Source organism: Beta vulgaris, chromosome 4, assembly GCF_026745355.1.
Source record: "Beta vulgaris subsp. vulgaris cultivar EL10 chromosome 4, EL10.2, whole genome shotgun sequence".
Classification (NCBI taxonomy): Eukaryota; Viridiplantae; Streptophyta; class Magnoliopsida; order Caryophyllales; family Amaranthaceae; genus Beta; species Beta vulgaris.
The window spans coordinates 3087913-3146258 of NC_079205.1; the positions used below are offsets into that span (position 1 = coordinate 3087913).

Here is a 58346-nt window from a genome sequence, read left to right on the forward strand (position 1 = left end):
CCAGTTCAATTTTGGGGCGGGTGGGCAGAATTTCGGGCCCAACCCGATTTTTTTGCTTTGGGTAGGCCAAAAATGACTTTCTAGACTATTTTTTGACCCTGTCCGATTTTAGCCCAAAATAGCAGGCTTTGGGCACAAAAATTTGACCCGAATTTTAGCCAAATTCGGCCCGACCAATGAAATTTTTTTTTTTTAGGCGCAGCCTCGCTCGAACCCGGCCTAACCCATGATCACCTCTACTACATAGCAAACACTGTAGAACTGTCCTTAGAATTCTCTCCAGGTCGGCAGGTCCAACTCACAAGTCACAATGGTATGCACAAATCTAGTACATGAATTGTTCATGTCCCAATCCTTGTCTTATGTAGGTTTGTCAATGGAATAGATGTTGACAACAAAAATATCTGCATAAGGCATCAGAGGTCACAGGAAGAGAGACCATTCATATATGCAGCCTACTACTTTGTGAATTGTGATGGAGGCCATTCATTCTAATTGCACTTTAACATTGTATATTTCAACAGGGAGCCGCTAAGCCAATTGATTTAGGTCTTGCAAAACAAATATCTTGAGTTGGTTGAATTGTTATTTTTGGAGTTTTATATGAAAAATGTTATAATGACAGTTTTTAATAACATGACTTATAGTAGTTACCATATTGCGTTTGTCCAATTAGAGTTAATTCCTTGGACTAGTACTTTGATTAACTCGAACAAAAGTACTTTAGATATTATTATCCGTAGAAGTTGGAGATAATCCAAATCAAAGTACTAGTAATTAAATTACTAAATGTCCATAGTTTGGATTAGCTTTAGTTTAAAGCTAAAAGAGAGGCAAATTTGAACAAGTATCAAATGGTCGGTTTAATGTCTCACATTTTTGCCTTATCAATATACGTTCTTTAATATGTCTAGATTGTTCGTGTATTTATCTTATCTCATGATGATATAAATCTTGTAATTATCTTAAAATGTTATCATGTTTACTTGTTTATGACATGATACTGCTCATTTTTTGGGGCCCTTATTGGAGACTCGTCGGTAAGAAGAAAAATCTTACTGGACCAATATTTTACTCAGGCCAGCCAGCCCAATTATACAGGTCAACGTTTGAAAGTAGGGAAAATAAGAGAATTCCTACTCCCAAGCACAAGTAGGTAGTGGGCTTTGAACTTGTGACCTTTAAGTCACAAGGTGAGTTCTCCAGTGTATGTAAACCTTTCCTATTATCTTTTCTCTGCTAGTTTTATTTTTTATTCTTATTGTATTGATGTCAATACATCTCAAAATTATCTCAAAAAATATGTGTGTATCTAATCCTTGTCTTACCATTTCCTGGAGTTTTCTCTTTTGATATAGCTAGCATATACACCCATATAAATATACTTCCTCCGTTCCATAATAAGTGAAACACTTCTCTCTTTTATGTGAGAGCTTTTTTAGAGAAGTGTTTCACTTATTATGGAACGGAGGAAGTATAATCCATGGAGATGCTTTACGTACGTAAATATAGAATTAAGTAATGTGGTATTAAGATTAAATCAAAGGTTTGTGCAATGTAATATTAGGACAAATTAGTGTTAATGTAAGAGACAGGTGACAAATCCCTTTAGTTGAAGCTTTCTTGCTAGACAAAGAACATTTATTTTAATTGTCAGCTATCAATGAGTATGTGAGATTAATATGAAAGATTCTAATTTTTCTTAGAAAAGATTTCCAAGTAAATCCTTAAATTTATTGTTTAACTTTGAGAAGATTTACAACAATACCCTATGTCCTTCCCAATTTTCAGGATCTCGTAACGTATATTATTGTTGTTTTCTACGTTCTCTAGTATGTCAATCCAATCCAACTTGTTTCTTTCTACAACAAATTTCAACAAATAGATGTTGAATTGTTTTCTTCAATTTCTAATTTAAAAGCCAAATAAAGAACGTGTCCATAACATTTACTTCAAAATTAATTATTATCCAATGTTATTATGAAATATAATGAGTATAATCAAAAGAGTCATGAACAAATATACAAGTGTATATATAGAAAATTTAAATTGTACATGTCTCTTGATTTCCTTTTATTCTCATAATTGAAAGACGTATAATATAAGTGAAACTAATGATACCCATAATTTAGAGCTTGTTCGGTATTATTATTAATTTTTGATTTAAATATTTAAATTAAATTTGTATAATAGATTTAGAATAAGTCAATTAAAATAAAATTAGTCTTGTATTCTGTTTGATTTCTAATACGTGAATTATTTAGTGGGTAAATGGAGCATTCTCCATGTTAATTATAGTTATAATTTGAAGATGTATTCTTTAGTTTTACCCTAGCAACTTTGCACAAGGAAAAAGTAGAAATCCATAAATCTCTAGATAGGTAAACCTTTTGAATAGGTTGAATCCATGGACTTGTGTCGTTTTGATGCAACTACTAACACATTATTGCTTCAACAGAAGCTTCATTCCATTATCGAGGCAGTCGAGATTACCAATGTAAGGAAAAACAAGCGCTTTTCTTATAATGAAGTTTATAAGCTATAAATCTGTCAAAGAAGCTAACTCTAATGATGGCTTAAAAGCATTTAAATAGTTCTAACAAAATCCTAATGACAACTAATATAAAAAGCATTATTATCAAAAGTAAAGTTAACCCCAATGATGAATTAAAAGCATTTAAATAGTTCTAACAAAACCCTAATACGAAAATTAACTAAAAACAAAATTTGAAAATTATTAAAATGTTGTTTTCGGGGACCTAAACGACTCGGATGGCTTAAAAAGCCGGTAGGTCACGACATAGCGGTGAATTGCATTTGTTGGCCTAATTTCTTTTCAAAAAAGGTATTTCATTAAACATGCTAATCGGCGTTAGAGGCCCAACTAGTAGAAATCATTTCAGCAGTTTTTAACGATTGACTTCTTCGTCGAATCGAGCATCCATCCTTCCTACAATCCTACGTCATGGATTCACCCTCAAATATTTTCTACTTGTATGTTTAAGGAGTGTATCGTACTTAAAATCTAAATACACCTAGGTATATGATAAATAGACACAAATTAGTGGCCTAAGGGCCTGTTCTCTTCGGCATAAAACAGCTGAACTGAACTGAACTGAACTGAACTGAACTTATCAAAGCTGAACTGAACTGAACTGAACTTATCGGAGCTGAACTGAACTGAACTGAACTTATCAGAGCTGAACTGAACTGAACTGAACTGAACTGAACTGAACTGAACTGAACTGAATGAATTGAATTGAATTATATTACATTGAAATAAATTGAATGTAATAAATATATAAATAATATTTTAAACAATAATAATATGAATATTAAATAATAATTATAATGATAAGTAATAATAATGAATAATAATAATAGTTGTATTTTGAATATTTTTAAATGATAGTTATAAATAAATAATATTAATAATCATAAATTATTTAATAATAATAATTAATGATAGTAATGATAATTAATAATAATTATTTTATATTATTTGTATTAATATATTAATACTTGACGAATATATAATAACAATAATATCTAAGAAGTAAATTAATATTACTATTTTAATAATTATATTTAATAATTTAAAAATATTTAGTAATAAAAATAATGATTGGTTGGACCGCGAAAATTATACAATAAACCGTCTTGACGCGATTTGATTGGTTTATGGGCTAAAAAAAGTGGGTTTATTTGTGCTTTGACCTAAACCATGTTCCTCCTAATAATAATAGTAATAATAATTAGTAAAGCTACAATAAAAAAAATATATAGAAACAATAATAATAATAATAATACTTAATAGTAATGATATATATTTAAATAATAATAATAATAATAGTAATTAGTAAAATAAATTATATCAACATAATAATAATAATATTTAACAAAATGGTTATAAAAGAATAGAGCTGAACTGAACTGAACTGATCTGAACTGAACTGAACTGAACTGAACTTATTGGAGCTGAACTGAACTGAACTGAACTTATTGGAGCTGAACTGAACTGAACTGAACTTATTAGAGCTGAACTGAACTGAACTGAACTGAACTGAACTGAAAATAAGCTGGGGAGAACAGGCCCTAATTCCCTGCTAATAGACGATGAAGCTACCATACTTAACCAATAAAGATTGATCTCATTCGAACAAGTGATAATACCGAGCCGCATATTGGCACGCGAAATTAGGAATATTCTCCACCGACCTCATCACACTCTACCCAATCAAAATTCAACTATATTGCTTTTGGTTGTTACCCTTTCTACATATTCGCAATTTAGATCCTGCACGGAGGTGTAGGTAGAGGAACCTACACCTCGTGCAAAACGGCAGCGTTTTGTGTAGTTTAGGGGGGGCCAAAGTTTGGCTGAATTTGGGTGAGTTTGGCGCCTTTTTTGAAGTGGGCCAGCTGAGTTAAGCTCATGGTATGTCATGGTGTACTTTGTAACTTACATCAATCAATCATTCATTTTATTTCTCTCTCATAAATTTATGTAGAAGCATTTAAAGTCTCTCTCTTTTTTTTTTTGTTCTTCATTGATTTCTTTCTGAGTTTCATAAATTTATATGATAATTTGGCAGAATTTACTTTTGGGTGATTTTCGGTTTGTATTTTTAAAATCTTTGCAAGTTTTATGGTACAAAACGTTGAAAAAATGGAAGATATTAGTGAAAACGATGTTGATAATGTTGTTCTTGATAATGCAATGGAAGATTTATGGAATGAAGGAGCAAGTGAAGAAGATGAATTAGAGAAGAAGAATGGTATTTAGCTACCAAGCTTTTTTGTTAATGTACAAATGCATGTTAGTTGATGTGCAAGAATATAGTAATGTACATTGGGGTATTAAAACTGTACAATTGGTTGACTATTAATGTACAGTGGCAGTTTGTACTTTGGTTACGTATGTCAGATATGTTTAATGTTATCCCATGAAGGGTCAATATGCGCAGTGAATTTTAAGTTTGGTAGTTACATAAGTCAGTCACTCACTCTGATTTATTGTGCAAGAAGCAATTTAATGCCTTGCCTCATTTATTTTTCATTTATTGTGCTGTTGATTGGAATGTTCCTTATATTTATGTATGTCTATTATAAATCCCCAAAAGGTGCAAACCTATACTGTTTTGGGATGTTTCAGTGTTTGGCATGTGTAAAGGTTTATGTGTTTCATGATAATGAATTTGCCAAATGGAGGGAGAAAGTGGGAAATGATGTAATTTACGTGGATCAAAGACAATAGTACAGTAAGGATAACTTACTGATCAATTCAGTGACATCCAATGTACATTATTTTATATGAGTGTTAATATTTGGTATGTGTGAATAATATATTTTTCTTTTGTTTCAGTGATCAATTTTAATGAGATCCAATGTACATTATTCTATATGAGGCAAATATTAGTTATGTTTAAGGTGTAAACCTATACTGTTTTGAGATGTTTCTCTGTTTTACATGTGTAAAGCTTTATGTGTAGATGATGTAATTTACGTGCATTAAAGACAATAGTATAGTTAGGATATTTTAGATCAATTCAGTGACATCAAATGTATATTCTTCTATATTAGTGGTAATATTTGTTATGTGTTAATAATTATTGTTGTTACAGTGATCATTTAAAGGGACATTTAATGTACATTATTCTATATGAGGGTAAATATTAGTTATGTTTAAATAAATTTTTTTTGTCTGCAGAATATGTTGATTTGAGACATCTGAATTGATACACAAAGAAGTTGCCAACGATGAAGAAGCTTACAAATTGTACAATGAGTATGCATTTAAATGCGGATTTGGTATCCGGAAGGGCAAAGTTTGTTGGAGATATGAAACAAAGACAATCAGACAACGTTTTTTAGTTTGTAGTCGGGAAGGATTGAAAGACACAAAAGGTGGTGTGCCTAAGGTATGTGTTATGCTTTGTGTGGTCATGATAATATGTACATTAGTATATCAGATGTTATTATATATAGTGGTAGTGGTAAAATTAGTATACATATTTTTTCTTTTTTTTTTTGAAATCATAGTGTTTAAAAAAACAATGCGGATGTTCATTACTGCAAAGCCAATGTTCAATAGAATATACATGATGTTCTTCTTGGCACAGGCATTCACTAAGCTTGATCAACGTTGTGGATGTAAAGCCTTTATTCAATTTGATGTATCCAAAGACTTTGGATTTTTTATTGTTACTAAGCACCATATGATTCACAATCACCCCATGGTGCCATTGAAACAAAGACATTTAATAAGATCTCATAGGAAAGTGACAGTTGAACAATTGCATATGATTAATAATTTGAGAAGTTGTGGAGTGGGGGTCGCTGAAGCTGTGCGTGTATTGAGGAAGGAAGCGGGGGGATCTCCAAATCTTGGGTTTGTGAACAGAGATGCTTATGATGCAGTTGCTACTCAAAGAAAGAAAGAACTTGATGGTTGTGATAGTAACCAACTGATAAAGAACTTTACGCAAAGACAAGCAGCGGAATATGATTTTTATTATGACGTTCGACTAGATGCTATAGGGCACTTAATAAGTTTTTTCTGGAGGGATGGAAGAATGAGAAAGGATTATGAAGTGTTTGGAGATCTAGTTGTTCATGATACGACATACCGTACGAATAAGTATGGGATGATTTGTGGTCCGTTTGCTGGGATGAACCATCACCAAAGGAACGTGATGTTTGGTGTTGGTTTCCTATTGAACAAAGACACCGATTCTTTTGTGTGGTTGTTTGACTCGTTTTTGAAGAGTATGGGAGGTAGGTCGCCGATTACCATTATGACAGACCAAGATGCTGCGATGGCGAAAGCTATAAGCATTGTTTTTCCCAATGTTATACATCGTCTGTGTATATGGCACATCGGGAAAAATTCCATCAACAATATAAAAGGTTTGAGGGGAAAGGCTGGATTTGTGGATCTATTCAATTATGTGCTAAAACATTGTGAGACCAAGAGTGAGTTCAAGCACTACTGGACAAGGTAATTGTACATTTTTATAAGCTTAATGTTCATTAAATTCATCACAATGTTCAATGCATTATGAATATTTTTGAATTTAGAGAATTAGTATGTTTTTATGATCTGAATAATTGCGATGATTTAATGTACATTATTAAATGAGTGTTGAGAAAGGGAATGTACATTATTAAATGAATGAAATAATGTTGTTTTAATGTACATTATTCTTATGTGTATTGTACAGTATGACATGATGTAATGTACAGTATTATATGACTGTGTACAAATTTATGTTCATTCAATAACTCACATTGTTCATTGGTTTAAGAGGCATGATCATTGGATTTATCATAGTTGTTTACTGTATTATGTATGCAGTATGGTTACGAAGTACAAGTGCGCTGCATGTCCTTGGTTGATTAGGTTGTACAAGTTAAGGAAGATGTGGTGTCCAGTGTACTCCAAGGATTACTTCTCAGGGGGGGTGCTGTCTTCTCAAAGAAGTGAGACTACAAACCATTCGTTGAATCAAAGGCTTCATAGCATGCAAGGCCTTTGTGATTTCTACAAGGTTTTTATAGATGTTGTTGAGGAATGGAGGGACAGGGAGAATGGTGAAGATTACAATGCACTTAATGGCAACAAACATCTAGCATTTGTAGATGTTAAGTTACTAAATGAGGCGAAGAAGATATATACAGTGGCTGTGTATTTGACGTTTGAGGAGAATTTCATAAGAGGTGCATCATTTTGCCAGAAACTAGTCAAGTATGACCCCCCTTTATTTGAATACCATGTGGGACGCACTGAGAAAGAATATCTAATGCATCTTGTTAGATATGACCAAGAAAATATGACAATTGATTGCACATGCAAGTATTTCACTGAGATGGGTTTATTGTGTTCCCATTCATTGAGGATTTTTCACATACATAATGTTGAAAAAATTCCCCAAAGATACATTTTGGGTAGATGGGCAAAACATGCTATGTGTACAAGAGTTGATGATGACGCGGGAAGGATGTAAACATTGTTCAAGCGTCGGTGTGGCGTGTTAAAACTACAAGGGATGCTTTATCCATAATAAATTCAACTCAACATGACATAGCTGCTAGGAAAGTTGTGGAGAATGCTTTAAGTGATTTGAAGGCAAAGGTTGGGTTGCTTATTGGGAAGGTTGATGAATCAATTACCATTGATGACGTGCAAAATTTGTTATACCCTGTTGTTAAAGATCCACCTAAGAAGAGGAAGAAAGGAACTAGAAATGTGAGGTTGAAAAGCACTGTGGAGAAGCAGGTGAACAGGTTAAGAGGGTGGAAGAAAACTGCTGAGAAAGCTGCATTGAGGAACAAGGCAAAAGCGCAAAAATCTGTCCAGGTAATCATTGTACAATTCTATCCACGATATGTTCATCTGTTATTGTAACATGTTCATTATTGGATAAATTGAATAGTAGGATATCACGATGGCATATTTTGTGTTTTTGATGTACATTGGTATTATATGTGTTAATCTGTTGTTGTTAGATGTTCATTGTATTACCTTTGTTACATGTTCATTGTGTGGATACGCTGAAACGATGTACATTATATATATTCATATTGTTCTTTTTGGCTTCTTTATGTTGTACATTGTTAAATAGGGGAATGGTCAGTGTTATTATTGTTACATGTTCATTGTGTGGATATGCTGAAAAGATGTACATTCTATAAACTGATAATGTTCTATGTGTCTTCGCTTTGTTGTACATTTTCAACAGTAGAGAATGGGTCAGTGTAATTATAAGTTACGTTTTTAAAATTAGTGTAGCCAGCTAACTTTGACTATTACAGGAATACATTGATATCCCTGAAGAAAGCACTGTAGCTCACTCAACACACAACAAGTCTCTTCTTGATGTGTATGGCCCTGATGATTATTGTCATATTAACCACATCCCTGGGGAAGGTAGTAAAGATGAGCAGCCGCATCACAAAGCCGCCTTGGAAGTCTACCACGAATATTCTGAGAAGTTGTTCGGTAATTGAGAGGCGATATTTTGGTCACCTAACATGAATATTTTTGAAGAGCTTTTTGGGGAATGAAACGTAGTCCACCATGAATGAGTTGTTGTTATGTTTTTTTTTTTTTTTTGTAATGGATGTCGCTCATTCCCCAAAAAGGTTAACTAATGTACAATACGGCAGAGGCAATGTACAACGTAGTAATGTACACATAGCAGTGTTGTGCAACTTACATCTCAGTATTGGGTTGAATAGGGTCATGTTCATTAGTGGGGGCCTGGCATTGTACAACAATTGTTACACTATAAACACTTTAAGCCAGTAAAAATGTACAATGGTTGGAATGGCCTTAATAATGTATGTAATTAAGAACAAACAAATAATGTACATGCACTTACATCTCAGTATTGAGTGGAATGGCCTCACTCTCAAGAACAGGCGTTCTAGAAAAAAAAGGAGTGTACATATATGTAATTAAAATTGTACAAATGTACAATAAACGTTGGTTAATCAACAAGATAACAGTAAGTAGTGTACAATGATAATATACTTACCTATCAGTTGTTCTGGTGGTGCTTGAATCATTAGGAGTATGTTCTTTCTCAGTCGAAGGAGGACTGTAAATAGAGTGTACATATATGCAATTAGTAAGAATGAACCTTTATGTTTGAAACAGTGAACACCATACATATAAGGAATGTACAATTAAGGTTAACTAATGTACAATACGGCAGAGGCAATGTACAATGAACACTCAATAAGTTAATGGTGTACAATATGGATCAACAGAGTATGAGATGTCAGTGTAGAGAGGGGCTTACATGTCAGTACTAGGTGGAGTTGTTTCTGGTTCAGTAGTAGGTTGCCTGCTATTTATAGAATGTACATGAACCTCAGAGTATGAGATCATATTTATAAAGTACAAACAAGTGCAAAAAATGTACATTGTGAACTTACTTCTCAGATGTTGTGGAATCAGAAGCATTTTCAGTAGAAGCTGCTGTGGTGGACCTGTCAATGTGGGCAAAACATTCCAACATGAACAGGCATGCCAACACAAATGTACAAGCTTGGAGTAATGACAAAAATGTACTTACTCTTCAACAACTACAGGTATAGATTCTGGTTGCTGTTCACTAGAGTGTGTTGTGGTGGGACCTTTTGGAGGGCTGTCATTGTACATTGGCATTTCGTTATTGAATAAGAATGTACAAAGAAGCAGCATAGTATAATTATCCAATAAGAATGTACATTGGACATCACAAAGTGTACAACACAGTGATTAATTAGTGTACTTACTTGTCTGTTTCAGGGGTGGACCCTGTTTGCTGTTCATTAGATACTCTGAGGGTGGGATCTATGCAAGGGCTGTCAATGTACATTGGCATTTATTAATTGAACAATAAAACATTCAATTATGTACAACAAAGTAAGACAGTAATTTTGCAATAATGTACAACTAGCCAACAAGAGTAAAAAGTCATTCCAACATGGACAGGCATGCCAACACATATGTACAAGCTAGGAGTAAAAACAAAAATGTACTTACTCTTCAACAACTACAGGTATAGATCCTGGTTGCTGTTCAGTAGATTCTGTTGTGGTGGGACCTTGTGGATGACTGTCATTGTACATTGGCATTTCGTTATTGAATAAGAATGTACAAAGAAGCAGCATTGTATAATTATCCTATAAGAATGTACAATGGACATCACACAGTGTACTTACTTCTCTGTTTCAGGGGTGGGCCCTGTTTGCTGTTCCCTAGATTCTCTGAGGGTGGGATCTATTGGAGAGCTGCAATGTACATTGGCATTTATTTACTGAACAACAAAACAGGCAATAATGTACAACAAAGCAAGACAGTTTAATTTTCCAATAGAGTACAGGTTCTAATAATGTACAACTAGCCAACAAGAGTATAAAAGAATGTACAAAGAAGCAGCATTGTATAATTATCCTATAAGAATGTACAATGGACATCACACAGTGTACAACACTGTAATTAATTAGTGTACTTACTTCTCTGTTTCAGGGGTGGGCCCTGTTTGCTGTTCCCTAGATTCTCTGAGGGTGGGATCTATTGGAGAGCTGCAATGTACATTGGCATTTATTTATTGAACAACAAAACAGGCAATAATGTACAACAAAGCAAGACGGTTTAATTTTCCAATAGAGTACAGGTTCTAATAATGTACAACTAGCCAACAAGAGTATAAAAGAATGTACAAAGAAGCAGCATTGTATAATTATCCTATAAGAATGTACAATGGACATCACACAGTGTACAACACTGTAATTAATTAGTGTACTTACTTCTCTGTTTCAGGGGTGGGCCCTGTTTGCTGTTCCCTAGATTCTCTGAGGGTGGGATCTATTGGAAGCTGCAATGTACATTGGCATTTATTTATTGAACAACAAAACAGGCAATAATGTACAACAAAGCAAGACAGTTTAATTTTCCAATAGAGTACAGGTTCTAATAATGTACAATTAGCCAACAAGAGTATAAAAGAATGTACATTGGAGGTCAGACAGTGTACAACAGTGTGCTGAATTACTGTACATACCTAATTGTTGCAGGTATGGGTACTGTTTGCTGTTCAGTTTTTGTGGTAGAATCGTTTGGAGGACTGTCATTGTACATTGGCCATTTAGTTATTGCAGAAGAAAACAGGCAAGAGTGAACAACCACATAGTTCATAGTTTTGGTGTTGTACAATAACTAAGGTAGTGTCCCATTGTACATTAAAAGCTAAATGTGCAAGAAATAAAGTTGTCATCCAATGTACAGTCAATTTGGCATTATGTACATTAAGTAAGGACATGTCCCATTGTAATGTTCAAGTGGATATCATTCAGTATACAATTATTTGATTAACATGTTCAAGGACACACAATGTACAACACATCAAACCAAAATTGTTCAATTACAACCGTTATTATACCTAAATTTTGTAATGTACAATGCGCATCAGAAAATGTACCAAATTACAAATTTTTGTACTATGTTCAACTATCCATAGGGTTTAGTACTCAACAACAACATTGTTCAATTACTAACATGCGAAGTACATTTCGCAACACACAATGTACACCATATCAACCGTAAATGAAAATTGTTCAATTACAACCGAAATTGAACATAAATTGTACCAAAATAACCAAAAACAAATTTTTTGTACAATGTTCAACAATCCAAAGTGATGAGAACTCATATGCATTGGTACCAATTTGTGTCAAAATGGACCATGCAACCTATCAAATTCACAATATCAAAATCAACCATGGAAGTACAATTCGCAACACACAATGTACAACACATCAAACCAAAATTGTTCAATTACAACCGTTATTATACCTAAATTTTGTAATGTACAATGCGCATCAGAAAATGTACCAAATTACAAATTTTTGTACTATGTTCAACTATCCATAGGGTTTAGTACTCAACAACAACATTGTTCAATTACTAACATGCGAAGTACATTTCGCAACACACAATGTACACCATATCAACCGTAAATGAAAATTGTTCAATTACAACCGAAATTGAACATAAATTGTACCGAAATAACCAAAACAAATTTTTTGTACAATGTTCAACAATCCAAAGTGATGAGAACTCATTTTATTCACCAAAAATTTAAAATGTAAATTTAAATTTAAAGAAACGAAATTGTAGAAACTTACATAGTATCTTCACCCATAGTTAGTTGTGGAGATGGAGGAATTATTCTGAGTGGTTTTGGGCAAGGTAGTTTTTTCGCTTGCCTTGGTTGCCGTGGGTTTCTTGACTGCGGTGGTTGTCGTCTTTGTTTTGGTTTTTTTTTGTCGCTATTGTCCATAAACGCTAGAGGACAATGTTGTGGGATGGTGCAATGGAATTTTTGTGGTGGTAATTGGAGTTTTCTGGTGTGAATTGGGGTTTTTGTGGTGAGAATTGCGGTGGTGGTGAGAGAGAATGTAGAGAGAGAATTTGATAGAGTGAGAAAAATGGTAGAGAGAGAAAGTTGTGAATGAAATATGGAGGTTGAGTGTGAGAAGTTGAAATATGATGATCACTGGTACATGGGGCGACGGGATTTGCAGTTGACATCTATTCAGTTATTAATTGGTGAATAGTAACGGTCAAATCAGTTTCTTTTGCAAAGTTTTTCATGTACATTACTCAACTGAGACCATGTACATTATTGTTCATTCCTTTACAAGAAGCCTGCGTTTTGTTATTTTTTTCCTGCGTTTTGGGCGAGGTGTAGGTTCCTCTACCTACACCTCGGTGTATAATCTACTAATTGCTACATATTGGCTTGACCAATGACCACTATTGCATATCCAAAAGAATTTCTTTTATCATCCTTTTCATCCTAAAGTTCAAGATTTAAATTATAATACTCAATAACAACATTAAAAAATAATGAATGTAGTACAATTTTGAAGATTTCAAATTGATTTGATGATATAACACAAAATAAAACTACTCGAAATCTACTAGTAGGAGTTGTTTTTTTTTAGAAAAAAAGACTGTTCCTATAGTAATTTAGGAGTATTTTTTTTTTCTGGGGCCCCCTATCGAGAACCCGTGGTATGATGAAATTCCTCTGAGCTACCCTCGCACAGGGCCACTCACATAGAGGCCTAACCCCCACTTTCCCCTCCCCCAACAATTTGCTTCCGCAAAGATTCAAACCTTGATCTCTCATGTGGGAAATAGGAAGTCATACCATTAGATCCAAAGATTTTTGACCGGAGTATTTTAATTTTTTTTTTTAAGGAAACCGGAGTATTTTAATTAGGGTAACAAACAAAATGACAATTAACTTATGTATGTATTGCAACTTGACATACGTATGTTATGTAATATAGCAAGCGCAAATTCTTGGCTTCATGCTTCTTGTTTTATATGCTTACTAAATTTAGTTGTTGAAAGAATTAATTAAAAGTTGGATGGATCATATTTCTTGATGAATTTGACAACCTGTCCGTGGTCCAATTTTTTAGCTAAAATTCATAAAATGAAAGTAGTTTTGGCCCACCAAAATATAAATTTAAGGCTATTTAATCCAAATTGATAATAAAAGCACTCCTTTGAGTGACACCACTGTCTAAGTGTCTTAGTCTAGTTTTAAAAGTTGGTGGATAAAAATGAATATACAATATAAATTTAGATAGTTACAAAACATTAGCCTAAATCATATACAGTACTGAAAAATGGAAGTTGGTAGTAGTTTTTGAAAATTAGTGTATTACTCTTTTCTTTTCAATTAATTAATCGTAATAGTTTAATCGGCATAAAGTTTTAGAAAATTTAATTTTTATTATTGGTAATTAGTAGCATATTTTTTCTAAACGTATTAGTGGGATGTGGATCCAATAATAAGAAAGATTGCTATCTACTATTAGGTCTAACAATTATTTAGGAGAAATTTAAGAATAAGAGCATATTGTCGCTATTTATATAAATGGACTTTCCCTTGAGCGGATAGCGGGAATCGAACCCGCGTCTTCTCCTTGGCAAAGAGAAATTTTACCATTCGACTATATCCGCATTTTTCCTTCTTGAGAAGGAATATGTCTTTGCATATACACATATATATAATATATATGTCTGGATGCTATTTGTGTAGAGTCGGACCCAGTACTTTCTTCAAGTTGATTCCAATTAAATTCTTAATTTCGTTATTTATATAAGATGAACAAAAATAAGAAGCATTCTAATTAATCATATGATACGCGAAAAATGAGGAAGTATATATATATATATATATATATATATAATATATATATATATATTAATATATATATATATATATATATATATATATATATATATATATATTAAACTTGAAACCAAAGTTGCTGAGAATTGAAATTCGTATGAAAGATATTTCACATGAAATAAAAGAATAAAAGACTTATCATTTTTGCTTGCTGTACCATATAGTACAATATAATTAGTTGTTGGCACTTGACTATCAATAAGCAAAATTACCAACTTCTAGGGGAAAAAAAATATAATAATAGAAGAAAGTTTTTCCAATCAACATTTTCATTAAAAAAAAAAAGATTGGCTAAAGTTTATTGGGAGAATTATTATCAAATTTATTTTCAAATTGTTTAACCCCATAAAAAAAAGTCAAAACCAAAAATTTTAGAATAAAAAACTCATTAAAAACCAATTATCAAACTAACACCTATGATTTTAAATTTGTTTAACTTCAAATATTGTTTACCATACACATATACTAAAAGTTTAGGTCCATTTGATTAACTTCAAAATTGTTTACCATACATATACTAAAAGTTTAGGTCCATTGAAGAGGTAGTTTGTGAAAATTCTATTACTTTTTCCGTTTCGTTTTAAATGCAATAAATAAATATTACTCATAAGATATAAAATATTTATTTGTTGTATTTAAAAAAAAACGGAAGAAAGATATAAGTATCCTCCAAAAGAACCATGATCTACTTTTGAGGTACTTAAGTGTGACAAACATTCTAGATGCTTATCCAACACTATAATATTCTTTCCTTCTTCTTCTTATTGTCCTAAATAATCAACCACCATCTCACTTTAATTTAATTTTTTTTAAAAAAAAAGAGATATGCTAAATTCTTTCCTCTATATATAAGCAGCCATTATAATAGCTTGTTTACCACTACTACATACACAATCTCCTACAAAAAAAACTACAATCTCATGGAAAAATCTAAGAAAACTCAAGTTTTAACATTATCTCTTATAGCAACACTTATATCAATAACTCCTCTTCTATCTTCCTCATTTAGATCCACTTACCTTTACTTCATCATCAATGTTCTTATAGTTGTTCTTGGTGTTGAAGCTGGATTTCTCTCATCTATCTCTTCATCGTCGTCATCGTCGTCGTCGTCGTCGTCGTCGTCGTCGTCGTTGAATAAAAACCTTGAAGAGGACATGATTAAGAACACCAAAGGAGGTACTAATGCAAGAACTAAAAGTAGGGTTTTTGAGGAGAAAAAAAATGATATGAAAATGGAAGAAAAAACTTTGGTTGAAAATTCATCAGTGTTAAATAAGAAAGTTATTGCTTGTGTTGATGAGGTTAAAAAGATGATTAAAAAGTGTCCTTCAACACCAAGTATGTTCTTTATTGGAGGACATGAAAGTGATGCTGAAGTAGAAGAATATGTACAAGAAGAAAAAGAAGAAGAAGAAGAGAAAGTTTATGAAGATGATAAATTGTTTGTAAAGGCAGAAACTTTTATTGTTAACTTCTACAAACAATTGAAGATGCAAAGGGAAGATTCTTGGAAGAACATTCATGGGTTTAATGAAAATAATTTAATTAGTTGATTAGTTTTTTTTTTGTTTTTTTTTTAAAATTTTTATTTAGATAGTATATGGGGGAGTTGAAAATTTAAAGGTTTCAAGATATATATAAATTACTTGTGATATTTTATCATATAGTCTTCTAGGAATTATTGTCATTGTAGCTCCTAAGCTGACCTTCCAAATCAACAATGTGATGTATATACAAAATATCAAAATGCTAATATATGGTTTTAGTTTGTTTCAGAAGATTTCCTATATACTCCCTCCGTTTCATTTTAATGGTTACACTTTGATATTTTACACTATTCACAAATTTCACTTTGACCATCATTTGTGATTTATACGCGGATGAAAATATAGTCATGTGGGATCTTGTTAGATTCATCATAACATGTATATTATTAATATGTATTTTTTATAATTTTTACAAATACAAAACTAAAGATATATGTCCTCAAAATTTTGCATTGACATGCATGAAAAGTGTAAGTGTGTATATTAAAATGAAACAGAGGGAGTAGTCTGTATCATGCATTCTTGTTTAAGTACCCTGTCTTGCCATTTAGCCTAGTTTTGATCGATTTTATCCTCTCACAGGCTAAATTTGATTTGGTAACTTTGTGTTTGATTTGACTCAAATTTTACCGAGTTTGTCTTATAAGAAACCATCTACTTTTAATTTAAAATTAAGCAATGGTAAGCCCAATATTAAAAAGAGAATTAGACCAATAGTGACTAGGTTAATTTCTTTCAGTGACTACTTTAATCCATTTAGTGACTAGGTCTACTTTTATATTAAAATTAAATCATATCTTTAATAGTTTTTGAATTTTACCACGCCATAATATTCATCACAACCAGTAATTAATTAAATAAGACTATTGTCATTGAGTATGAGTTAAAGAAGATTCTAATTTAATTTGAATTTAGACCAATCTGTTTAAGTTAATTAGAATGGTATTATATATACCTCATAATTAACTTCTGCCTTTATATTTTATAATTTATACTCTATCTCCTAAAGATAATATAACGTGTCTCATTTACTTATGAAAGTTGATAACACATTATTAGTAAATCATGTTTATTCTTGTTGATTATTTTTTAATTATTCGTTGCTTTATCGCTTCTATTATGATGAGAATACAGGTATTCACCATAAAGCTTTAATGCAATTGGTGTGATTGATTCGTGTGAAATACATGCTCTTGAAAGTGGAGTTCTTTATCATATATTCCCAAAAGACATGTTCCGCGAAAGATTAATTGAGTCGACTTATAAAGATCTGGTCCAGGCATTTGTCATACTATCAAATCATGTGGTTTGTCATTAGTAATAGTAGCCCAATAAAGAGGAAAGTTGAGATGATTTATGGAGATGGTAACTAATACATACTCTAGGGATGGGCATGGGTCCAGGACCCTACCCAGACCCTGTTGGACCCGACCTTAATTTAAGGGTCTGGGTCCAACTTTTTCAGACCCTAAGGATCCGGGTCCGGGTCTGGGTCCAAGTAAATTTTTTAGGGTCCGGGTCCGGGTCTTAAAGTTTTGGACCCAGACCCTACCCAGACCCGACCCTTAGACCCTAAACTTATGTAATATATACATTTTAACTTTTTTTTTGAAAAAACAAACTGATTTTCTAAAAGACTAAAACCTAAACTAAAACACCATTCTAAACTCTTATGTAAGTTGTGTTCATTTCGTTTTTTTTCAGTTTGTATGTTTGTATTTTTGTTTCGTTTTTTTTTCAGTTTATATGTTTGTGAATCGTGTTTGTTTCGTTTTTTTTTCAGTTTATAAGTTTGTGTTTGTGTTTGTTTCGTTTTTTTTTTTAATTTATATGGTTGTGTTTGTTTCATGCGATTTTTTGTGTTTGTTTCATGCGAATTTTAGATGATTATTGATATTAATAATGTTGAAAATTTAGCAAAATAAAAAATTTAGACCTGGACCCTCCAGACCCTCTAGACCCTCCAGACCCTAAGGGTCAGGGTCCAATTTTTTCAGACCCTTAGGGTCCGGGTCTGGGTCTTTAAAAATATTTAGGGTCCGGGTCTAGGATCCAGCTGGACCCGACCCAGACCCTACCCTTGCCCATCCCTACATACTCATAGTTTGTCCATATTAGTGAAATATCAGTTATCACTCATTCACTTGTCAAAAAAGTAGAGTCTAAAACATGTGGAAAGTTGTGAGCATAAATCATAATAATTTCATTATTTGTTCACAGCATGCTTAGAATATCTTTATTAAAAATGTCTTGATCTAGTGATTAAGATTAAGATGCTGTGAACGATATGTCATAGTTTCGAATTTTCCTTCTCCTTCTTTGTAATGTCTTCGTGGCTCATATGGATAGAAAAAATATCTTTTAGTTGGGTCAGGTTTAGATGGGTCTAAGAGACAAATTAAAATGCAAAAGTAAAGATCAAGAGCAGCATTAGCCATATTGGTTTGTAGTAAATGGAAAAACTATTCGATTTTTCCACCTAGCTCCTATTTTTCATGTCTTGTCCTCAATTTTTCTTTTGATTTTTGCCTAATTATTAGCCATCTTGTTGGAACATTTATAGAGTAATGGGTTTGATACTCATATTGAAATATCCCGAAAATTTAAACTCGCCTAAATTAAATAATAATAATTAGTGGTTAAAATTTTTCTTTAATCATAAGTTATTATTGAAATTTTGTTAATCTATAACCACATAATGATAATTAAATCGTTAAAGTTACAAATAATATTAAAGTTTTGTTAGATTAAACAATAACAATAAATTAATTGGTTACTATACAAATTAGTAGTATTAAGAATAAAAAGGAAAAGAAAAAATAGAAAAGAAAAAGAAAAAGAAAAAGAAAAAGAAAAAGAAAAAAAAAAAAAGGGGGGGAAATCAAAAGAAAACAGAAAAACTACTGTTCATTACATTTCAATTCATCCCATTTTTCCTTCCCAAACAACCCGACAAGGGATTTTGACCCATGACAGAATTTTTTCACATAAACAAACTCAATTGCAATTAGAAACTTCAATTCAATTCAAATCCACCTAAAAATCTGATTTTTATACTCAAACCCACCCATGAACTCTAACTCTAAAATGGATTATCCTTGCTCAATCAAACTCATATTCATAGAAAATTCATTTCTCAACCAAAATCACCCAATAACCCATTTTTGGTAATTCAATTCCATCAATTCATTTGGGCAGAAATTGAAACTCAACTATGGCTATAAATAGCCATGTTCATCTCCTCAAACCATTCACTCAAACCACTTGAGTCTTCGCCGGAAACCCACTCCAACCATCGCCGGAAAAAGCCACCAAAAACCACCACAAAGACCCCTGTTTTTTCGCAACCTACAGTCTCTCCTCTGCTTTTATTTCTTCCGGCCACCACCACCCACACACCACCGAAGCTCTTCCGCGCCTCCTGTGCGCCACCATAGCACCACCTCACCACCGCACCGCCATCTTCTCTCTCCTCTCGCATACACTCTCTCTCTCGCTCGCCCTTCCTCTTCTTCTCTCTGTCGCGCCTCACCTTTTGTTTCTCGCCGCAGCTGCTGCTGCATCGGACCACCGTGGTCGACCAACTCCGACGAACCACCGTCGTGCTGCCTCACGGTCGGAGTCCCACCCCACTGCTAGCCCATCTCGAGCTCCCTCCTCTGCTCTCCTTTTGTGTCTGCTCAAGAGGTATGAAATATATTCATACTTCCAAGTTTTTTTAATGAGTTGATATTAATCTAGGCCCAAGTATTTAAATAGAACTCTAATTGGGCTCCAATCTGAATTTTCTTATTATATATTTTTACCTTATTAATTCATGCCCTTAATTCATTAGCTAAATGTTTCTTTTGAGAAAAAAAAAAAAACCAATATATCATGTCTTGTAATAATAATTGTCAACTTATTCTTGTAATATGAAAATAATGAATGAACATTAGTAATTTACGATTTGCTAGGTTACGATAATTGAAATTGTTTTATTAACTTGTTAGAGATAATTTACGTATTAAATTTGAACAAGGTACTTAATGGTATAACATATGACACGTTAAATTATAAATCTATTAATTAAAGTAACGTAAGCTTAAATAATAAATATAAGTAATCACCAACGATCTTCGATAATAAAAAGTATTAATAATAACTAAAGGCCAGTTGTTAAAATAAATCGAATATTTATATTTTGTTGCGTCATTTCATGATTAGATTAAACGGAAAGGATATTACAGCCTCCCCCGGTTTTCAAGTTATTACGCAGGAACCGAGGTAACATCTATTGCTAACACCCACGATCCCCTTCGAAATGTGTTTATGAAATGATGTTTATAATTATGTAAAGGATTTTGCGATGTGATTCTTATATGGATTGTGGGATTAAATTGCTTTTGAATGAGTTTCGTAAATGATGATCTTATGACTTATTGATGCTCAAGTATGATTCATGAAAGATCTATGGCTTATGCCGATGAATGCTAAACGAACGAAACATGATAAATAAAAGTGAAAGAGGTTCTGGCAGTATAATGTTACGCTTATCTACTTTATGGTCGTGCACGTATCTTCGCACCCGCCGTACATCCGAAAAGGGAGCTGGGCTCCTTGAGGGGTACCGCATGCTATTTTGGTGCGAGCGGTGTATCCAAAAAGGGAGCGGGGCTCCTTGAGGATCATCGCATGGTGGTGTATCCAAAAAGGGAGCTGGGCTCCTTGAGGATCATCACATGGTGGTGTACCCAAAAAGGGAGCTGGGCTCCTTGAGGGTCATCACATGCCTATACTCGCCAGTTACCAAGCTAAAAGATGAAAAGATAATGGGAACTTATGAAGTATCACGATGCTATTTATAATTGTTTACTTTGCTATTATTTCATTACGAATTTGAAATACGTTTTACTATATTCTCTTCTCCCTGTTTGCAAATAAAATGAATTGAAATGAATTTACGTTGTTAGGGTAGTATGTTACTGAGCTTCGGCTCACGATGTTGCTTTTGGTTTTAGGTACTAATGAAGATGACGGGATGGCGTAGAAGTGAGGATGGCCAACTACTTTACATTATGAAAATTATATTGGTTATGTAATCTAAATCTATGATCACTAGAACACGAACTTAGTTTAACTATAACTACGTAATCATCTATGCTTATATATTTATATTAATATGATTAAGATGCTTATTTTAATAATTATAATATGTTTAGCGTCATATATGAACGGATGTTTGCCTTGTATTTTCTCGAACGGAAAATACGGCAGTAGCGCACCGACCATCTAAGTTCCGCTGCCAATAATTGATTAATTAACTTAAAAATGATGTTTAGAGGTCGGGGCGTTACACATATGGTTTTATACTAGAAGAGGAGGAGGTCTAGTATGCAAAAGATTAGAGTACACAAAGTGGCAAAATCACGTTGAAAACAAGGGAAAAACAGAAGCTGGTCGCGGGTCGCGACCTGGGGGCCGTTGCGAGTCGCGACAGGTAAGGATGGAAATGGGTGATGGATCATTCATCACCCGTTTAACCCGACTTTTTAAATGGATGAAAAACCCGATTTAAATGGATGGAAAGCGGGTGGTGGGTGAGAATTTTTTTCACCCGTCACCTGATCCATCATTCGTTTAACCTCCAACCCATCACCCATTTATTAAGTTTTACATGTAAAATTACTTACTTTTTATATTTTTGATAGAAATATTTTATATCATGTATATCATATCACAAATTTCATTAGAAAATATACTACATGGCTTCACCCGTTTATCACCCGACCCACCCATTTCACCCGGTGGGTGAGGGATGGATGGATGCGAGTGGAGCGGATGGATGCGGGTGACAGATGCGGGTGATGCTCCACCCGCCCCGAATCCCATCCATTTCCATCTCTAGCGACAGGCATCGCGAGTCGCGACCTGTCTTCTGCCTTGGAACGTGAAAAGATGACTTGACATTTTTTAACCGTTGTGATGTGTACGTTTTCATTTTAATGACTTTTAGGGTCCTTAAATCAGTGGATTAAAGGTCTTTGATTAGTTATTAAGATGGGGGTTATGAAAGTAACCACTCTAATCTATGAAGGGTATATTTCCTATATAACCTTTGTGATTCGTATGAGGAAAGGGTTAGAAGAAAAATCAGAATTTTCTATACTCTCGAATCTTCTTGCTTTGCTTAAGAGAAACCTTGCAAACTTCTCTTGAGTGTTCTTCACAAACACAAAACACAAGTTCTTGTTGATTCACTTAGAAGATCATCTAAGTGGATTGTTCTCTCCATTGTATCTCATTAGTTAATTATTTCGTGGTAACCTGGTGATCCTAAAGGGGCTAAGTTAAACTAATAAGAAAGCGTAGTTTACGTGCCTTGGAGTGAGATATGCGGATCTCTCATTGATCACACCTAACAAACTTAACGTATGTACTCCCTTTATTCCAAAATAGTCTGAATATTTTTTTGGTATTTGTTTCAAGTTAATTTGAACTCTTTTATTTTTAACATGATCCCACTATTGTTATATTACTCTTCTGAAAACCTTTTAATGCACGCTCTAACTTTCTGTTAATTTATATCTCCATTTGTGAGAGTTGTTCTCTTGGTACTAGTCTAAGGTCATTTTAGTTGTTTCTTCCTATGTTTTTTTTTTGTTAAACCTAACTTTTTTAATGATGTCAAAAATGAAATCTGATTGTGATTTTCTCTTATGGTATGTTAATATAAATTACAAGGATTTTTCAAACCTATGCTACAAGGCATAGGTTCAGAGCATTAAAAATCAGATATAAAATATCATTATACAAGAAGTTTTAATTTCAAAATTCAATCAAACTAAAAAAATCTTACATGATTATTTCTATCTTAAGTATCTATCTTTATTTATTATCTCTAAATAGAATCTTGTTGTACTATTTCTTTAATGAAATCTTAAAATTTTTAACCTATAACTTGTGGCAAAAGTTAGAAACATCATTTAAAAAAATCTATAAGTCGGTCTTGTTTAAAAGAACAAGGGAAAAGAGATTCTTTCATAGATTCGGTTTTTTTATAGACGGAAAGTAAGTTTTCTTCGAAACGAATTCTTCCGTTGTTTTTCATTTTAGTGCGCTATGTAAAACTTTTTCCCATTTTTGGTCTAATTACATGTAGTATTTTGGTAAACTCTTTACCTATTTTCACCCATTTTCCTATTTACTCCCTCCATTTCCTAAAGATCTTCCCACTTACTGTTCCTACAGATACCAACAAGAAAAATCAAGTTGTATGGGGCATGGTGTGAGTAAAGTAGGAGAGAGAAAGGGGTTAAGATAAATAAACAAATAAAAAAGGGTTAAAGTAGGAGAGAGAAAGGGAGTAAAATTGAATTAATAATGTAATGGTGGACCATATGATAGTGACATGAGAGGGTAAATAGGGAACTTTGTTTTGCCAGATAAGGAATAAAGCAAAAGAGGGAAGATCTTTTGGAAACACCCTTAAACGGAAAGAGGGAAGATCTTTAGGAAACGGAGGGAGTACTATTCAAGTTTGAGAGTACTCCCAGCCGTTGTCCTTTTTGTGGGTTATGAGGAAAGATAGTATAAAAGTAATATTAGTTTATTAGGAGAGAGAAAAAATTTGGGCAAAAAATTGATGTCCATCTCTTCATGATGGGCCAAGAAAAAGGAGAAAGCCTTGGTAACCAACTGTTTGAGTCCAAAAAAGACTCAAACACTCACATTGGTACCATTATAACCTGGTATTGGTATCACATTGTTATCAGGATTGGTACCAAGCAACCTTACTTTGGTATCAAAATTTTCGGACAATGTACCAATCTAACCTAGCATTGGTACCAAACAACACGCGAGTGAAATTTCCAAAGCTTAAAATGACCAAATTGCCCCTGTTTGAGTCTCCTAAAAGACTCAAACGGTTGGTTGCCTAGACAAACTCAAGAAAAAGAGGAGCAAAAAAAAGGAATTGGAGGAGAGAGGAAATGTGGTGGGGTGGGTGGAAGAATGAGAAAGTAATAAAATAATTGATGATTACAAACTATAGGACAATCATTGATTGCGCTCAAAGTTTAAAAACTTTGGCAGTATGTGGTGATTTATATATATATTATATACAATATATTATCATATATTTGTTGGATTCATGCCGACGTATATATTTACAATATCAATTTTCTGTATCTTTTATAATTTTACGATAAAAGATATTAATGATCAAATAAAGGAATGGACTAGAGACCACATAAAATGCAAATATGAAGATCTCTATTATATAAGTGAAGAGGGCAGGAAGAATATGGGTCCCGGCCCCCTTACAAAAATTCTGGTATACCCTTAATGAATTTAAATTGTCATATATATTAAATAATTTTTTCTTCTTCCTACTTGTCATATATGTTGAACAAGTTAATAATGGAATTGAATTTAAAATTTTGAGGAGAATGATTTCCTCTTCTTACATATCTGTGAAAAACTCTGATAAAAAATTAAATTGACAATATAATTTGATTGACACTTAAAATAAAAACTTGAGTTTCATATTCATAATTATACTGATAATATTCTAAAACCTAAATATTGATTATTATTCGGCAATCTCTATTATATAAATCAAACTCTTTCACTTTATTAATATTTTCAACTATTGAACTTGATACACAAATTCTTCCACTTTATTTGAGCACAAGCTTTCTTTTGCTTCATATTTTCTTCTCTCAATACTGTATTTGAATAATGATGAATAAATTAACTAAAAATCAACGAAACATTAATTTAAGAAAACATGTTAAAAAATTATATAATTATAGATATCTGTTTGAATCAAATTTTTTGTAACACTAATAAATAACCAGTTGAGAAAAAAAATGTTAACATGGCATGCAAGCATAGTGATAAGAGGCTTTTAGTGTGTCGTTAAGACACCAAAAATCACTTTCCAAACAATATTTATAAGTCCTAACAAGCAATTACTAAGAAAATAGTAAGGGTAAGTAAGGGATCGATCCACAGGAAAAATGAGATTAATTAAAGTTTATCAAGTCTAAATTACCTAATTGAAGGGTATTTGGGGTTTGAAAAAGTTTGGTAACAACTATGACTAGCTAAAAACTAGAACTAGCAAATAACACGAGTTTAAATATCAAATAGGAAGACACGCACTAGAGTTAAGGTTACTAGTATGAATAAGAACGGACAATGATTGTTGATACGATTGTGAAGAAATGGAGACGATCATGCAAGATTTAGTTTCCCTCTAAAATACTCGAGTCATCTCTCGAATGGTCCTCAAGAATAATTACTTAATCAATCAACTAAATCCTCTCTCGAATGGTCTTTAGTTAATTGATTAAGAAATTCAATAAATTCGGAAAACCCCTAATAAAGGATCCCCTTTATTTCTACCCAATATCTTGGCATAGAAATTAAGTGATTCTTGGGGATGATAAAATAGTTCAAAATTCGATTTAAGAATATTTGGGTTCAAAATACCAAAGTATACATGTGATCAATTCCCTATTGTCGTTTAAGTGCGTTTCCAAAATATTTTCCCTCTTTTACTTTATTCCTTATTTAGAATTTTTTTTTCCTTTTTACCCTTTCATGTCCCTTTTATATGGTCCACCATTATATTATTAATTCAATTTTACTCCCTTTCTCTCTCCTACTTTAAGCTTTTTTTATTTGTTTATTTATCTTAACCCCTTTCTCTCTCTTACTTTACCCATCCCATACCCCACACAAATGAATCCTCCTTGGTATCTATAGGAATAGTAACAAGGAAGATTTTTAGGAAACGAAGGAAGTGTTTGATAGTAACGTTTTAGGTAATAAGTAAAGTTTTGTCGATTAGGTCAAAACAATAGTTAATAAAAAATTGAGTACTATTAGCAGTGATAGTAGTATATATATATAATTTTGACAATATTTGGTTTTAGATATTTGTTTGAATATAAATTTGATATAGATGATGTATGTCAATCAACAAATTCAACCCTAATACTTCTTTTAAAAGAATAAAAGAGATACTCTTACACCATATTACCTCTAAAGTCTTATCAAATAATTCCTTTTTTTTTATATATAATTTTTGGTTTTGATATTATGCATATCTAATTAGTCACCTACTATGAGGTATACGTTTTTTCTAACAAAGAATTCCCTAGTTGTCAAATTGAACATTTTAAAATGAAAAGCTATGTCGAGATTGAGAACATAGGAAACAAAATCTAACGTGTAGAATGTGGACATATGACAGATTATCTTTGTTATCAAATACTTTTTTTATAAAAAGCTAATACAATTAGCTAGTTAAATAAGTTAATACAATCAGCTAACAACTATTCGTTAATTGTCAAACAAGGCTAAAGTTTCTCTGAGAAATAAATTATCATCATTTCTATTTAACAAACATTAAATAATCACGTGCATATGTAATGAAATTTATTGATAAAATAATGTTGCATCATTATTTAAATTTTATTTAATTATTATGTGAATGAAGATATACTACCTCTGTTTTTATTTAGTTGCAACGTTTTGACTTTCACGCTTGCCAATGTACAATTTCAAATCGTTTTATCTCTAATTGTATGTAAGTAAAAATTATGAAAATTTGATATTATGAAAGCTTACATCGAAACGAATCAAACAAGACCCCACATGACTATATTTTGTTTAACATATAAATTAATAAATGTGGTCAAATAAGATAACATAAATAGTGCAATTTGTCAAACGTTGCAACTAAAAAAGAACGGAGGTAGTATACTTTAGTCTTTTCATGTAGACACCAAACTCGTCAAAAGTTGAATTATCATATAGTGATAGTAATAAAAAGCACTTAATACCACACATATAATATGATGCACTAATTCTCATGTGAACAACCCATTTCCCACTTGTAGCTAAATGTTCCCAAGGACGTAAACAAAAGGGTAAGAACAAAAAGGGTGCTATTCTATTCATAATCATGGTAATTAAACTGATGTCGAAAAATGGCAGCAAATTAAAGAAAAATCTGTTTGATGTTGAAATAGAAAGTGGTTACGTTGTGCCCAAAAGATTGAGACAGGATATATATTGCGTGCAGAGTTAATAGATTTAGCCATTTTAGTATATAAATAGGATTAATTAGGACTCTATCTATACTAATATATTAAAAGGCGTGCGCAAACAAGAAACGGTGCCACGTGGCACTCTCCCTAAGGGAGTTTTACTCCATGTAATCCACTACAATTTTAAAAAATAGAAATTGCGTAGTATAGGGTTTGATCTCGAGACCTCAAGAACATATACAAAAGTCTTAACCACTAGACCAAATAACATTAAGTGTTATCATCTTAATTTATAATATTAATAAATGAAAATTTTTCTTACCCCGAGCGTTGCCCGGGCATAATAACTAGTTTATATATCACATAGAGTATTAGCCTTCAAGAGTACTTACCCAACGTGACAAATTGACAATCACAATACTACATAGATTTGTACTAAAACTGATTTTTTTTAATCAAGAGTTCGTGTTGAGTGTAATATGTTACTCCCTCCGTCTTTTATTAGTTTACCTCTTTTGACTTTTGACACTATTCACATACATGACTTTGACTATCTTTTGTAATTTGTATTTAAGGAAAAATATAGTCATGTGAGATCTTGTTGGATTCGTCTCAATGTGTATTATTCAAATATCAACTTTTTGTAATTTTTGCTTATCGAAAATTAGAGATATTAAGGTTCAAATTAGTATCTCGGCAAATGTGCCCCAAAGAAAGGGGTAAACTAATAAAAGACGGAGGGAGTATATCATAACTTATTGTGTAACATGTATAATAACAAACTTTAACAAGAATGATATTGACTATACAAATAATGATGTTAACTATACAAATAATGACATGTATCTCATGTCATTTTGTCATTTATTACATGTCATTTGAGTTTTTTTTTTTTTTTTTACTGAAGAAGTGTTGATTTGTGGATTGTTACATCATGAATTATGGTGTAACAATTACACCCAAGAATTTGTATTTAAGTAATCATCAATCGTGACCAAACCATTATATGCTTCCACTTTAACATTGTGATTGTTTGGCTGAAAGTCGAAAGTGTAAAATCATGTACAATCTTATTACCAATGAGAAGTGTAAAATGTTATTTGGTCGAGTGTACCATGAGAATCCCCACTTACTTAATAGAGATTGTAAGTCGACTCCCTATATTAATAGGGAAAAATTATTTTTAATAAGCTAACATTTGTGCGTTCTTCTTAAAATAAGTTAACCTTTCGATTAATTATGAATCAGTTAACCTTGTATTTACTTTTGCTATAAATGAGTTAAATCACAATGTCATCCTATTAAAATGTGACACGTATCACAATTTCAAAGTCCTTAACTCGTTTACAACAGAAGTAGATAGAAAGTTAACTTATTCTAAGATAATCAAAAGATTGACTTATTTTAAGAAAATCAACCAAAAATTGACTTATTATAAACAATTTTTTCTATTAATAGGAAAAGTTTTCTAAAAAGTAGCACTTCCTAAATTTATGTCTATCAAACAATTCTACAATGGGGTTTGTTAAACATCGCCCAAAAAAATACTTAAAATCGCCCCAAATTCATTTTTATAGTCCATTTTACCCTTTTCTCTTTTCCACCCCACCCACCACCCCACCACCCCACCACCACTAGCCCCAGGAAATCTCGATGCACATTGACTAAGACTAAGCTCTTTCCTTCTTGAACTGTGGCCACCGCCACTGTTATCTTCACTGGAGCCTGCCTTTATCTCGTCAGATGGAGGAGTTGAGGACAAGGATGAAATATCACGGCCACCCCCTACCTCCCCACTGCCACCTCCACCGCCATCACCTACCTCCCGCAACCTCCACCACCACCCACCTACAAACTGGCAAAAATTTTTTAGGCCATGGGCGAACGTCCGTGGTGGACGTTCGCCCCATGGCCCGAACGTCTTGCCTGGATGATCGGGCCATGGGGCGACCGTCCGTGGTGGACGTTCCACCCATGGTCCGAACGTCCAGGCAAGACGTTCGGGCCATGGGGCGAACATCCACCACGGACGTTCGCCCATGGCCTAAAAAAATTTCACTGGTTTGCGCAACGTCCGCTGCGGTGGTGCAGTGGTGGGGAATGTCGTTGCAGGAGATGGGTGGTGGTGGTGTAGTATGGCAGGAGGTGGGTCGTGGTGGTGGCGGCAGGGTGGGGATGGTGGTGGTGATTTTTTTTTTTTAAAAAAAATGGTGCTGCTGGGAGCCGAGACTGGCTTCGCTGGTTTAGTGTAATATGTTCAACTAGAAGATGATATCTAAACTTAATCTAATATACCTCATTGTATTCATCTTCAGTATTTAATGAATTCCTAAGACTTGTTTTATCAAAACTAATCTAATAAATATTCGGTGTAATGAATTCCTAAGCTTGGCAGGAGGTGGGAGGTGGGAGGTGGGAGGTGGGTGGTGGTGGTGGGGCAGCCTGGCAGGAGGTGAGTAGTGGTGGTGGTGGCAGCAGCTTGGTAAGAGGGGGATGGTGGTAGTGATTTAAGGAAAAAAAAAGGTTATAAATGTAATTTCAACTTTTTTTGTGGCGATTTTAAGTAATTGTGGGGCGATGTATAGAAGTTCAGTTCTACAATTTTTCACTTCTATTAAGATTTACTCAAGAAGGGATGAACCGAGCCACATATATTACTATATTAGTCCAGAAGTCCACATTTTCCATCCTTATTAATTGGTTTGGGCCTAACACAGTTTGGATCATTTGCACAATATCTTATAAAAACCGGCCTTCATGAACAAGACATATGGGCCTATTGTTAGCAATGGAGCGCATATACTCTTACTTTTGTTTCAGAATTACTTATAAAACGGGCCTTCATTATTGATATGATGAACAAGTCATGAATCATGATGTACAAAATGAAAGTGTTGTTTTAGATAATAACTAGTATTTTGGCCTCGACGTTGCCCCGGGTTGATATTGTGTTTCTGACTTGATATGCATTTTTTTCCAATCCCACTAAAATATATTAAGGAAAACTCGATATTTGAAAAGGTACAAATATAATAATGTGGACACTTAAAACATAACTAAAAGTTGGTTGAGATGGTAATTGTGTCATGTATAATAGCAAGAGGTCACGGGTTCAAATCTTGTTGCAAGCTATTTTTACTTTTGTTAATTGACATCTTCTCTCAATTCTATCTTTGAATGAATCTTATCCAAATATGAAGTTCTTGATGATAATCAACTGATGAAGTTCAATACTTATGTTGGTATTAGTACCGACGACGTATTTTCTAGGAAAAATTCACATGAGTAATCTGAAATATGGATGATTATCTTAAAATAATATATTAACTATGGTGGTACCTTCTCAATGTAATCCAGTGATCTGAAAAATCGATTTCAAATGTCAAAGAAACGATATCTCAAACTTTAGTCGGTTGTAAGAGGGAGGGACACTTGAGATCATGTGGGGAAGGTAACCCATAATTGGGATTATTACGGGAAGACAACCAGTAGTTTGGATTGTTCTTGTGACTTTTCACTTTTTTATTATAGTTAGTGGATTGTAGAGCCTTAACTTTTTTCAGGAGATGAGTGAGAAATTTGCTTCTTTATTATTGTTTTTCTTATTATTTCGGTCCTTATAAAAAGAGTTCAATAATATAAGAGTTGTGGAACCTTGTCATTGCAAGAAATATATCAATGAATATGCCAATATGGGAAGGACAAAATGCAAAGTTTATCGATTAAATATGAAATAGAAGAAGTATTCTAAGTTGGAATTTTAAAATAATTTTCCACGTTATAAATTTATTAAACGTTTAATATTTCTATTCATAACATATAACTTTTTCTTGAAAAATTATATTACTTCCTTAGTTCCAAAATAACTACAACTGTTCAATATTTATATTATTTACGTTACTTTGACCATGCTTTTTATTAATAGGAATATGTAAGAAAAAAAGTTAGTATATACTATATTAATAAATGCCGTCCACCTACAAAAGATGGGTAGCAGTTAAAAAAAAAAAAGGAATTCATTCAACAGTACTCCATCTGTTTCAAATTATAAGGCATTTTAGCTAAAAAATTTTGTTTCAAAATATAAGGCGTTTTACATTACCAATGTAAAATTAAATGCAATTTTATACTATCAAGATAAGATTATAGATTATTTTCTATTATCAATACAATATTTAGGCCTTGTTTGGTTGTATTTGGGAAGTCATACTTCCTAGGAAGTTACTTTTTCCATGTATTTGAAATTCCTAGGAAGTGTAAAATTGTGTTTGGTAGATAATGGAAAGTAGAACTTCCTATGAGAAGCTCTACTTACCTAGGGGGACCTAGGTAAGTAACTTCCTCCATTTTGGAGGAAGTAGAACTTCCTAGGAAGTGCAAATTCTCATGGTTTTGCCAACCAAACAACTTCTTATACTTCTACTTCCTAGGAATTTGCACTTCTCATGATTTGTTTTGTCAACCAGACAAGGCCTTAATGTCAATTCTTATTACCTATACAAATCTAACTAAAACTAACTAAATTCTTAATCTATGTGCAAAAACCTTAAACGACTTATATTTTGAAATGGAGGGAGTATTGGTGAATGTCTCTTTAATGTTAGTTTTCAACCATTCATCAATTTTCGATAGTCTACAATTAAAGATAATAATAGTTGCTGTAAAAAAAAAAAAGAGATAATCATACGTAAAAGTTGTACATCAACAAATATAAGATATCTTATAATAAAAAGAGTCACTTTTTATTTACCTATTATGTCCCTTAACTAGAACTCCACTCCAAAATCTATTAGTCGACTGCAATATCGCAGAAACTACTAGAAGAAATTGACAGATTTAGAGGTTGAATCTGTACACATTAAGTCTTTTTTGTTTTTGGAACTTCTTTCCTTTTTGACGGAGACAAGAAGAAAGGTGCACCCCCTAAAAAAAAGAGAAGAATAAAGGTATACAAAATTACAAATATACAATAGGAATTTTGCCTTCATCAATGCATATACATCCACAGATTACACGTTTAAGATGGGAAAACTATATTGACTAAAAATCTTGACACACACATACTCAAGCAAGCCTAACTGTATTTTGGACCCACATGTATTATTGGCTATCAACCAGAAGGACAGATGGTAGCTCAGTGGTGACCTCGAATTTGAGGAGGGTTCGAATCCTCATCTCAACAATATGTTGAGCATTTAATTCTAGATTGTTAAGCCTTGTACTCAACCTTTAAACTGATATCCTGCAGACTCGTAGGGGTTGGTTTTCGGATCAATTATCTTTCCTAATTAAAAAAAAAAAAACAGGCCGTTTTCTTTACATCTTGTTTACTTTTCGCTCATCTTTATTCCACCTCAGTGGCGGATCCAAAAATAGTACTGGACGGTAGGTTTGAGTACGAACATAAGACCAATGAATTCGATTACACACATACTAAAATCAAAAAATCTCTATCCAATTCACAATTTACAACCAAATTTTTCCTTTGCACTATGCATCCATCTATCTCATGTTCAACTATCCTCATCTTTCTCCTCTGTTTCCTCACCTCAACTTCCTCTAACCAACTCAATTCCCTCCTAAATTTCAAATCCCATCTTCAAACCACCAATGTAAACCTCTTCTCTTCTTGGCTCCCCTCAAATCCCACCTGCAATTTCACCGGAATTTCCTGCAATCAAGCCGGAAACATAACCGGTATCGACCTCTCGAAACAGGCCTTATCAGGCACCATTCATTTCCAAGCAATATGCTCTATATCATCCCTCCAAAAACTCGATCTCGGGTTCAATTCTCTCTCAGGCAACATCACTCCCCACCTCAGAAACTGCACTCAACTTGAGTACTTAAACTTGGGTAACAACAACTTTTTTGGCTCATTTCCTGACATTTCTCCTTTAAACCAATTAAAGTACTTATACTTACAATTAAGTGGTTTTTCTGGTGTTTTTCCTTGGAATTCTCTATCTAATATTACTCAAATCATCCAACTTAGCTTAGGTGATAACCCTTTTGATATCACTCTGTTTCCTAAACAAATCACTCAGTTACAGAAATTAAATTTGCTGCATTTGTATAACACCAGCATTTCAGGACTAATCCCACCTGAGATTGGAAACTTATCTGAACTTATCGATCTCGAATTGTCAAATAATTCTTTATCTGGATCAATCCCACCAGAAATATCCAAGCTAAAGAATCTAAGGCAGCTTATACTATGGGGAAATACTCTTACTGGAGAAATCCCAGTCGGATTTCGAAACTTGACGAATTTACAGCAGTTTGATGCTTCTATTAATAGCTTAACAGGGGATTTATCTGAGCTCAAATACTTGAATCAGATTACTTCTCTTGTGTTGAACAGAAATAATTTTTCCGGTACGATTCCGCCGGAGTTTGGAGATTTTAAGAGGTTGGTGAATCTGTCTCTGTATAATAATAAGCTCACAGGAAAACTTCCCGCCAAAATTGGTTCATGGGCTGAGTTTGATTATATTGATGTTTCAACAAATTTATTAACTGGTGCAATTCCTCCTGATATGTGTAAGAAAGGGACTATGACGAAGCTTCTGATGATTCAGAACAATTTTTCCGGTGAAATTCCGGCGAGTTATGCTGCCTGTTCGACGTTGAATCGATTTCGTGTAAGTGATAACTTGCTCACAGGTGAAGTTCCTGATGGAATATGGGGGTTGCCGAATTTGGAGACTATTGATATTGCAGATAATCAGCTTCGAGGTCCGATCACACGAGATATTTCGAAGGCGAAGAAGCTGCTCCAGATTTATGCTTCCAACAATGAATTATCCGGTGTTGTTCCAGTGGAAATTTCTGACGCTTCATCATTGGTTTTGATTGATGTGAGCAAAAATCAGCTGACAGGAGAAGTTCCTGAAAGTGTTGGTAAACTCAAGAATATTAACAGCCTTTATTTGCATGAGAATCAACTTTCTGGTGATATTCCTGCTTCTCTAGCTGATTGCCTACATCTTAGTGAGCTTAATTTAGCTCAAAACTCGCTTTCGGGTCATATACCGATATCATTAGGTTCGTTGCCAACCATAACTTCTTTGAATCTGTCACACAATAAGTTAGTGGGTGTAATTCCTAGTACACTCTCTTCTCTTCGTCTTAGTCTTCTTGATTTGTCCTACAATAAGTTATCTGGTCCTATCCCAGGCTCGCTTTCCATTGAGGCATATAATGGAGGTTTTATTGGTAACGATGGCCTTTGTAGTCGAAATTCTAAGCTTTTTAGGCCATGTTCATCAAGACCTCGAGATCATTACATGATTTTTCTGGTGGTGGGAATAGTTGTGTTGATTGTTTTCACCAGTTGTTATGTATACATGAAGTTGCATACTGCTTGGAAGGATAAAAAACGCTCATTGTTACTCAACAACGATGATCTTTGGAACATGAAGTCATACCATATGCTCAATTTCACTAAAGAGGATATACTTAAGTCAATCAAGCCAGAGAACTTGATTGCAAAAGGAGGGTGTGGAAGTGTTTACAGAGTCATCCTTCGAGATGGGCAGGAACTCGCTGTTAAACATATATGGTATATCGATTTCTCCGATAATGAGAAGAAGAATCGTGCAAGCACACCAATATTGGATAAGAATGGTGGAAGGAGTAGGAAGATGAAGGAGTTTGAGATGGAGGTTCAAACATTGAGTTCAATAAGGCATATTAACATTTTGAAGTTGTATTGTAGTATAACTAGCAATGACTCGAGCTTGTTGGTTTACGAGTTCCTGTCTAATGGTAGCTTGTGGGATAGATTGCATAACAGTAATGAGGAATCGGCATTAGATTGGCAAAGTCGGTATGAGATCGCGTTGGGTGCTGCTAGGGGATTGGAGTACCTCCACCATGGGTATGAGAAACCAGTCATTCACCGGGATGTTAAATCTAGCAATATTTTGTTGGATGAATTTTTAAAGCCTAGGATTGCTGATTTTGGGCTTGCAAAGATTGTCAAAGAGAATGTTGTTTGTCCAAATTCAACTCATGTAGTTGCAGGAACATACGGCTATATTGCTCCAGGTAAATTTTATAGTCATGTAAACTTTAAACATGTTTAAGTACTCTTACTAACTACTATAGTAATTCAAAAAAAGCATTTTCTTGTACTAACATCCTTATTCCTTGTGCTTGATTCTGTGTGTAGAATATGGATACACATCTAAAGTGAACGAAAAGTGTGATGTATATAGCTTTGGAGTTGTTTTGTTGGAATTGGTGACCGGAAAAAGGCCGATCAATGAGCCAGAATTCCGAGAGAACGACATTGTTGATTGGGTATCCATCAAGCTCAGGAACTCGAACGTCATATCAAGCATAATAGATTCAAGTATCATGGAGTCCGAAAATGAAGAGGTGATTAAGGTTTTGAAGATAGCAATATTTTGCACTAGGAAGCTTCCCGAGCTTAGGCCAACTATGAAGAGTGTCGTTCATATGCTTGAAGAGGCTGCACCTTCTAGGTTGGTTCCTTCATTGATGGCAAAGGCAGGGCAAAGAAGATAAAGGAAAGCAAAGAAGTAGGAGTATTATGTAGTAACATTGTGTACTTTGTACATAATTTGAAAGTAGATGTTGCTTAGTTAAGTAGTAGAAGTACTAGCCTAATGGCTCCTTTGGTTGGTAATTATAAGTGACGGTAATGGTAATGTATTGTAGTATAAATATGTTAAAAAAATTCAAGGTAATGCTATCTCATTTCCAGATATTCATTTTTTTGAAAATTTGAAAATTCAAGGTAACATTGTGTACTTTGTACATCTATCCCTTGACCATCTATTATCAGTTGAGAAAGTGGTATTGGGTAGTAATTTGAAAATTTATAAAGAAAAACTGACATTTTGTGATGATATTTCATTATCATGGCTATTGATCTTAGAATTTCTTTATAAATTTACACAAAATTACCATTGCTACTATTTATCTCTATTAGATAAATGAAGGGGGGGAAGATGGTGTCTTCTCATAAAAAGTCTAATATACCCTTAAATGAAATTAAATTATCATATAAATCTTTTCTTCTTCCTACTTGCAATATATATTGAACAAGTTAATAATGGAATTGAATTTGAAATTTCAACTAAATATTAAATTAAGGAGAATGATTTCCTCTTCTTACCTAAGTGTGAGAAAAGAATTGTTCAAAAATCAAAATAATAATACAACTTGATTGACACAATTGAAAGAAATAATTAAAACTTGAATTTCATATTAATTAGTATATTCATAATATTTTAAAATCTAAATGTTAATTATTTTTCTGTAATCTCTATTATATAAATCAAATTCTTTTCGACAATTGAACCTGATACACAAATTCTTACACTTTATTTGAGCACAAAATTTCTTCTAATTTATATTTCTTTTTCTCGATAATATATTTGAATAATGATTAACAAATAACTAATAAAACCAATGAAACATTGATTTAAGAAAAATATTGTAAAAAGTTAATAATAATTATAAATGTATTTTCGAATCAATTTTTTTTAGTATTGATGAATAATTAATTCAGAAACAAAAAATTATTAATAGGACACACACATAGCGGACAAAAAATGCTAGTAATAATTAACCAAACATGCCGTTACTACTCTTTATACTAGCTTAATGTTCTCTTATAAATCTACAATAGCTCAAAGTGACCTGACCTTTATTAGCGTGTGCTTTTGTTGTGGAGTCAAAATCGTTCATGTCTCTCATGTCAAAAAGGACAATAACTCTTGTGGAGCCAAGTTACTCCGTGTTGACTGCAATTCCTTAACGGCCCGTTTGGTAGTCGTTAATAATTTGCGGTAATGAGAATGAATTTTAAGTGTAATTTTATTAGTGGAGCACCCTTAAAATCTCCATGGGGAGACATTTTTTTTCCATGGGCAATCAATCTCATCCCAAAACTTGTGTTTTTGTCTCCAAAGGGAAGCAATTTTCATTACCACTCATTACCACCCTACAAGGTGGTATTGGATGGGAATGAAAATTCAAGAAGGAAAGTGGACACTTTATGATAAATTAGCATTACCATGGGAATGGACAATGATATTTTTCACAAATTTACACACAAATTCATTCCCATTACCACCATTTATGACCAACTACCAAACGGGCCGTTAGGATTCGATATTATCTTCATTGCTATGTTTCGATTCAATTTTGATTTACCGTATGAATATGAAGAAATTGAGGGGAAGGGCCGCAGGAGCTTTTGTCTTGTGATATTTGAATAAATAGCATATCATATAAGTTTTGGTCAAAATTATTGGTATTTTGGAAATTTCTAAAAAAAAAGAAAAAGTGTTTTAACTTTTATTGTAATTTTAATCCGATATGCAATAATTATATTTTATAGTACTTTTAAGTTTTACACTATTTTTGATATTTTTCAGCACAGTAAAAAATTGACATGAAATCAAACCCGAACCGACTCATTGGCCCAAATTGACGTCCCTATATATAAAAACTCCAAAATAGTCATGATAATATGCACTATTCACATACCATAGTGATAAATTTATAGCTTCTAGAACTGAAGGGGAGTAGATAAAGAGCGTTTTAAACAACAGGTTTGAAATGAATTTCAGAGTTTGGACTTAGCAAAAATGCAAATAATGATGAAAACTAGTGTTTGAAGTACCTTTTAATGGTTAAAATTGTTAAATTCAAGATATAATTAAGAGAAAATGGCTTAGACCTTCTTTAATTCACCTTAAAAAAAATTCGGATAGAATAAGTGAAATTAGTTTAGTTCAACAATAATAAGTTCAATTCAGCAAAAACTAGTTCAAGTTTAGCTCACTTTAATTAGTAAAATCAGTTTAAAAACAACAATAGTTCAGTTCAGCAACAATAAATTCAGTTCAACAAAAACCAATTCAGTAAAATTAAGTTGGTTTGACAAACTGAAGTAATAAGAATAAATCGGAGTTACTGACTGAACTAAGCTAAGCTAGACTGAAATCGGGCACAAAAGAGGCAGTTTAACTTTCATTCAGGAATTAGTAAAAGATAATGTTGGGTCAAAACATCATAGCCTCAATAAATCAATGATGTGTTCATCTTTTAGATGTTCTTTCCCTAAAATTAGAAGTTCCAAAGAAGTCACCAACAATGGCTTTATGAGGGCTAAAACATTCCACCCCATATCCTATGAAATTCATTCCTTTTTTGAGGAAGCAAACTTCAAATGGTAAATAAAGCAATGTAGGACAATTAGTTGCCAGGCTTCAACCCATTAATAGTGGGCGCAGTGCCTCGGGTATTCTTCACATACGCTATGTACTCTCCATAGTGCATCGTAAATGCTGTGCTCTGGTAGCGAGTCAACCGAATGCGCTGCCGGACTGACTCACTGATTACACCATTGTAACCCGCCTTTCGCATTAAGGAGTCAATGGCTTCGAGCTTTGTCCAACCTGAAAAGCATCATGATTTGTGATCAATTCAAACTTGCACTTCCATTTATCATATCAAGGAGAAGAATGGCTCCCCCCCACAGGCTTAACACTTGATTAGCTTGTTACAATTCAGTACGCTTGAAATATAACATATTGCCGACTTCATATACACGAAAAGGCTAATGCCCTAACCTATCCACTACAGCAATACAAGCCAACATGACATATTATGGTCAGCTCAACAGTAAAGCATCAAACACCAACAAAAATTCCGAAGTTTGGGGCATAAATAAGAAGCAAAAATATCAACTCCCATCGTTCACCAACCCATCGTGTCAGAATTGAACACATTGTTTCATGAACCTGCAAACCATCTTAACTTTTTCAGTTCTACCCAACAGGATGAAAAAAAATTCACGTATAACGAAGCTATTATTATTAGTCCTGTGAGGGTAGAAGTCCTGCTCAGTATCTCCTTAAGCTTGTTCAACCTCTATCTGAAAACCTAACCAAAAGTTTTATGTATCTAGAATATGCCACCACAGCTTCAGTTTGACTTCAAAATTACATGGTCAACTTTTGATAAGATCGTCTTTGTAGTATATTTGTCTTAATTCTAGTTGAATAATAAAGAACAGATGATGTATACGGATAAAATCAACAATACAAACTTAATTTTCTTACAAAAAACACAACCTACCTTCATGTGCAGCAACTTCAGGTAAGTATGTGGCATTTCGCCTGGTATTGTAGTCAGGATCAGTAAATTCAATTATTATACCATGCTTTCCTACCTGCCATAGGAATACATCACACAGCACCAACCCATTATTATTTCACCCAACAGCTAGATAAAAAAACATATCCATCAAACAATACTTAAGTGACGGTATCAGCTAGAAAAGGTTGGTTATTTATTGCTGTACAATACTACAATTGTACGCAAATACTAGAAAAGAACTCAAACCACATCCTTTAAAACCCTTTCCATGGGAAATTTCAATTTTGTACATTTGATCCCCCCCCCCCCCCAAACCCACCCACCCACCCACCCAGATCTGTTTCATTATTACCGAATTTGGTTGGCTTATGGCTTCCCCTATCAGCACCAAGCACAACATTGAATCAAAAAACTACAAGACCCCAGGAGTCCCAGACCCCACTGAGAAGAGAAAGGTCTTTAATAGAGTTACGAGGACAATGAATAGAAATTTATGTTTAGGGTGGATCCTGATTCATTCAATTCAAACCTCTACCTCTGAAAACAACCATTATCCGTAGAAGTTTGGAAGTTCACAGCTAGTCTGTTGCATGGCTTGGAGCAGCCACTGCAGCAGATCTAATTGGTGGTACAGAAATTACTGTGATCAGCAGCCAACGTAAATGTCATAGAAAAAACTTGGTTTCATGGGTACCATAAATAATGTCAATACACTCCAGCCTCCAGAAAATGAAAGATGCAAAAGGATATAGGCAGAAGGATTAATTCAGGAAGCTTTACATTCAAATGATATAAGGCTGGCAGTTGAAGCAGAAATAGTACTTAGAGTAACCAGTAACCGACGGAAGGTTTAGAATCTACGAGGTAAATACCAGTCCCAACCACAGCATCAGCATTCAGTTACTTCCACAACAAAATTTCTAAAAACAATAAGCCAGTTCAGCAACTTTAAATTGTTATTGGCAATTGCCAGTTGAATCTCAGGCTACAACTCCTATTAGCTAGAAATAGACACAAAGTGCCTCTCTCCACATCTACCATCAGAAGTAATACCAAATCTCAAAACAGTTGAACAATGCCCATCATGAAATATTACCTAAAATATATGTGCATGAATCAGCTTATAATGATATAACATTTCACACTATTCTATTTGAAAGAAAATCATAAGTCTGACTACCGAGAATAAGAGGCAGAAGAGCACAAACCTCCCAATCAAGGTGGTCAGCGGCAGTTTCATAATCAGTCAGTATCGAAACTGTACATTCTAATTGGGGTAATTCTTTAGCTTGAATTGGGGGGAAACGGCGATCTCTCAGTGCACTGTGACATAACATACATGTAAAACAGAGCAGAATGACAGGGAAAAACACATGAAAAAATAATAATCTGCATCATAAATTGCACTATATAATACTGGAGGAGAAGCAAGCAAAAATTCTTGACTAAGATAATGAAAAGTACACTTCGTAAATTACCCAATTAAGTAGAAGACTTCACTGCAATTTACAAATAGAAAATATAAAAGAGTACTCATAAAAGCTAATAGACATGGAAGAATGTTGTTGCAATCTACATCAAAAAGATACATAAAGTTTAACTCAGTAGTATTTAAGCAATAAAACATACTCTGACCTGAAGATATTTTGAAGTGTTAACACAAAAAGGCTTAGTGGCCCATGTTTGTTTGCATCAATCTTTCCAACAAAATTTGAACTCTAAAGTTAATTTGTATTATTCCATTATGAAGGTATAACTATATTCGTACGAAGGATCTTTGAAAGTGGACTCCAATTTTCTCCAGCTCCCAACATATTGAGTTGTGGTCTCCCAGTTTAGTACTACCGTACTTGGTATTGTTTACTAACCAAGTTATAATCTCTCAACTGAAGTTTTAGAAGTCGTAAAAGATGGTTTTAATTAAAAAAATTCACAAAGGCCTTAAAGTCACAGAAGGTTCAGGGTTATATTACCACCAAGGTAACTGATATATCCACAGAGGGAGAATTGGGTATTCAATCATCAACCATCAAATTGAGCTGGTTTAATTATAAAGAAGGGTGTATTATTCAATAGCAAAGAAAACTTAATCTTCACCCTGTAATTTAACTTTATGGTTTAAATTATAAAGATACGTAGTACTTAGATGTAGTACACAATACAAAGAGGCAGTAAAAGGTACAGAAGGCAAATGAGGAGAGAAACATGGCCAGGCATGTTTTGCTGTGGTCATTCTCTCTCACTTGCCCTGCAGAAAAAGACACTAGTCAAACAGAATCATCAGTCACGTGGCTTCCTCTTGCGTCACCCCAAACTTACATCTTCCATCTCTTCATTCATCTTCAAGCAAGACAATCACAGGCCTAGTCATACCACCCTTGTAAGCCTCAAGAGAGCCAAATATAAATCTAGAAAAAACTACTTTTGGAATAGCTAACTCTTATTTTGAGTGGAGTTACCTTCATCTGTTCAGATCAAGAATGAACATGATGAGCTAGAATAGACTTCATATAACACTCCCTAAAAGAATAGACAGGAGATGAGAAAGGCATCACAATGAAGATGGAACCAATGGGTGAGATATTGGCACCTACACATATACAGACTCCAATTGCATAAATAGTGACAAGGATATAGTATTTAGTCATCTACTAGGTCAACATATTTCAGTCTTGAGGACGTCAAATTCATTCATGGAAATGTTAAAGGCTGTTTGATTAGTGATTTCTAACAAACTGTATTGTGAAAAACAATTCTGGAACATCTGTTTTAGTAACAGAGAGCAACATACATTATTAGTCTTTTCTACTCATCATCAAGCCATTGTACTTAAAGAAAGTAATGAAATTCACATACAAAAAATGCATCAACAACAAAAACAAAAACACAAAAAAGACAATACCTAGTTAGAGCATAGTCTCTAAATCCGTTGATCAAGGCACGGGCTTCAAGAGTCCCTATGCAGCCACGAAGGCGGGGCTCACCTCCATTAACCACCTTCTTCCAGGTTACAAACAAAGGGCTGCAGACAGAACCACGACCAGTTAGTTCAAAACTCATTCGCTAACATATACACAATGCTAAATGCTAATCCTTCCATTCCAAAGTAAGTACTCCTCCATCACAATACAATAAGCCACATTTGATCAGGGGTCAGTCACTTTTAACAATTTGAGTTAAAAGTCTTAAAACACCATAACTATCCCTGAAATTTTAAAATCTCTACCATGCCAATGCAGTAATTTTTGAAGATTTTACTCAAACTTATAATTAAGGGTAATATGGGAATACAGATAGTAAACAATACTAAATCTCAAAAGTGGTTGATTACTTTGGACATGCTGACATAGAAATGGCCTCTTTAGGCATGGAGGAAGTGTCTTTTTAGGTTACATGCAAGTATCATAGACTCGTTGTTTATTGCATTGGCATACAAAACCAACTCCTCCGAAATAAAATTTCACAGATATTATTGATTGATAAATAGTAGTATTCCATGGGTATTTAAAAGTAATACTAGAACTCTAGAAGTATACAACGCATAATAAGACGAGGTGAATAAATAGACAACTACTAAGTAACAAAGGGCCTAAAATTGATTTACCACAAGAAAACAATGACAAAGAGATAGAACCATCAATCTGTTGAACAAGTTAAACGCAAGGAAATGAACGGTAATTCATTAAATTCCATGCCATTCCTAGAGCATATAATCGGCTGTTTAGATGAATGTTCATAACATTATAATAAATCTTAAGTGAAATTGTCCGACCACATACAAAACCAGCACGGTTCCATCCTAAAACCAATCAGTAATAGGTTACTTAGCTCATCACACCTATATAGTCATATAGGTCGAATTTAGTTATCCTCCCTCTCCTTTTCCAACAATAACGGACAAAAATCGTACATTCCATTACATACCAAAATGATGCGTACTTTGTACTGCCTTTGTCGCTCATATGGATAAAAAAAACATACCAAAATGATGCACATTTAATGAAAAACGAACAAGAGCAAGCTACCAACAATCAACACCTTAAAAACCTCCAAATTATTCATGAATCCACTAATTTTAGCAATATTCAATTCTAGAATATTCTCCAGCAATCCTAGCAACACCACTCCAAAAACACTCAAATTCTCTAACATAAAGTGAAATTAAAATTACATCAAATAAAACAAAAAATAAAAAGTAAAATCTAGAAATTAACTAACATGCAAGTATGTAAATAAGACCTCAAAAAAATCCCAAAAAAAAAGTTAAAATTCAGAGGAGAGAGAAAGTTCATACTGATCACCATCCTCGAAAGCAGGAGGAGGAACTTGGTCGCTATTGTAGTGAGCAACAAGTGTGTCGAAACAGTACACCGCCATTTCTTCGTTTGCTGAAACCATTTTTTTTATATATAATTAATTTAGAATTTTAATTCTAAGTTATACAAAATTGATGTTTAAACGAGCAGAAATTGATGAATTTTGAAGTAAATTTCTGTAAATTTTGATGATGAAAATTAGGTTTATGTTGCTTCAAATCAATGGTGGTTGCATGTAAGAAAGAGGCGTTTTCCCCCTTTTTTTTCACGATTATTTTATTCGAATATAAAAAATTGAGTGTATTTCATGAGGAATAATAATGGAGGTAGGAGAAGTAAGCAAGAAATAGAGAGAAAGAGGAATTAGCTTTTGTTCGCCACTTTCTCTCTTTCTTTCGTGTTTCTCACTCTCTCTCAATGGGTTGGTCGAATTATTTGGTTAATCAAGCTAATATAATTTTCATTTAGTAAATTAGACTAGTATTTAGGTCCAGAAGTAATTCAAGGATAACTAGATGAGGGGTATAAGTAATGCGAGTCGAGTTTGAGAGTTTTAGTCGACTCGACTGGACTTATTAGCATTTTGACTCAAGTACGAGTTGAGTCGAATTCTGACCGAGCTTCGACTTAGTCGAGCTTTCATAGATCTCGAATAATTTGCAATTGTATCTTATAAAAACAACTATAAGTCAGAAAATATGTTGAATTTAGTATTCTGCTATATGTAATTGGGTATTCGAGCTCATTCATGAGTTTTCGAGCTGAGTATTGATTGCCCAACTCGACTCGCCAACATCTCGAGTCGAGCTCGAGTCTTATTCCAACTCACTCAGGTCGAGCTTTCAACGAGTCAATCTCGAGTAGCTGACGAGTTGTCTCATTCTATTGACACTCCTAAACTAGATTGTTTTTATTAATTTTTCTTTATTATAATGTAAATTATTGTATTTTGTTATGAAAAATGAGTTTCTTTGGGGTGAGGTTTCCCTTACTATTCCTCTGCATGTAAGGAGTCTGACCTACAGACCTGACTGGTTATACTATACATATTCGATATGTTAGTTCAATAGGGTCATTTATCCTACCAACTTAAAAAAAATATAATCACATTACATGCTAATGATATGATTAAATATGAAGTTCATCAAACACGAGGAACAATGACAAAGGATCGTAGTAATAAAAAAGAAATATGCTCGCTAATGACTAATGTGCCATGGTGCTCTGCCGCTGACAAGTGAATTTTCGGACAGGGAAACCAAATCTCAATCATAGACTCGTAGTAGTAAATTACTAGTAAAAGTCTAGGATAAACTTGGACATGATTCTCATTTGAGAAAACATTTTATTTACTCCATTGCTAATCTACCCATCAAATATATACACTAATATTTTATGATCGCGACTGGACATGGGTTGGGTCGGGTCGGGCCGGGCATGTTCACCGCTGACCGGACTCGTGGATCTCCCGTGTTTTATGTTATTTTTTTGAATTTTTGATAATTTTAGGCAAAAACAAAGGAAATGAGCGTTCAGCCCACGGGCCATTTAGGTGGGCTCGTGCCGATACATACCTGAAATAATTTTTTTTGACCGTGATAAGCCCGCAGCCCACGTAGCAGACAACAGGTTGGGCCGGGCTGGGCCCAAACCTTGCCCGGACCCACCTCTAATCGCGATCTTCCTTATTTTAAGCTAACATTTGCTTACTGCAATAGCACGTCCCTTGACTAACTAAATTCGAAATAATAAACAAAACAAAGATGCAGATCAGAGGTATGCACGAGATCATTAATAAGAGAAATAATCAACTAATTAATTAATGTCCTTCTAATGGATCTAGATCAACCTTTTCTTTTCAGTTTAATAAAGTTATATTAGACATTAACCAATATTGAAAGCAAATGTTCATACAATAACTAATGGAGAAATTAGAGCCAAAAAGAAGGCTAATTATCGCATTAACAGTTGGTTCAATAATATTTTTTGTTCTTGTCCTCCATCTACTTCAAGAATCATCTCCTTCTAGCAATTCTGCTACTTTTGGTTATTCAAGTAAGTAATACTTTGATCAGTAGCATTCATTTTTCTTGTTAAAAAAAAAATTATGCGTTGACTTTGATTGATGCAAATGTGGTTTTATGTAAATGAAGGGAAGTATCAAGGATTGAACATGAAAGATGGCAGCTCTGTGGGAGGGGAAGAAGCTATGAAGATCGATTTAAGAAGACTCGTTAAAGGTAACTAGAGTTTTTCCCGTATGTTTTTTAATGTATAGAAAGTATAGGAAATCGTAAAATTACAAAAACATAAACGACATTCGATTATAAGTTTTGTGATACCACATTTTAAGATTTTAAGTAACTTATACATCATATAATATATTGGACATAAAGTTATAATTTGAAACGCTTCAAGGAAGAATATAGTCGTTATTTTTGTGATATACGATCATTTTTTTAAAAGAAGTGATTTACGATATTTTCAAACAATTTATCGACTTACATTTACTATTGTTATCTATCTCTTCTAAGATTCTTGGTGGAACTCTTTGACTAAAATGATTTTGTGAAGTCATTTTGTGATTTTGGTCCGCTAAAAGGTTCATTTGATTATACTACCTTCGTTACCTATTGTCACACATGGAAATGTCTGAATAAGTGATATCCAGCTTGAAATGGTGGCAAAAAAAACCAATGTATGCCACTAAGAAGCAAGAACTACTTTTTCATTTCACCTACTTTCTCTATGTTTCACTGATTAGGAAACAGAATGTGTAGGAAGTTTCCATATCACATACATGATAGGTAGGTATAATTTTGTTTCCTTGGAAGTGTAAAAGAAATCTTGATTGACTGCATGATAAAGAAATTCTCACAAAAAGTTGCACTAAGTAGGAGAAGCCATGTACTTACATCACTTCATCTAGTTAGAAGCAACATTTTTCACCTTCTAACAAACTTGAACAAGCATACTTGCTATGTTTTCAGCTTATGTTGTTTTGTTCATAATTCATTGAGGATGTTGTTTTATTCATTATGTTAAATGGTGCGCACATTTAGATGGTAGACACGAGTGACGAGTCTACCATCTAATTTGCGGTTATTATAAATTTGACAAGAAATTTCCACTTCTTATAATCCAATATCAGGGAAAGATCTAGCTCAACTTGAAGCTACCGGAATGTCATGCATTTATGATCTTCATTTTGAACAATGCATCATAACCAAACCAGTGATCATACCAGCCAACGAACCAATGGTTGTATATGTACCGTCTAACTCCGATCAACCACCGGAAAAGCGGACGATTCAGCCGTATGCGCGAAGAGAAGATCCAACGGCCATGAAAGAAGTCACACCAATACATATACTTCATGGGAAAAATATCACTCAAAGAAAAAATGCTTCTTCTTATTGTGAAGTAACTCATGAAGTTCCAGCTATAATTTTCTCAACTGGTGGATTTATAGGAAATATGTTTCATGAGCTAAATGAGATGATAATCCCATTATATATAACATCACGGCATTTCAATTCTCAAGTGCAATTTGTTGTCACAGATTATGCAGATTGGTGGGTTAGTTATAAGTATAAGGAGATTTTGAAGCAGTTGTCAGCTTTTGATGTTTTAAATGGTGATGCTGATGGAAGAGTTCATTGCTTTCCAGGTGCTGTTTTTGGTCTCAGGTAAATTTTCTACATCAATTATGTGATTATGGCATGTTAGACAATAACTTTTCGAGTAATTTGAGTATACTTTAGATCACATTCTTGAAAAAAAAAGGAATATTAAGTACCCATCGTTAGACCTTTCATTTACTTAATGGTTAATTATGTTAACATCGATCCAACCCGAACTGAACACATTAGATCTAAAATTTTACATTATGGACCTAATCTTGACATAATAGACCTGAATTTCATTTAAATAGACCCAATTAGCCCAATTAACATTGGGAGACCTCTGCTGAGGGGAAGCTTCTACTGCGTCGGTCGCAAGGACGGGTACCTTTTACTGGTCAACCAAATCTAATTTAGCTTGTTATATCCTATCATTTTTGTGGTAGTTGGGGGAAAATCAATAAATCATTAGGTATATTAGTTCTAAAAACTAATTGGGTCTTTTCATTAGGTATATTACTGGTCAACCAAATGTGTACAGTATATTATAGTATTCAAACTCCTATTTGTTTTGACTCTTTTCATGGATCCTGAAGAGATTTTCATAAATAAAAAGGAGCTAGTCAATTTTGAGACCTACTAGTGTTTACTTCATAGTTAATTCTCTAAGAAATTACACCATAATATAGTAAAATATTTTTAGTTTCTAAATAATGAACTTATATCCTAAATCAAACAGGTACCATGACAACCTAGCTCTAAACAGCCTTGACATCCCAGAAGGTCATACAATGGCAGATTTCAGACACTTCATTGGAAACTCTTACAATTTAACTATAAGTGGCCCATTGAAGCCCAAAAAGAAGCCCAAAATTATTCTCATATCTCGTAAAGAAACAAGAGTGATACTAAACGAAGATGAAATGGTGAAGATGATGTTAAAGTTGGGCTTTGAGATCCACAAGGCCTTGGCCCATGACATGCTACGTCTAAACCACTTTGCTGAACTTGTAAATTCATGTGACGTTTTAGTGGGGGCCCATGGTGCTGGGCTCACAAATGAGGTGTTTCTTCGTAATGGGGCCGTTGTGATCCAAATTGTGCCATTAGCCTTGGATTGGGCCTCAGATACCTACTATGGTAATACGGCCCGTGTGATGGGGTTGAAGTACATGGAATATAAGATCAAGCCCAAGGAGAGCTCTCTCTATGACGTGTACGGTCCAGATGATCCCATTGTTTCTGATCCATTGGTTGTCTTTGAACAAGGGTATAGAAATTCTAGGTCACTATACATTGATGGTCAAAATGTAACCATTGATATAGCAAGATTTAGAGGCACTCTCAAAAAAGCTTTAAAGTTTCTAGGTTCGTGATTTTAAGTGAGATGGAATTGTGGTAGGAAATGTGAATAGTAAGAGTACTAGTTAATATAAAGATTTCTTCATTTAACATGAACTGTTAGTATTGTGTGCAACGGTGTACAACATCATACTAAGTCAATGTGGAACACTTTTCAAGTTAAATTATATATAGTCCAAAATAATATGCTGCGTAGTAGGAACTATAGTCAATTTGAAGTTCTATTCATGAAAAATGAATTAAGATTTAGGTACAAATGTAAGGATGCATGCATCTTGTCTCTATGTCATCTATTTATTTATCTTTTTTTCCTTTTTAATGAGTTAATTTTCATCAATTCAACGTTATTAAGATTATGCTCTTTTGATTGATGATGATAATTAACGATATTGAAGATAAAGTTACTTAAAATTTAGTTGTCAAAAAAAAATACTTTAAATTTAATAAAAAAGACGTCGTGATCATTTTTGTTCATCATCAGATATTTATTTTTATAGTAATGAAATTGAGGAGAGACTCATGTAAGAGATGAAATTTTATTAACATGAGATTTGACTTAGGATATTCTTTCAGAACATATATATATATATATATATATATATATATATATATATATATATATATATATATATATATATATATATATATATATATAGGGGAAGGATCCGCTAAAAACCACTCTTAGGCTGAAAACTGAAAACAAAGTAACTTTTAACACTTTTAGGGTAACTTTTGTCAGTTTTGGGGTAACTTTATTATATTAAGGATAGTTCTATATATTTCAAGGGTAACTTTATTTATTATAAGAGTAACTATTACCACTTTTAAGGTAACTTTTTACCTTGAAATATATGTTAGTGAGAGGGGGTAACAACTAACAAATAGCTTTAAAACAGCAACTAATCACAATACTTTGGCAACTAATAACAATACTTTGTATGAATTTCGCCAAATATATGTTAGTGAGAGGGGGTAACAAATAGCTTTAAAACAGCAACTAATAACAATACTTTGGAAATTAGTAAAGGTTAAAGGTTATAAACTTGGGCTTGCATTAGTAAATAGAGACATCAGAATTTGTTTTAAGGAAATGTAGTGACCTCTGCTTCTTAGAGTGTGAGAAAGTTGGCAGATCCGGCGAGTGGCCGACGAGTGTGCGACGAGCGACGGCGAGGCAGGGGGGAGGTGCGACGGAGCGCGGCACAGAGTCGGCGTCGCGCGAGGTGGCCGACGGCGGTGAGTTGTGGGGGGCGAAACAGAGGAGAGAGAGTGAAAATTGGGGTTTTCTTTTTGGGTTTTTTGGGTTACTCATAAGCTCAAAATTATCATAAAATTAACAATTACTCATCAAATCACATAACTCTCAAACCAGATTACAGAGAAATTTTAATATTATTCAACTCTTTTGGCACATTCAACATCACATCTGCTTCTGAGGATGATCGAAGACCTAACTTTCTCAGAATTTTTTGTCAAGGACATATTCAAATAGCTTGAACCCTTAGCACTTAGTACTCCTCGAACATCTTCTTAGCAAGATCATCTCTAAAATTATTCCACCATTTTCGGATTTGTCGAGGATGATGATTTCATTTGGATCTTTCGGATATGATTTCATTTAAAGTAGAATCTTTCGGATATGTAGAGAATCTTTCGGATTTGTCGAGGAAGGAAGCTCGAACCTCGTCGAAAAATGGCGGCGAGATAAGAGAGAGTTGAAGGAAGATGAAATCGAAAATGGAGAGTAAAGGTTTTGAGAGAGAGACCTTGTTACAGGAAAATAAACGAAGGAGAAAGGACAGAGGAGAGAGGAGAGAGAACTTGAGTTTCAGAAATCAGAAGAAAGAGAGTAGATGTTTCAGAAAATAAACGAAGGAGATAGAGAGGATGAGAGGATAGAGATCAACGGCCACGATTATATTCATTGGTTTATGTCCGCGTGATGAAAGATCAACGGCCACGATTCAATGTTTTCAGTTTTCATATTAAAAGTTGTTTTCACGAGATCTTGTTCCTATATATATATATATATATATATATATATATATAGTATAACTACTGGTTATGAAACGAAGTGTCAATATCAAAGTAACTATAAATTTGGAATACTAGTACTTGTTTAAGATTAATTAGCTAGTTTGATCAAAATTGACTGCATTCTTCATATGGCCGATTTCTATAAGGCCTTGTTCAATTTCATGAAGAATTATATGATCTTTTTTCAATTGCTTTAGTTATGGGCCTTTGGCCGAACCTTGAGGTAAGACAGACCTAATGGACAACATTTCCAATTAAAAACACTCATAAATTCTTTTTCTAACATAAGTTAAGGGTTTGTGTGAAATAACATTAGGAGGTGCACAATTAATGGACATATGGCCACATGGGTGGCAAATTGGCAATGGGCTGAGGCCTAAGCTATTGCAACTTGCAAGAATGACTTAGGCCTAATTAATTACCTTTCACGGTTCGTTTGGAATTCTTTAATAAATTTTGGTAATAGAAATGAATTTTATTAGGAAAAGACCCTCAAAATTTCCACAGAGAGGCATTTTTTCTCCATGGGCAAGCAATCTCACCTATAGCTGGGCATGGGCCGAATCGGCACGAGGACCAGCACGACACGACACGATTTGAGCCCGGCCCAGCACGAGCCCGCTATGAGCACGGCACGGCACAGCACGAGTGGTGGGCTGTGGGCCATGCATGAACAACATTCTAAAAGTTTGGCACGAACCCGGCACGAGCACGACGGGACGGCCCACAAGTTGGCACACTTATTTTGGTTAAAATTTCATAATATTTAATATTTATATAAGGTACGATGGCACGGCACGGCACGTGGACCGGGTCATGCATGGGCCTTAGATTTTACAACTTGGCACGAGCCCGGCACGACACGAGCATTTCTTGGCCCGTTTTGGCACGGCACGTTGTGGCACGAGGCACGCGGGCTTGGCACGTGGGCCGTCCCGGCACGGCCCGTGCCCACCTCTAATCTCACCCCTAAACTTTGTTTTTGTCTCCAAGGAAAACTAATTTTCATTACCACTCATTACCACCTAAAAGGTGGTATTAGATGGTAATGAAAATTCAAGAAGGAAAGTAGACACTTTAAGATAAATTAACATTACCATGAGATGGACAATAATATTCTTCACAAATTCATTTCCATTATCACCATTTATAACAACTATCAAACGGATCGTCAAATTGTTGAGTCTGACATATCGTTAAACTCAAACCCATATAATGATCCAAAATAAAACATAGTGGAGTTGGAGTATATCTTGACCATAATTGTTGGAGAAGTGCATTTGAGAAAAGGAAAAGAGTACAATTTCAACAAAATGATAATCGATCAAAACGCTTCAACAAACTAAGTGCAAATATGGCGTTAAAGCACTTACGAGTTAGCACTAAGGAAAAAAGCAGTTATTACGACTGTTACGAGTTACGATAGTTCACACTTCACCTCAGGAGCTGGACTCTAGTATAAAATATTATGAAAATATTGTTCATCAGTTACTCTTATGAGATATCGTCTATTTTTAATTTGATATCAGGCAATGTGAAAATCTAATCAAAATCTTACAAGAGGTGGATCCTTAGTATAATTCGACAAATCCGACCCAAATCTGATTACTTATGTCACCTTATCAACTTAAATACTAAATCTACCTTAGAACAGGTCAATTGGACAATTATGTTAATATCAGTTCAATGGTACACCAATGATAATGGGGTCATGAAACTTGAATTTCATTCTCAATTTCATTAGATCCTCTCCAAGACGAGGAGCCGAGGAGTTCATCTATCTATCTCACAGAGATAGAAGCACTAACATTGTGACGGATACATTGGCAAAGCAAGGACTGTACCATAATTCTGATTACCTAGCTTGGTACTAAGGCCAACGGAGATCATCTTCACCTTGTAATTAGGGGTAAAAGTTGAGTGTACGATTTGGAACTAAACCTAGTCCTATCCAATCCGAACAAAATTTAGATTTCAAGTTTCCTATCCAGATACGAACCAATCAAAATTTGAGTCCAAACTAATTCAATCCGAATCTTCAGGCATTAGATCGGATCCAATTTGAAATATCAAAAATTTTAAACTATATCCTTTTATTGAATTATTTAGGCACGAACATCAAAATAAAGTTTTTGATAATAGATGTAATTCATACAGTCCCAAATAAATTCAGTAATAACATCTAAAAATTCATAAAAACCAGTGAATTTTATCAAAAACAACTAAGCCCAGTCTCAAATACACAAAGATAGAAAACAAGGCTTATTTGCTACTATATCCAACTATCCAATCAGAATAAGATCCAAACCAATTCGGATATCCAAAATTTCTAAAAAAAACATATCCAAAAATTATACCCAAATTCCATCCGAACATAATTTCAGTGCGATATTAATTAGAATATAAAGCTTATAATAAAAACTTATTACAAGAAAAGTAATATAAAGTCTAGTTATATTTTAAAACGTGGGCTTTTGTTATCTTAAGTGATCAATAAAATAATCTGAATCTGACTTAGGGCATGTTCTACTCTAGGTTATTTTTCGGTTCGGTTCAACTCAGGACAATACTTTTACTCTTACATATCACTATTCAGTTCAGCTGTTTTATGCCAAACAAAACAGACCCTTAATCAGACCTAAACTGAGCAAAATAATACGACATAAATCTGATATTAAAATCAAATCAGATTATGATCCAATCCGAATAAGATCTGAATAGGGGTAGTTGTGGGCATGGGCCAGACCAACACGCGGGCTAGCCCAACCCGAGTCGTTGTCCGCTACGTGGGTCGTGGGACTGTCACGATCAATAAAGTTTATTACAGACCGACTCGGCACAAGCCTGCATATAAGGCCCGTGGGCCGAACGACCATTCTCTTTATATTTTTTAGTCTAGAACTATTGAGAACTCAAAAAAACCACTTGTATTTTTTTTTTACTTTAAATGAGAAAAAAAAACTTCGAGTTAGGATGTACTCCCTCTGTATCATTTTCATCTACATATTTACACTTTTCATGCATGTCAATGCAAAACTTTGAGGATATATATCTTTAGTTTTTGTATTTGTAAAAATTATAAAAAATACATATTAATAGAATACAAATTATGATGAATCTAACAAGATCCCACATGACTATAATTTTATCCGCGTATAAATCACAAAATGATGATCAAAGTGAAATTTGTAAATAATGTAAAATACCAAAATGTGACAATTATAATAAAACGAAGGGAGTAGAATAAATGCTCACACTAATGATAGGATTCCAACATTCATCTCAAAAGTTGGTTTAAAAAGTATAGGTACATGTTCATGTTTAGTTGCCATTTTTTGTTTTTTGTTTTTCGTTTTTCGTTTTTCGCCGCCTCATACCACGGCAAATCGACAATAGAAATCCACTATGATTTCGTCTCGACCATATAAGCTTCATATTCGACTGCATAAAGACAACATCGACAGCGCACACAAAAAAGCTACTATTATTAGCGACAGACGCTAGCTAACAAATTCCAACGAACAAATAATAATCAATCGAACAAACAAAAAACAGCCAAAATGATGTTTAATTGGAATAATGCTTATAGTAGTCCCACAAAATTGGATCAAATGCAGAAGATTCAATGCTAGATGAAATATTAAATAATTGAACATTGCATAACTCAGCAAAGAAAATTACTAGCCACTACGAGAAACTTGTTAGATTGTGAAAATATCCTTAATCTTCCATTGATCATAAAATTCTTGGATAAATATATATCGTAAACTTATTATACTTGGATAATAGGACAATTTGTGGGGATATACTATACTAATATTTTTTTGTGGGGATGTACCAACTTAAATTTAAGTTTTGTCAAAAGGTACAAAAAACACTATTTAGTCTTTGATTTGGTACGAACTCGCGAATGAGCCACGAAGTGACAGTGAGGAAGTTGGGGGAAAATGAATGTGATAAAAGCGATTGAATATCACACACTATATAAAGAGTAACTAGTTATTAGGCCCGGACTATGTCCCGGGTAAGAACAAATTTCATTTATTAATATAATACTTTATGATAATAACAATAAACACAACTTAGCCTAATGGTTAAGACTTTAGTATATGTACTTGAGGTCTCGTGATCGAACCCTATACTACACAATTTCTAAATTTTTTAATTGTACATAGATTACATGAACTAAAACTCCCTAGGGGTAGTACTGTAGTGGTCAACACTACTCTTCAAATGGTATCATGCATACATAATTAATTTTAATGAACATGCAAATTTATTTATTTTTAAGGATGCAAGGGATATGTTTAATAACATTAACTTTGGAAACATGGATCACCAAGAGAAGTTAGATGAGATGGTGATTCTTTGAAAACCCTTACATAAGGTCAGGGGTTCGAGCCCAAGCTTCAACATATTTATTTTTAAAATAATGACCACTTGACTTTGTTGGTTAACAGACACGTGGCGAAATTCTGGTGGCAGGAGGAGGGTGCCACGTGGCGCATCGACGTTGTTACGCACGCCTTTTAATATATTAGTATAGATTAAGCAAGTCAAAGACTGAAAATTTGACTTTGTCGCCAGAAATAGTGTTTTTGGTATTTTTTAACAAAACTTAAATTTAGATTAATATTTCCCCACAAAAAAAAAATAGTGAAATATATCCCTACAAAATGCTCTTTTATCTTGATATATCCCTGCAAAAAACTCCTTATTCTCTCTAGAGCTTTGTTTTTTCAAGGATTCTCTCTAGAGCTTTTAGTTCAATAGTAATGTTTAAACCATGTTATGTATCATCTTCATAACGGCCATCATCTTTAAGCACTCAAGCTTTACAAAGTCAAGAACAATGGGGAACAGTAGGATGTGTAACTTTGTATGAAGTTTCAATTATATATACAAGAAATAGAATTTATCATGTAAAGTTAAGTTTCACATACATGAGGAGGCTATGTAAGTTACTATTTCTAATTACCTATCTAGTTGCATTTTTCTTGTCTATCTTATTAAACAAAGAGCTTCACAATATCCCAATTTCAAGAAATTAAGATACTTGTGCTTTTTCATACCAATGATACAAACACCTAAATGATCCATTTTGTACCATTGTCAAATTTCATTTTTTAGTTTTGAGATTTAGATTCCATAATTTATTTGGAATTATTTAAAAACCGTAACTACATATCAAATTTCCAACAATTTAAAAAATGACGATAACAAACCATGGCTAACATTTCCAGTTTTTCACTAATTAAGAAGGCCTTTGACGTGTGGGCATGGGGCAAGTGTTAGAGCATCATTAACCACAATTGAAAATTAAGATCATGGTGGTGATTGAAAAAAAATGGCTCTTAACCACAATTGAAATAAAGATTGTGGGATGATTGGAGGTGATTGGGGAAAAAAATGGGATGGGGTGATTGAATTGATGATCAGGCGTGGGAGTGGGACCCACTGCCTGGTCATCAATTGTTAATTTTTTTTTGGCTGAGAACGCAGCAAAACGCTGCGTTTTGCGTTGAGCTGTCAAAAAAAATTTGACTTTCTGATGCTGCAGCTGACACGCGTGTCAGCGCCAGTTGCAGCGTGACATTTGTCACGCACGCCGCCAAGTGTCAGCTTCTAGGGATGGCAGTGGGACGGGTCAAGTAGGAGACCCACCCCATCCCCGCCCAAGTGGGGTGGGGATGGGTCTAGGTTTGGTGGGGATGGGACGTGGATGGGGATTAAAATTCTACCCGCAATGAGTGGTGGAGCGGGTATGGATTTTATGCTATTCCCACCCCATCCCCGCCCGCCCCGCCACATCCCCGCCCACCCCGCCACATCCCCGCCCACCCCTTCCCATCCCCGCCCGCCCCACATATATATGATTAAAATTCTATTGATATACTTATATTATTAATTATTTTATCTTGCAAAATACAAATATGTGGGTGTGATGCAGGTACGAAACGGGTGCGGATACCCATGTGGGTGGTGTGGGTGGGGATGAAATGGGTACGACGCGGATATGAAGCGGGTGCGGGTACCCATGCGGGTGGTGGGGCGGGGATGGGTATAAATACGTACTTGGTGGGGCGGGGATGGGTCTAAAATATTCTCCCGCAATGGGTGGTGGGGCGGGGATGGGGATTGGAATTTTATGCGGGTGCGGGTGTGGAGGTACCATCCTCCGCACCCGCCCCGCCCAATTGCCATCCCTATCAGCTTCTTATTGGTTTTTAAAATATAACCGTTGTAAATTTTACAACAGTTATATTTTAAAAAATATATATAAAAAAAAAACCAACGGCTCTATTTTTTCGAGATCTATAAATAGAGACCCATTTTGCTATATTTTGGGCACACTTAATTTTCTCCCTCTTCACTAATTTCTTCTATTTGTTCTAACTCTTCTTCCATTGCTCTTTAATTTCAATTTCTTATAATTATGGATCATAATCATCCTAATTATATAAGAAATTCTCAAAATTATTCTCCTCAATATGATAACCTCTACCATGAATCCCCATCTGAAAATGCCAACCTATCATATCGTCAACTTGATCCTAATTATGGATTTTCTCAATACCAAGAAGATGCATCTCTGAACAATGATGTTGATGAGATGATGGTGGTGAATACGAAGAAGGTGGTGATGGTGATGATGTTGGTCAATACCGTGAAGATGATGATTCTGATGGTTCTTGTGGTAAGAGGGTTTGGAGTGAAGATGAAAATGAACTCCTGATCTCCGCATTTATAAACACGACTCTTGATAAGGTGAGTGGGACGAACCAAAAGAAAAATGTCTTATGGGGAAAAGTTTGGGAAGCTTTCGAGGTAGGAAGAATAGCACACCCAACAGAAATTGCTCCAAGAAATGCTGCTATGTTGAAAGGTCGTTGGAGTAGACTTGCCAATATATGTCAGAAATTTGGTGGCAATGCTAATTAAGTTTGAAATTTTGATATGGAGAAGTTTTATGCACTTTTTTTCTTAATTAAGCTTGTAATTGTCGCACCAATGTAGCATTTTATGTATTTTGTTCTTAAAATTATATTAAAAATGCTAATTGTGTCTCATATCATTAAAAACGCTAACTAGTTTCGTATTTAATTACTTAATGAAAACGCTAATTACATATGCTATGTATTAATAAAAGTTAGATAACTTAATTATTAAAATGATAATTATAATTATAATTTTATTTATTTAATTAATTAATAATAAAATATCAATTAGTAATTAATATTTCATATCATTAAAAAGTAAATAATAAAAATATTGTATGATCGTAGTTGGGTGATGAGAGGGAAAAGTAGTTGGGTGGGGTCAAAAAGTAAGAGAGAGAGGAAAAGGTAGTTGGGATGATTGAAAAATGGTTCATGGTTAAGGAGATGAGTGGGAAAAGATTGTAGGATGTAATTTTTAAGATAGAGAAAGTTAGAAAGAGAGTGGGATGATCTTTTTTTTCAATCATGAGTAATGGTGCTCTTAGCATTTGGGATTATCCTTGGGT

General features: G+C 33.9%; 5 protein-coding genes, 1 long non-coding RNA gene and 1 other non-coding gene across 8 annotated transcripts; 4 read left to right on the top strand and 3 right to left on the bottom strand.

Moving 5' to 3' along the window:
• Positions 1 to 4669: 4669 nt before the first annotated feature.
• LOC125496265 (protein FAR1-RELATED SEQUENCE 5-like) lies at positions 4670 to 8006 on the top strand. Its single transcript, XM_057393750.1, has 4 exons — positions 4670 to 4778; positions 5752 to 5921; positions 6123 to 7000; positions 7358 to 8006. The coding sequence occupies exons 1-4, from the start codon at positions 4670 to 4672 to the stop codon at positions 8004 to 8006; spliced, it is 1806 nt and encodes a 601-aa protein (XP_057249733.1).
• Positions 8007 to 9268: 1262 nt separating this feature from the next.
• On the bottom strand, positions 9269 to 14691 carry LOC125496832 (cell wall protein RBT1-like). 2 transcript variants are annotated; one of them, XM_057393847.1, is made up of 11 exons: positions 12679 to 14691; positions 11556 to 11618; positions 11008 to 11076; positions 10714 to 10782; positions 10535 to 10606; positions 10285 to 10353; positions 10083 to 10154; positions 9943 to 9996; positions 9807 to 9851; positions 9540 to 9602; positions 9269 to 9428 (listed from the first exon to the last, which is right to left on the bottom strand). In XM_057393847.1, the coding sequence occupies exons 1-11, from the start codon at positions 12831 to 12833 to the stop codon at positions 9380 to 9382; spliced, it is 780 nt and encodes a 259-aa protein (XP_057249830.1). In that variant the 5' UTR covers positions 12834 to 14691; the 3' UTR covers positions 9269 to 9379. The 2 variants fall into 2 exon arrangements, with proteins under 2 accessions (XP_057249830.1, XP_057249829.1); XM_057393846.1 differs by having other exon boundaries at positions 9807 to 9854.
• TRNAG-GCC (transfer RNA glycine (anticodon GCC)) lies at positions 14463 to 14533 on the bottom strand. The gene has a single exon. It is a non-coding gene; the product is annotated as a tRNA-Gly (tRNA).
• Positions 14692 to 18383: 3692 nt separating the features above from the next.
• LOC104885028 (uncharacterized) lies at positions 18384 to 21501 on the top strand. The gene is made up of 3 exons (XR_788826.4): positions 18384 to 20002; positions 20522 to 20581; positions 21316 to 21501. It is a non-coding gene; the product is annotated as an uncharacterized LOC104885028 (long non-coding RNA).
• An 11207-nt stretch (positions 21502 to 32708) lies between these two features.
• Positions 32709 to 36098, top strand: LOC104885030 (receptor-like protein kinase 7). Its single transcript, XM_010669738.4, has 2 exons — positions 32709 to 35409; positions 35534 to 36098. Exons 1-2 carry the CDS (start codon positions 32850 to 32852, stop codon positions 35890 to 35892), a joined length of 2919 nt encoding a protein of 972 aa, XP_010668040.2. The 5' UTR covers positions 32709 to 32849; the 3' UTR covers positions 35893 to 36098.
• Positions 36099 to 38343: 2245 nt separating this feature from the next.
• Positions 38344 to 44235, bottom strand: LOC104891700 (uncharacterized protein At2g38710). The gene is made up of 5 exons (XM_010677435.4): positions 43796 to 44235; positions 42404 to 42523; positions 40710 to 40824; positions 39481 to 39574; positions 38344 to 38798 (listed from the first exon to the last, which is right to left on the bottom strand). The coding sequence occupies exons 1-5, from the start codon at positions 43897 to 43899 to the stop codon at positions 38596 to 38598; spliced, it is 636 nt and encodes a 211-aa protein (XP_010675737.2). The 5' UTR covers positions 43900 to 44235; the 3' UTR covers positions 38344 to 38595.
• Positions 44236 to 45598: 1363 nt separating this feature from the next.
• On the top strand, positions 45599 to 48943 carry LOC104891699 (hypothetical protein). Its single transcript, XM_010677433.2, has 4 exons — positions 45599 to 45872; positions 45971 to 46057; positions 46969 to 47506; positions 48180 to 48943. The coding sequence occupies exons 1-4, from the start codon at positions 45740 to 45742 to the stop codon at positions 48814 to 48816; spliced, it is 1395 nt and encodes a 464-aa protein (XP_010675735.2). The 5' UTR covers positions 45599 to 45739; the 3' UTR covers positions 48817 to 48943.
• Positions 48944 to 58346: the final 9403 nt, after the last annotated feature.

Coding starts and splice junctions, on each gene's coding strand:
- LOC125496265 (XM_057393750.1), top strand. CDS start 4,670: ATGGAAGATATTAGTGAAAACGATGTTGATAATGTTGTTCTTGATAAT. Junction 4,779..5,751: donor TGAATTAGAGAAGAAGAATG/GTATTTAGCTAC, acceptor TACACAAAGAAG/TTGCCAACGATGAAGAAGCT. Junction 7,001..7,357: donor TTCAAGCACTACTGGACAAG/GTAATTGTACAT, acceptor TTATGTATGCAG/TATGGTTACGAAGTACAAGT.
- LOC125496832 (XM_057393846.1), bottom strand. CDS start 12,833: ATGGACAATAGCGACAAAAAAAAACCAAAACAAAGACGACAACCACCG. Junction 9,855..9,942: donor GATTCCACAACATCTGAGAA/GTAAGTTCACAA, acceptor TTCTATAAATAG/CAGGCAACCTACTACTGAAC. Junction 9,603..9,806: donor ACTCCACCTAGTACTGACAT/GTAAGCCCCTCT, acceptor CTCTATTTACAG/TCCTCCTTCGACTGAGAAAG.
- LOC104885030 (XM_010669738.4), top strand. CDS start 32,850: ATGCATCCATCTATCTCATGTTCAACTATCCTCATCTTTCTCCTCTGT. Junction 35,410..35,533: donor ATACGGCTATATTGCTCCAG/GTAAATTTTATA, acceptor TTCTGTGTGTAG/AATATGGATACACATCTAAA.
- LOC104891700 (XM_010677435.4), bottom strand. CDS start 43,899: ATGGTTTCAGCAAACGAAGAAATGGCGGTGTACTGTTTCGACACACTT. Junction 42,524..43,795: donor GCTTTCGAGGATGGTGATCA/GTATGAACTTTC, acceptor TTCTGTCTGCAG/CCCTTTGTTTGTAACCTGGA. Junction 40,825..42,403: donor AGAGACTATGCTCTAACTAG/GTATTGTCTTTT, acceptor GTTATGTCACAG/TGCACTGAGAGATCGCCGTT.
- LOC104891699 (XM_010677433.2), top strand. CDS start 45,740: ATGGAGAAATTAGAGCCAAAAAGAAGGCTAATTATCGCATTAACAGTT. Junction 46,058..46,968: donor TTTAAGAAGACTCGTTAAAG/GTAACTAGAGTT, acceptor ATCCAATATCAG/GGAAAGATCTAGCTCAACTT. Junction 47,507..48,179: donor GGTGCTGTTTTTGGTCTCAG/GTAAATTTTCTA, acceptor TAAATCAAACAG/GTACCATGACAACCTAGCTC.